Source organism: Amborella trichopoda, chromosome 8, assembly GCF_054954075.1.
Source record: "Amborella trichopoda isolate Santa Cruz 75 chromosome 8, AtrichopodaSantaCruz75HAP2 v2.0, whole genome shotgun sequence".
Lineage (NCBI taxonomy): Eukaryota > Viridiplantae > Streptophyta > Magnoliopsida > Amborellales > Amborellaceae > Amborella > Amborella trichopoda.
The window spans coordinates 10,002,589-10,074,677 of record NC_142343.1 but is presented as its reverse complement, the minus strand read 5'-3'; the positions used below and the strand labels follow the sequence as shown (position 1 = coordinate 10,074,677).

At 37.3% G+C, this 72,089-nt stretch overlaps 1 protein-coding gene and 1 long non-coding RNA gene across 5 annotated transcripts; both read right to left on the bottom strand.

The window, feature by feature from the left end:
* Positions 1-7,593: 7,593 nt before the first annotated feature.
* Positions 7,594-13,300, bottom strand: LOC110007435 (uncharacterized). Of its 2 annotated transcripts, none has more exons than XR_002281233.2 (3): positions 12,739-13,300; positions 8,957-9,019; positions 7,594-7,876 (listed from the first exon to the last, which is right to left on the bottom strand). It is a non-coding gene; the product is annotated as an uncharacterized LOC110007435 (long non-coding RNA). The 2 variants fall into 2 exon arrangements; XR_016061373.1 differs by lacking the exon at positions 12,739-13,300 and adding an exon at positions 9,161-11,538.
* Positions 13,301-34,398: 21,098 nt separating this feature from the next.
* On the bottom strand, positions 34,399-69,573 carry LOC148780776 (sialyltransferase-like protein 5). 3 transcript variants are annotated; one of them, XM_088874583.1, is made up of 5 exons: positions 69,526-69,573; positions 49,057-49,115; positions 38,933-39,227; positions 35,637-35,718; positions 34,399-35,496 (listed from the first exon to the last, which is right to left on the bottom strand). In XM_088874583.1, exons 3-5 carry the CDS (start codon positions 39,013-39,015, stop codon positions 35,098-35,100), a joined length of 564 nt encoding a protein of 187 aa, XP_088730709.1. In that variant the 5' UTR covers positions 39,016-39,227; positions 49,057-49,115; positions 69,526-69,573; the 3' UTR covers positions 34,399-35,097. The 3 variants fall into 3 exon arrangements, with proteins under 3 accessions (XP_088730709.1, XP_088730708.1, XP_088730707.1); XM_088874582.1 differs by having other exon boundaries at positions 38,933-39,082; positions 69,526-69,569; XM_088874581.1 differs by lacking the exon at positions 69,526-69,573 and adding an exon at positions 69,003-69,118 and having other exon boundaries at positions 38,933-39,082.
* Positions 69,574-72,089: the final 2,516 nt, after the last annotated feature.

Sequence of the window (72,089 nt, the reverse complement as noted above, 5' to 3'; positions counted from 1 at the left end):
TGCTGAGGGGGTTACATTGTCCGAGTTGATTCAGGCGAGTTCAACAAGGGCTGTAATTTTAGCATCCTATCTCTGGTTGTTTTCATTGAAAGATCGGCCAACTTCTTGAGTTCGTTTGCCTTTTTTTATTTTTTAGTGAGTCAGTGGTGAGAGGGTTCATACCCTTGGTAGGAATTGAACTTAGGATGTAGCGTTGCAAATCGTCAAGCACTAACATTCCAGGCTGTTTTTCTAAGTTTGTTTGTCCTTGGTTAGAACTTAGAGCATAAGCAATGGCCATGATGATTGAGTCGAAATATCTTTTTTTTTCTTTCTTTTTTTTTTTTTTTGGTTTTTTTGTTTTTGTTTTTGTTTTTTTTGGGGAAAGAGTGAGTCGACATATATTTTGTTTGGAAGATGTCGATCTTGTCGATTAATTATGTCGAGTTTGCTATGAATTCTTATTATAGCCTTTTGCTTAGAAATTTATGATAACTTCCAAAATTTATTAGATTATGATGGATTTTAATAGCTTCAAATATATGACGGATAATTCTAGCAATGGGTTTTTAAAGTTTAGGATGAAAAGAAAGGGTGCGGTTTGTATAGAGCCGAGGCTCTAAACAATCAAATTAGAGCCCAGCTTCAAATAGTATCGAAAAATGTGGTTTGAATATTAGAAATCTTTGTGATAGCCTTAAAATATATTTTCATCTTTAATTATAAACTTTAAAGCTTAAAAAATAGTATAGATCGAGCAGATCTATGAACACTTGAAAATCTTGAGAATTGACGGTCCAAAAATGCATTATAAGCTGCACTATTTCTAAAACTTGAAATCCAGTTTTTTCTCATGCCCATGTATCTTTATGTCAAGATGATCAATTTGAGGATATTTGAGCATCAAAACAATATCTTCTAGTAAACGTTTTGAGGTGGGCTCTAATTTGATTGTTTAGAGCCTCGGCTCTATATAAGCTTTTCCCTAAATAGAAATTTTAAATGCCGTTTCGATTTTTGTGACAATGAAAATTTAGAATAATTGTACAACTTGGCCAACCATCAAAAAGAAGAGAAATAATAAAATAAAGAGTTTGTATACTATGAGAGCATTTATCTTTGTTACAAAGAAGTCACAATTGCCACTAGCCATTAAATATCAATTTGGACAGCTTAAAGTGTGCCACAAAGTTTGATTTTATTTTTATTCTTATTTTCATATTTATTAACTTTTACTCTAGCAATTAATACATTCACAACCACTTGATTCAAAATCTGATGAACAAGAGTGATTGTGACTTCCATGTATTAAACCTAAATAGTTTCTTTATATACTTTTTCTAGTACAATATTATTAAGACAAAAGTTTATATAGAGCCGAGACTCTAAACAATCAAATTCGAGCCTACCTCAAAAATTTCATTAGAAGAGATTGTTTTGATGCCCAAATATCCTCAAATTCATCATCTCGACATCAAGATGCATAGACATGAGGAAAAAAAATGGATTTCAAGTTTTGGAAATATATATTTTGTAATGCACTTTTGAACCGTCAATTTTCAAGATTTTCAAATTTTCATAGATCTCTTAATCTACACTATTTTTGAAGCTTTAAACTTTATAAATAAAGAAAAAAATATATTTTAAGGTTATAAAAAAGATTTCCAGTTTTGAAACCATATTTTTCGACACTATTTGAAGGTAGGCTCTAATTTGATTGTTTAGAGCCTAGGCTCTATACAAACCGCACCCTATTATTAAAATATGAAACATTAATGTACAACTATTATTTATGATTGAGTTGAACCTCAAATAAAAGAAAAAGGATACAAATGGATCATTTCCTTTTAATATAAGGAGATTGCAATTATTTTTGTTCATCATATTTCAAATCAGGTGAGTATGAGTGTGATATTGACTAGACTCAAAGTTCGAAAACAATTTTTCAAACTTTATAATACACATCAAGCCATCCAATTTGACATCAATAGCAATTACGATATCTTTCAACAAAGGTATATGGTCTCAGTATACGATCCGCAAATAAAATACCAGGAACACTTGACAATTAAATCCTACGCATTGTGCAAAAATCCAACTCCGGTGATCAATTTACTGTACTAGAAATTACTAAGAAACCGTCAAATCAAACGTTAACTTGGCTAAAAAGTGGCCTAGTTTTTCAAATTTTTTGTGTATATAATTCTAAAGGAGATGTCTATAATGGAAATTGAATCCCGTTTTTCACCCGTCATGCCACGACGCTACTACCCTGGAAGAGAAATGCTCCCTGGGAGCAAAATGTGCAACAACTCCCTCGGGCAAAAGAGTAACTTGGGAGGATTTACTTGATCCGAAGTTTTGGGATCTATGTAATTATCCAGTTGATCTAGGAAAATTTGGTTTTCAGTTCTAGAAAGCTTAGATCTTACCCTCTAAAAATTTCATGGTTGCTCAATCACGGGAGGTTAATTTTTTTCAAGGCACATAGATGTTCCTATTGATTTATTTTTTTCTTTAAGGTTTGTTATTAGGTTTTAAAGGCCACATCTCCAAAAATTTGAATCCAAAAAATATTCCCAACATAATTTCTAACCCTGAGTAAATGCATAGTATGCTCTGGTGGGACCCACAAATCTTTTCACTTGTCCAAAAAACATTCATACCGTAAGTTTTACCCTTGGAGTAAATGCACATCATGATCATGTGGGAACAACAAATATTTGCACTTGTCTAAATTAACCAATGTTATGAAACTGCTAGCCGAATTACTTGGTGATTTCGAGTGGACTCGTATATTCTTAAAAAAGAAATAAATTAGAAATAAATAAAAAATTCAATAAAAACAAACTTAAATATAAAGAGCACTAAAACTCTAAAAAATAAATAAATTAGCAAGAGGTGATATCCTGTTCAAAAAGTCCTTTTATGGCATCATTTTACGGTGTCTTGATCAGCCAGAACTCGACCAAGTACTGACAGAGTTACACAATGAAGGAGGTCATTCTGGCGCAGTCGCCTTAGCTCAAAAAATCAGGCACTAACGCTATTACTGGACCACTATGGCTGAAGATTGTTGGAAGTTCGTAAAGAGGTGTCCTAAATGTCATCTTTATAGAAACCTCATCCATGCACCGTGCTTACCACTCAACTTAACATTGCATGTATGGCTCTTTTCCATATGGGATCTTGATATCATCGGAATGATCTCACTGAAAGCCTCAAACGGCCACCGTTTTATATTAACGGCTACAGAGTACTTCACCAAATGGGTAGAGGCTGTATCATTTGTCAAAATTGAGGGACAACATGCTGCCCATTTCGTAAAGAACAACATTGAATTCAGATTCGGTGTTCATGAGTCAATCATTACTGACAATGGATCCAATCTCAAAAATGAAAAGGTCTCTAAAGTGTGCAAAAGTTTGGGATAACGTAGAAATTCTTCACACCTTACTATCCTCAAAGAAATGGACAAGCAGATGCTACAAACAAATGACTTCTCAGAATTATAGACAAAAAAATAGAAGGTGACAAATATTGACACGAAAAGCTAAATAACGCACTATAGGCCTACCGGACAATTGAGAAGACTTCTACTGGAATGGCCCTGTACTCATTGGTGTATGGTATGGAAGCAGTGTTACCTATTGAAGTCGAGATACCGTCTCTCCGAGTGCTTATTCATAAAGATTCAGATGAGGAACAAAAGATCGAATCACGAATCACTGCCCTCGTTAATTTGGATGAAACACGACTACGAGCAACACAAAATATTGTTGCTTACCAGTGTAGAATCAAGAGGGCATACCAAAGTAAAGTTGTTCCTCGACAGTTCAGAGAAGGGGACATGGTACTTAAGAAAATCTTCCAGACTCCTGCAAACCCACACCCTTTAGGCAAGTTCAAACCTAATTCGGAGGGGCCATTTGTGGTCACTCGAGTGCACGCAGGCAATTCTCACAAGATTAAGAATCAAGAGGGATGCGAGCTCAACGACCCCATCAATGAGATGTATTTCAGAAAATACAACCTGTAACGGGCTCAAAAGAGTGGTGAAAACCTGAAAAGGCATCACAAAAAAAAAAAAAAAAATGGACATGGTGAAAACCTGAAAGGACATCACGGGTAAAAAAAAAAAAACTCTCCAAGAAGGAGCTTCTGATTAAAAAACATTCAAATACTTGCAAGTTCCAACAATATGGCACAAGCAGACATGAGGACTAAGACTCCTCCAAAACCCTGCAGGTTCCCAACATAACCAAAACTCACAAACATGCTGGAGCGTGATATGAATGGAAAATCGAAATGACTTCGATGAATCCTTGAAGAACATCGGGACCTCTCTAAAATGGAATCTCAGCAAGAATCTAGATAACTCTTCATGGACCTGCGAAGCACAGGATGAAAGCTCCAAAGGTAAAAAGATAACTTCGAGACTTTTGAGTTCTCGCGATCCCACAAGGAAATCCTTTCATCATCTTTGGGTAAAATATAATAAAGAAAATGACCATCAAAGGGGTCACAGGTGGCAAAATTGTAAGGCTCGTCCCTTTTAAAAGCGTTTTTTAAATCTGATTGTTAAAACCATCAATTTCCAAAATCGTTTTAGAAAGGACTTCCTCCATCACTATAAAAGGTTAAAGTGTTAATCGATCTGGCCTCGTTATCGAAGCTAACTTCCTACGCTTGTTATGAAGGCTTGAAACTAGCCAGGCACTCCATAGTTGTATGAGTATAACTACCAACTACCACATATCGAAGATGGGTGAACCTTGCCAATGATGATATTGGCTAGTCTGGGAGCGTTTTATCTCTCGACTGGATCCCCTGAGGCGAAATGAGGCAAGCTCATCCCCGTGTGTGCGTATGATGTCCCAAATTCCAATTCGAAAAATGTCAAACTTGTGTGACGTAAAAGAGCCGAGACAGAATAAACGTCAAACTCGTTCGACATAAAAGAGCGAGACATGATTAACATCAAACTCGTGCGACATTAAAGGGTCGAGACAGGATAAACGACAAACTCGTGCGATGTAAAAGAGCCGAGACAGGATAAGCGTCAAACTCATGCGACGTAAAAGAGTCGAGACATGATAAACGTCAAACTCGTGCGATATAAAAGAGCCGAGACAGAAGAAAAAAAAAAAAAAAAAAACGTCAAACTCGTGCAATGTTAAAAAGCTAAGACAAGAAAAACGTCAAACTCTTGCAACGTTAAAGAGCCGAGACTGGAAAAACGTCAAACTGGTGCGATGTAAAAAAGCCGAGACAGGGACCGTCCAGCCCCATATGACATGAAAGGTCGGGTGTATCCAGGGCACAACCACCCTGTTCAATGAAAAAATGTCAAACTCATGTGACGTAAAAGAGCCGTGACAGGTATTATCTCGCCCTGTATGACGTGAAAGGTCGGGTGTATTCAAGGTACAACCACCCTGTTTCAATGGAAAAACATCAAACTCGTGTAACGTAAAAGAGCCAAGGCAGGTACCGTCTATCCCCGTATGATGTGAAAGGTCGGGTGTATCCAGGGCACAACCACCCTATTTGATGGAAAAACGTCAAACTCGTACAACGTAAAAGAGCTGAGGCAGGTACCGTCTAGTTTCGTATGACGTAAAAAGGTCGGGTGTATCCAGGGCACAACCATCCTGTTTGATGGATTCCATTTATCCTCGTATTGACATAAAAAGGTTGGGTGTATGGTCCATCACTGCATGACGCTAAACTGCTTAGATGACTCTATGGTTGTAGGAGTTAAAACTACTAAGCAACCTTGTTTTTAAAAATATCTTTCCCTTTTCAAAATGTTCACTATATGTCTTGTGTTTTCAAAAACTTTAATTTCATTGTTAAAATCGTAACCTGTCCTTGCTCCGGGTTTTATTTCAAATCTCCCCCTACTTTCAAAAATTATATTTAAAAAAAAAAAGTCCTAAAAAACGAAGGAGCTTGGACACCCGTATATGATGATTACAACGTTGCCGTGATTGCCGCTTTGCTGCCTCGTCTCTTACTTCGAATTTAGCCAGACTAGTCTGTTCTTATAGAAAGCCTTTTCCTATAGACAGCCTTAGGAAACCCTAAGGAGATAAAAAAAAAATGCCAGGGTTAAAAATTCAAACTATAAAAACCCTTGAAGTTAAGTGGCATGGCTAGAAAATCCAATTCGATTTTCAAACTTATGTAACTCACCGACATCTCACGCCGAAAACCCTAGGAGGAAAAATGCCCTAGGTGGGTGAGCTCGGTAAGTGCAATGACTTGAAGGGATAGTTGGTATGCCCCGTGACCATGTGACCTCAGGAAAGAAATTTAAAATATCTGCTTTATCTTTGACGTTCATCTGCCCCTTGAAGGATAGGGAATGTCAAAGTGTCTACTTCTTTGCCCCTCACCTGTCTCTCGAAGGATAGGGAGTTCCAAAGAGGGGCAATTGTAGACACCCTATTTTAAATCTAGCAAATTCTAGGGTTTTCTAAACCCTTAAGACTACATTATCCTAATAGACCCAATTTAGTTGCTCCAAAACTACCTAAATCCTATCCCAATTGAAGTAGAGCCCAAAAGCTTTCCAATGGTTAAATAATAGTATGAATCGGGCCTACGGATAAAAAGATGTCATAAATGACAATTTAGTCTATGTGAGACCCAACTGTTGGGCCACGGACTAGGCAGTATCGGGTCCGACAGGCCCAGACTTGGGTTGATGATGCAGTCCATGAATCTGATGATGTAGTAAATGTGTTTTCTTTAATTAGATAGGGCTAAAACTTCAAGATAAATCCAAAACATTCTGAAAAAAACTTCAAAAAATTTAGGAAAAATCACAAATTGAATATTATAAATACCCCATCTCCTTAACCCAAAAGAGAGAGAAAAAGAGACAAAAAAAGCCTTAAAAATTCTTGAAATTAAGAAAATTACCCAAAAATAAGAAAAACGTTAGAAAATTCCTAAAAATTTAGGAAAATTCCCCAAAAATCCAAAAAATTTAGAGAAAATCTCAGAATTCATATTCAACTTATGGATATCACAAAACCCTTAAAAAACTAAGAAAATTCTCCTCTAGATCTCGAAAAAGACTGACAGTTTTAGAAAAATCTCTAGATTGAAAACCTTAGAGAAGATAGAAACCCTAGCCTCACCCTAGATTAAAACTAGAATTAAGGCAGAACAACCCTAAATCTAACCCTTTACACAAGAGATCTGCTGATTAACATCCGAAATAGAGAGGCAAAGATGACCAGTTCTGATACGGACGAGCCCTCGAAGGCTCGAGAATCCCGGGTCATTTGGCCCTGTTTGGTATTATTTTTCCTCTCTCTTTCTTCTTTTTTTTACTGTTTTCTTTTTTTATTTATTTTTGATCTATTAACTTGTCTTAAAATTCATATTTTGGTGCTCTGGATCATGCTGGCTCTGCCACAGATCTAAAAGTAGATATGCTCGTTTCCGAGCAAATTTGGCCTCAGATCTGAATTCGATCTGTCCCACTTTCTCTACCACTTTATTTACATCTTTTTAATTAGTTTAAGGTGTTAAAATTCGAGAGATCTTAATCGAAAGATCTGTCAGATTTTCATTGTAAACAAACATTCAAAATATCACTGGATTTATGTTGCACTATTACAAAATGCAACAACACAATTGTACAAAGAAAAATACAAGTGCCACTAGATCAATGTTGCACTCTGTTAAAAAATGCAACACACAACTGTACAAGTAAAATAGAAGTTCCAATGGATCTGTATTGTACCTAATGCAACACACAAAACCACACTGTATTTCAACTCATATAACACACATGATTAGCCCAAAACATTGTCAGCTCCAATATTCGCCATCAGCCAGTTGCTTTCCACCAATTTCAGATCACTTTGTTGCACTCAACCTAATTCACAAAACCACATTGTATTTCAATAATCATATTCATGTTATCTATAAATTTTGCAAGCAATTAGAAGCAATCACTAACAATTTAACAAACAAGCAATCACTATATTACATTCTCCACCTGCCCAAACATTCATGAGAAAATTATACAGTAACACAAAATACTTTGCCAAATTCAATAAAAGATAGTCAAAATCAAACAAAATCTTCTTTACTTGTTTTATGGAGAGAGAGAGAGAGAGAGAGAGAGAGAGAGAGAGTAACTGATTTGTACCTTAAGTTCAGAAGAGAAACTTACTGAAACATTTATGGAAAAATAAAGACAACTAAGGTTTTTACATGCATTATGATCCAAATGGTAATTACAATAAAATGAAGACAACAATATCCAACAACACAGGGTAACATCCAACATAGCATAGGTTATACAATTTGAAAGACAAAGGAAGCATCCAATAACACAGGGTGCTATATTAAGGTATTGATTTCAAATTGCAAATCAATTCATTTATACACAATCACAAAACACAAACCCATTCAACTACTGAAAAACGAAAACTCTCAAAAGCCAACCTTTTCAAGCAAAAAAATAGTTTCTCTCTCTCAAGCAATTTCACATAAAATGCCTCACACCCACAGAAACCCCTGAACCAGCTCCTTTCCCTTCTTTGCAAAACCCTTGCACAACATACCCTTCTTCCCAAACCAAATCCTCCTCCACTTTCTCTCTCCTCCATAATTCCCCAACCACAAGAAACAAATAACCCTCCTCAACCTCTACATACTATAGAGAGAGAGGTCCCAACCCATAATTAATTGATAGGTCCTGAACCTCTCCATTGGACTGACTCATGGCACTCATTTTCAAAAAACTAAATCCCCACAAAACTAATCTCTACAATGGACAAAGTATAATAGTACGACCATCTTATTCAGCAATATCCACAACATCAAAACCAATCCCTACAATCAATCACTATACAACAAGCAAGCAATCACTATACAGCCAATCACTATAAAACAAGCAAACAATTTACAGGTACTTCAAGCAATCACTACAATTCATAGTGCTCCTTACGATCAATAGTTTTCTTTGACATTCCTAGCAGACCGTGTTGTACGGCACATTTTGTCAGCAGCCCTGAAGAAGGAAGACAATTTGCACTGTTAGCATTTCATATCACATTAAAAGTTCTACAATTATAAGTAAGCTATACTACAACAAGAATTAAGATGTTTGTACAATCAAAATTCACGAGATACTAATGGTATGCATTATTACTTTGCACGACTGAATGACGAACAATTTCTTTTGTCATGCCCACTGCCCTTGCAACTGCACATTTCCTGGTACTTTCCTTTGGCTTTTTGGTATTTTCCTTTGGCTTCCACCCTTCTGATTGAGCGTTCTTTCTTTTATTGGTAGGTCTTCCCTTTGTCCGTGCACGTGAAGGCTCAATGATATTTTGGTAATGGTCACTTTCACTTGGTGTATCACTACAACTAGCTGTATTCTCATCGATATTAGCATTCTCTTCAACATGACCATTCTATTCAGCATTACAATTGATTGTGGCGTCATTCTGTGGACCTCCCTTACGCCCGAATTGGCTATCAACCTGACAAATTCCATTGCGTATTATGGCCATTCTAAATTTACGGAGCTTTGCACTCTTTGAAGCATGCTTGCGAGGTAACGAGTTGCCTGATAGACCTCATTATATCTAATGGAGCGTGATAGTTGAGATGTTTCTTGAATTTGATTGCCGCTCTCATCGATAAAAACCCCATTTTTTTTATCTTTTGTCCAACGCCTCACTATATATTGTGGGCGTATTTCGAATGCATTCTTCACCATAAAAACTTTCAAGACATGCCTACAAAGAAGCCTACAAAGAAGACCCATCCTCTCATATAAGTGACAGCTACAACAAACACTCTTGTCATTGGAATTGAATTCCACAAGGTAGGGTCTGGAATCACTTCTTGACATTGCCACCTTAAAAGTGGCTAGCAATCCATTGTCCTTATTTAACTTGTTCATCAAATTAATACAATTCACCACCTCTTCCCCAAATAGCTTCACAATCTTTTGAATGTAGAACTTTGCTGCCTGGGCCTCAATAAAAGAAGTTGTTCTTAATATTGGAGTAGTATTAATGTCTCTTAAGTCATTTTCCCTTTCCTTTTGCACCTTTTTATCTTGCACCTTTGTCGTCACTTCTAATAATGCATGTAAGCTTGTTGAAGAGGCTATGTACATCTTGAAGTGCTTATTCATTCATTCACTCCTTTGAGTGGAAGTCATACCGCTGTAAATGTATCACTCAAGTATGTATCGACCCATTGCATACGACAATTATAGAGCCTAGTAAGCCAATCATTACTTTCCAACCCATAATTCTCAATCATATCTTTCCACCCCAATTCAAATTCTTCCACCGTTTTACTTGCCACACACCTCCTGAAGGTTTTTGAAAAATTTGGATGCCTATGCAAGACATGACACAATTTATCTATAATCTTTGATAGTATATGCTACTTACAATAATGAGGCTTACTTTGGTCTAAAACTCATCTCACTACATTTGAAATTGCTGGATCTTGATAAGTGAGAATAACTCCAGGCTGACGTCCCCCCATAGCGTCTAACCAATTTTCAAGTATCTATACAAATGATTCAACCTTCTCATAAAAAATGAGTGCAAATCCAAAGAAAGTTGTACTGTGATGGTGATTTACATCAATAATAGGTGCAAATGGCATACCATAGGTGTTTGTTTTGTATATGGTATCAAAAGTTATCACATCAGAGAAGCACTGGTATGAAACTCTAGAAAAGGCATCCACCCATAAGATACTCAGGATATGATTGGCTTCATCTAATTTCATTCTATAAAAAAAAGATGGGTTCAATTCTTTCACCTTATAAAGCCATGGCATAACAAGACTTCCATCTTCTCCTCTTAGTTTTTTTCTGGAGTTAACGATCACATTTTGGATGTCTTTTTGTGTACAATAAACATTATCAATCCCTCCAGATTCCTCTATGAAAATGTCATGAATATTTCTGGCTTTCACCAATGCCGAGCTCATTGAACCTATCATCAACTTTGCAGTGCCTAACATTGTTCGATTTGAGAGAATTAAACGAGCTTTTATTGGGGACAAAAGATCGTGATTGTGTTCCTCAACAATCCTAGTCACAACCCACTCGTTATTTGATTCAGGGCGTACCTTTTCACCTACCCGATCTTTCTCTTGGTGAAACCCTTCTTTAGAACAATTGAGCTCTCTATCAATCCTTTGACTATCTTTATTGTGGGTAGTCCCCTTACGGATGCCAAAACCTTTGGCTAATGCATACTTCTTATAATACTCATGTGCCTCATTCTCAAAACCAAACTCCATCCCTATATATGGTTCTTCTATTTGTAGGGCCTTGGTTGATGAGCCATGTTCCCCATCTCACATTTCTGAAAGATAAGGAACCTGCTCCACGGTCTCAATGGTGTCATTCGTGCTGTCTACAATTGGGCACGGTGAAGATGTCACATCGACTGATATGGTGGGGTCCATAAAAATCTTTCAACTGACCGTACATAAAAAACCAAACCACATAAGTAGAGGTCTGCAAATATTGTCTGCAAAATTCAATTGAGTCGTTCTATCAAAACACTATGACAATCATCACAAAAGAATAACCATAATAAATTGTCTATGGAAGTTTTAAAAATTTTCTTAACCAAACAAACAATAAAGTAAGATGAGTTAATACTCTACAAAGTTTTTTGATATATTATTGGACTATCTAATTCACTTTCAACAACTTAAATTGCCTTTTTAGCCTAGTAATATATCAAAAAGATGAGCAATTGAGGCACCATTTTAATTTATGATGTTTGGTTGTAGTAGAATACCGGTGCATGTGTTCATATTGATGAGGGAAATGCATAGTTGGAGGAAGGACTAATTGGGATTAGGTTTTTCAAGGAATACAAGATCGAAATTTATGTGCATACATTCAGTCTTGTCTAATGTCATGTTCTGTAAGTTCATTAAAGCATCTCGTATATGCTTTTCAAGATAATAAAAAGGTGAAATCTAGTTAAAAGTAACCATGATAAAAAATGAATGTCACCTATGTATGTATTCATTATGGAAGTTCTAAATTCATAAATAAAAGAATAAGGGCAAAGGATCAATGACTAGCCTCTAAAAAAATGATGTTATAGTAAATGCAAGGACACAATTAGGATAAAGAAGATTAGAAAAAAGAATAGAGAAGAGGATTCCAGTAAAAAAAAATGAAACTTGTTTCATCATGTTGAGAACGAATCTCAAAGCAAAGTTTATTCATAGAGACAACCAAAACCCCCAAAACCCAAAACAACCAAAACCCCAAAACCCAAAACCCAAAACAAGAAATTCATATCATATGTAAAAATCAAAATAAAGCACCAACACAATATCCTAGAAAATTAAAAGAAAGCACTGAAACAGATTAAAAAATATCTTAAAAAAAAAGAAAAGAAATCGACTTTAGAAATCAAAATGAAGCATTAATGGGTAAAGAATAAAAAATAGCGTACCTAAACCTCAAATCTACTGAAGATTGTCCCAATCGCCTTTGCAGTAGCAATGGAGCATAGAAAATTTTTGAAATTTCAGAAATTTTTTGTGTTATAGGTTGTATTTCTAGAGAGAGAGAGCGGGGGGGGGGGTTTCGGGGGGGTGGGGGGTCGGTGTCGGGCATAAAGGGAGATTGAGAGAGATGGGCAACAAGAGATTACTCATTGTAACAGAAGGCCCAAAAATGGCTGCTTCTTTACCCAGAATTCTTGCCATCTGCTTCCTTACCCATAATTCTTGCCATTTAGGTTATGAGCTTCTGAGCTGTTGGGTCGAAACCTAAGACATCATTGACCTCTGCGTTAGCCATGGCTGCTATCATAGATTCAGTTAGTTTTGTGACTGTATCAGACCCCCAAAACCCAAAACAACCAAAACCCCAAAACGAGAGGGATGGGCAACGAGAGATGTATAAAGAGGGGTAGGCAAGAGAGAGATTGAAAGAGAGAGGCGAGTTTCAGAGGGCAGTGGGCCAGCGAGGATTTGAGAGAGAGGGTCATTGAGGGTTTGAGAGAGAAGGGCCAGCCAGAGAGAGACGAAGAGAGAAGAGTTACAATGCTTAAGAGAGAGAGAGAGAGGTGGGCGGGAGATGGAGAGAGAGAGTTCCCTTCACGCGAGAGGGAGAGTCGGGACACCGTTGTCAGTTGGTTTCTTTTCAATAATGGTCGCCACTGTCAGTTGGTTTCTTTTCAATATTGTAGGGCTCTTGGGATTTAAAATCAAGATGAATGGGAAAACAAAAACAACCGTTGGCATATAAAGCTCCACACACGAGCTGGCGTACCAAATCCTTTCCATATATATATATATATATATATAGAAAAAACTGGGATTAGCCCACTAGCTCATATGAACATATGAGCCGAACGGTCCAGATTGAATCTGCGCCGATCTGACGATCGAACCTCATTTCGAGTTTGAATTTTAATTTTTTTCTACAAATCCAAATCACTTGAAATTTTAGGTGTGTATTCTTCTCATCAAGGCGCACCTAATAAAAATATAAAAACAATTATTCAGGGGTATTTTGGTCAATTTATTTTATACAAAATACTGTTTTTGATATTTTTTGAAGACTCAACTATTTTTTATGAACACACTCCTAAAATTTCAAGTTACTTGGATTTGTAGACAAATAAATAAAATACAAACACTATCGGACTTCTGTGATCATCAAATCAGTCCAGTTTGAATCTGGGCCGTTGGGCTCATATGTTCATATGAGCTAGTGGGCTAATCCGAGCTTTTTCATATATATATATATATATATATATATATATATATATATATATATATATATATATATATATATAGTTGCTGTCTGTCCGACAGCACATGGGTTGACTGCTACAGTGTCAGTTAATGGTTCAGATTGAATCATGGCCGATCTGACAGTCACAATATTATTTCATATTTAAATTTTTATTTTTATTATTACCAATCTAAATCACTTAAAGAATTTATGCATACAATCTACTCATCAAGGCACACCTAATAAAAATATAAAAATAATAATTCACCAAAATAATCTGTCCAAAATACCCTCGAAAATTTTCAGGGGTATTTTGATCAATTTATATTTTTTAAATTATTATTTTTATATTTTTATTAGATTATACTATTTTTTAAGAATAAACGCTCAAAATTTCAAATGATTTGAATTTTTATAAAAAAATAAAAATTCAAATACGAAATGAAATCGTGACCATTGGACTGGGGCCCATATTCAATCAGGGTCTTTGGCTGACACTAAAGCTGTTAGCCCGTGGGCTGACATAATCTTCTTTCATATATATATATATATAAATAAATTTAATTCTAGATTGATCACAGCCACAAATAGTTGACTATTTTATGCCATGTTCCTTTTCAAGAAACCTTTCCAAGTGCCTTTTGGTACCAATAGAGGAAGACCAAAACTTTTGGCTTTTAAAATATGCAAATTGGAATATGTAACCATTTTTTTCCCCTTTTTTTCATGCTTTATGACCACCGGTCCATAATCAACAACAAGTTGCCTTTTGAATATTTTGAATATTCATCTACAAATGCGATCCCACACCACAACGAACTATGGATGCAATGGAATATTTATAAAACTTAGCACAATATTTTAATAAGGGAACGATGAAATTTTATCAGATCTGAAATTTTAAGGAATGTTAAGCAAATAGATGTCATTTATTACATAGGGTAGAGAGAACCATGGGCAGGAAAGGGATTTCTTTTGGGCACATCAAGAGATTGTTTCTATATCATGTTGTCTAGACCGTCAATTTTCAAGATTTTCAAGTGTTCATAGATCTGCTCGTTCTGTGAAAGGAAAGTATATATTATCTATCAGGTTAATATAGAAGGTGTATATTGGGGTATGTATATTTGAGAAGGGTAAATACAATACCTTGTATTTATGGTAAATCTGGGTATAGTTTATATAATTATGATTTAGTTTATATTAGTGTCATTTGTAATTTGTCTGTAAAAAGACAATTTGTATAGTCATATCAATTAATGGATACTAAGACTCTACACACGATCTACACTTTTTTTGACTCTTTAAATTTTATAATTAAAGATGAAAATAATCAATCAGCTACATACCCAGACCTTTGATGCAATCCATATTAGCAGCATATTGGAACCGTTTCTATGAAAATTAATTGTGGGCATATGTGCAGGTGCTGAGGAAGATTGCTCAGAAGTTACAGAAGCAAGGATTAAGTGCCATGCAAGATATCTGCCCGACAGCACATGGGTTCACTGCTACAGTGTCAGTCAATGGTTCAGATTGAAGCATGGCCGATCTGACAGTCACAACCTTATTTCGTATTTAAATTTTTATTTTTATTTTTACCAACCTAAATCACTTAAAGAATTTATGCATAAAATCTACTCATCAAGGCACACCTAATAAAAATATAAAAATAATAATTTACCAAAATAAATTGATCAAAATACGCTCAAAAATTTTTAAGGGTATTTTGGTCAATTTATATTTTTTGAATTATTTTTTTTATATTTTTATTAGATTATACTATTTTTTAAGAATAAACATTCAAAATTTCAAATGATTTGAATTTTATACAAAAATGAAAATTCAAATACGAAATGAAAACATGACCACTAGACTGGGCCCATATTCAATCGGGGTCTTTGGCTGACACTGAAGCTGTTAGCCCGTGGGCTGACACTGAAGCTGTTAGTCTGTGGGCTGACATAATCTTCTTATATATATATATATATATATATATATATATATATATATATATATATATATATATATATAAATTCAATTCTAGATTGATCACAGCCACAAATAGTTGACTATTTTATGCCATGATCCTTTCCAAGAAACCTTTGGAAGTGCGTTTTGGTACCAATAGAGGAACCAAAACCAAAGGACCAAAACTTTTGGCTTTTGAAATATGCAACTTGCAATATGTAACCATTTTTTTCCCCTTTTTTTCATGCTTTGTAACCACCGGTCCATAATCAACAACAAGTTGCTTTTTGAATATTTTGAATATTCATCTACAAATGCGATCCCACACCACAACGAACTAGGGATGCAATGGAATATTTATAAAACTTAGAACAATATTTTAATAAGGGAACAATGAAATGTTATCAGATCTGAAATTTTAAGGAATGTTAAGCAAATAGATGTCATTTATTATATAGGGTAGAGAGAACCATGGGCAACAAAGGGATTTCTTTTGGGCACCTCAAAAATTTAGTGTAAGAGATTGTTTCTATGTCATGTTATCTAGACCGTCAATTTTCAAGATTTTCAAGTGTTCATAGATCTGCTCGATCTGTGAAAGGAAAGTATATATTATCTATCAGGTTAATATAGAAGGTGTATATTGTGGTATGTATATTTGAGAAGGGAAAATACAATACCTTGTATTTATGGTAAATCTGGGTATAGTTTATATATTTATGATTAAGTTTCTTTTAGTGTCATCTGTAATTTGTCTATAAAAGACAATTTGTATAGTCATATCAATTAATGGACACTGAGACTACACACGATCTACACTTTTTTTTAATCTTTAAATTTTATAATTAAAGATGAAAATAAAAAGGGTGAATAATCAATCAGCTACATACCCAGACCTTTGATGCAATCCATATTAGCGGCATATCGGAACCGTTTTCTATGAAAATTAATTGTGGGCATATGTGCGGTGCTGAAGATCTGATTAATCTGAGGAAGATTGCTCAGCACTTACAAAAGCAAGGACCAGGTGCCATGCAAGATGTAACGACCCAGACTTTCCCGACAAGAGAAAGTACGCACGGTGGTGAAGAGAGAAGAAGAAGAGAAAGTGTGCACAACGGTGAGAGAGTGCGTACGACAGTGGAGAGAGAAGAAAAAAAGAAAGTACGTACGGCGGTGAGAGAGTGAGCTCGGCGGTGAAGAGAGAAGAATAAGAGAAAATGCGCACAACGGTAAGAGAGTGTGTACGGCGGGGATGAGAGAAGAAGAAGGGAAAGTGCGCTCGGCGGCGAGGAGAGAAGAAGAAGAGAAAGTGCGCCCGGCGGTGAGGAGAGAAGAAGAAGAGGAAATACGTAGCATCGTCGAGCCTGTGCATGACCCATAGTTGTCAGCCTGCTGCATGATTCCAACCTGCCACTTGTCAAGCTGCATGATACTAAGGTTTCCACTTTGCAAGCCCAGAATGCCACCTCTCAAGTGTGAGAGTACAAAAGCCCCTTCTCTCCCCTTTTGCTTAGGTTTTTGAAACCATCTTTCTCTATTGGAACACCAAACTCCAGCCCCTTTGAGCCCTGTGGGAAGACGTGGAGTGAGGGTAAAGTGACTGTGTGAAGGGTTGTGAGAACACCATTGCACACACAAGGTAAGCGGATCAAAGACCTTGCATGTTTTTAGTTGTGGGAGTATAAAAGCTAAGCATGAACTTGTATGAATTTTGGGGGAACAATGGTTGCATGTGTATCTTGTGGTGCCTTGTTTTCCAGAAATTAAGCCTTCTTTGTAAGACAAGATAAGCACTGAAATTGCTATTGTTAATCATGAAAATATGTGAATTGGTATTCATGTGAGTCTAATTCAATATCAAAAAGATTCATATTAATGTCTAACCTCAATTGGGAGTAATTGATTGTTACTTGAGAGATGCCATGCGTACACTATGAATTCTAGGGACGTTTTATGTTTTTATGGCACAATGTTGACCTACCAAATGGCATCCAAATGATACCAAATCACCTCCATTGGATAGATGCATGTGTCTACTATGAATTTCATGTTTAAATATTTCTCAAATTCTTTATGCATAAAATGTTATTCTTCAAAATGTTTAACTAGGCCACTGTTGACAGATTTAGTAATAGTGCAGAACTGATGTTTCTGTTGTCATGAATTTTAAATGACCAAATGGTGTCCATTTTCTTCTAAACCACTGCGATTTGAAAGATCTATGAGTATTCTTGAAATCATATGTTGAACACATTTCGCAATTTCACCTAGATTTAGAGTTCTATAATTATTTGCGGAGATATTTCCTTGTGGGCAGATTTTGTAAAATCCCATACTATTATCTTGGTTGTTACGAAATTTTGAATGACCAAATAGAGTCCAAATTTCAAACTACCCTTGTTTGAAAGATACATGTGTTTATTCGAACTTTGGTTTTGGAAACACTTCATAATACCTTATGGATTTAGAGTTATTACTGTGCTAAGTAGGACGTGTCACTGTCCCAACGGCACTATAGATTTCAAATGAATTGCTTCCTTTCTAATGAGCTTTTGAAGGGCCAAACGAGGTTCAAATGCCTTCAAACCATCCCTATTTGATAGATACACCATTTTAGTGCAAAATTGGTTTTGGAACTGTTTCTAAATTCTGAATGGATCGAGCATTATGACCCTGTTTATGGATGGATGCCACTGTCTGAAATTATACAAAAATATGAGAATATGATACTGCCAATATGATACTGCGATACTGAAAATTGTGATACTGTGATATAGTGGCATTGATTAATCTGTGATTATGTTACATTAAGACTGTTATATGTGCCATGACCGCTACGTAATGGGTCCTCCATTGGTAGTGGCTACTCTTATTCTGTTATATTATGACTGTTATATGTGCCATGGCAACTATGCAATCGGTCCTCCATTAGTAGTGGTTACTTTAATTCTAGTATATTAAGACTATTATATGTGCCATAACTGCTACGCAATGGGTCCTCCATTGGTAGCCGCTACTTTGATTCTGTTATATTACGACTGTTATATGTGCCATAACCGCTACGCAATAGGTCCTCCATTGGTAGTTGGATTTGTGATTCTGCTATAGTGAAAACTGATATCTGTGATATGACCACTGCGCAATGGGTCCCCCATTGGTAGTTAGATTTGTGATTATGCTATACTAAAAGTTGATATCTGTGATATGAATACTGCGCAATGGGCCCCCCTATTGGTAGTTGGGTATACTGTACCTCGACTCCTATGATAAGAGTGGAGTCGAGGAGTGACTGTGAATAATAGGGAGGGTTGTGCCCCCCAAATTGTCATGAGCACTATGCATTGGACCCTTTAGTGGTAGTGTAATGCCCTCCCGCCTGAAGGCGTAAGGAGAGGGTTGTGTCTTGCAAGGCTAGAGCCTATCAAAAACCCCAAAAGTGCACTGGGGATTGTGTGTATGAGTGAGGACATTACAAAATAGGGTATCCATTTTCTATTTTCCTCCCTCCTGAATGAGGGTAGACGTTTCAAGTTCAAGATTGGCTTGCCCTGATCGATGTAACTTCTACTTACAGAGTAGACAACTCTAGACTTTGCTTGTGTGATTTATGGGTTCTTTCTGGGTACTAACCTATTACTGTGATTAGAGGTGAAATAAATGTTCGAGCATACATATGTACTGCCTTGATATCTAAACCATACTCCGTTTTACACTGCTAGTGAATTGTGATACATGACTTCACTTTATGATTTGCATGAACTGTGACGATCTACGGACCACATTATCTTATAAGTGTGCATGTAGGTGAGAATGCAAGGTCACTGATCTACTTACTGAGCTTCTAGCTCATTCCTCTTATTTTCTTCCTTGTGTAGAGTGATAACCACCGATTCTTGAGAGTGGGGCAGCTAGACATTTGTGGAAGGTGATTGAACCTCGAGACTGATCAAGGAACTTTTGATAGTAGGTGTCTGATGGTGATGCCACAATGTGATTTTTTGTATAATACTGTCTTGTTTATGTCAGGCCAGTAGTGCCTTGGAAAGAATTGTAAAGAACCTTTGAAGATTGTATATGTACATAATGGTTTTAATTTGTGCAGTTTTATGATTCTTGATGATTGAGTTTTTATTTTTTTTCGTGGTTTGCTTTGATTTTGTATTTCTAAACATGTTGAGCCACTCTCACTTGAGTGACGTTCCCGACCTCTGGTCACGATCTCGCACTCTATCAGCCTCCGGCTGAAAAAATAGGGGTCAGGGGGTGGGGTCGTGACAGTTATGGTATTAGAGCAGCCAGGATATGATTCTTGGCCTAGAGAGTCTTAGGAGTGTCTATAGAATGGTCTTGAATATGTTAGTAACTGAGTGCTCATGTTTTAGGTCATGATGCCTAGGACTCGTGCTAATAATGCTAGCTCCAACAATGAGAATATCGAGGCCCTCAGTGAACTCTTCAGGACCTTGGGGACCATGACTCAAATGATAAAAAACAATATGCCGGCTCTGGCTAGCCCTGCCCCAGAACTGTATGATAGTTGGTTAATAGAAAGATTTAGGAGGCTAGGACCTCCGACGTTCTTGGGGCACGGGGGAGCGGAGAAAGCAAAACAGTAGAGAAGGCAAGTGGAGAAGATTTTCAATGTGTTGCATTGTAATGACGAGCAGAAGGTTAGGCTTGGAACCTTCATATTAGAAGGAGATGTTGAGCACTGGTGGGGCTCAGTGAAGCAATAATGGGAAGGATCGGGGACAAAAGTGACTAGGGAGAACTTTTTGGAAGCATTCAATAAGAAGTACTTCCCTGACTCTGTACGGGAAAGAAAGGAAGTGGTGTTCCTTAAGCTGCAACAAGGAAACTTGTCAGTGGAGCAATATGCAGCCAAGTTTGCTGAGCTGTCACGATATGTGCCACACATCATTAATACGGAGGCGCGAAAGGCGAATAAATTTGAGAGAGGCCTCAGGCCCGATATAAGGGGGAGGGTGATAGCAGTAGACCTCAAGACCTTCATCCCTTTGGTAGATTTGACTATGAAAATTGAGAGGGACGGAGGAATGGGGCCAGCCCAGTTTGGTAACCATGGGAGGAAGACTTGACCACCTCCAAGGAGAAGTTTCAAGGGAAGAGATAACCAAAGGAACAATAAGATTCAAAAGACCTTTTCGGGTGACATAAGGGAGAACCAGCGCCCGACATGCCCATACTGTGGTAAGGACAATCACTCAGGCTGAGTGCTGAAGAATGGCAGTAGCATGTTTCAGATGTGGCAAGCCTGACCACCTGATCAAAGACTGTCCAGTAAAGGAGTCAGAAAACTGACCGAAGACTCAAGGTCAAGTATTTGCTCTCACAGAACGACAAGCCAAGGCGTCTGCCTTTGTAAGTACGCTCTTTGTTTGTGGCATGGAAGCTAAAATTCTGATTGACCTTGGATCTTTGCATTCTTTTGTTACACCTCACTTTGCTGCCACATGAATGTTAGACCTGCACTTCTTGACTGGACTTTGGTAGTATGCACACCTATGGGGGAATCTTTAGAAACTGATATTGTTTATAAACACTGTGGAGTCTTGCTTGAAGAATGTGTCCTACCTATAAACTTGATATTATTAGACATTCAAGATTTTGATGTTATTTTGGGCATGGACTGGTTGTTCACACATTATGCTATAGTAAATTGCTATGACAAAACTGTAACCTTTAGGCACCCAAATCAGCCTGAGTTGAACTTTGTGGGCTTTAAGGATGGCTCCCTCGGCCCTTTGGCATAATGTGTGAGGGAATAGAGTTTTTAGACTCTTCCTGGATAATTTTGTGGTGGTCTTTATAGATAATATTTTGGTGTATTCAAAGAACCTGGAAGAGCAAGGGCAGCACCTAAGAATGGTCCTCCAGACTTTAAAGTCGTAAAAGTTGTATGCTAAGTTGGTGAAGAGCGAGTTTTGGGTTCCGAGCATGGCCTTCCTTGGGCACGTTGTATCTAAGGACGGGGTCACAGTTGACCCTTGTAAAATGGAAGCTGTACTTCAGTCGGGAAGACCAGCACATGTAATTAAGGTCCGCAGTTTTATGGGTCTGGCATGATATAATAGGTGCTTTGTAGAAGGGTTCTCAAGGATACACTCCCTTTGACTTGCCTAGCCTAGAAAGAAGTAAAGTTTGTGTGGTCAGATGATTGTAAGATAAGTTTTCAAGAGTTGAAGAAGATGCTGACCACCGCCCCGATACTAGCCTTACTTAAAGGGAACGAGGATTTTGTGATTTATACTGATTCCTCTCATAAAGGGCTTGGATTTGTGATGATGCAGTGAGGGAAGGTCATAGCCTATGCCTCCAGACAGTTAAAGCCGTACGAGCAAAATTACCCAACTCATGACTTGGAACTCGTGGCTATAATGTTTGCCTTGAAAATCTGGACACATTACCTTTATAGGGCCCAGTTTAAGATATTTACAGATCATAAGAGCCTCAAGGATTTATTTTCTCAGGAGGAGTTAAACATGAGGCAAAGAAGATGGATGGACCTACTGAGTGATTATGACTGTACCATCAATTACCAACCGAGCAAGACTAATGTAGTAGCAGATGCTTTGAGCCGAAAGCCCATGGTATCAATGACACATCTGATGGTTCGAGAGATGAAACTATTAGAAGATGTAGTGGAGTGGCACCCAATCATGTCCCTTAGTGAAGGGGTAGGAATGACTGCAATGTGGATAGAGCCCCGGCTCTTTAAGCAGATTCGAACAGCACAAAAGGAAGATCCCCAACTCATGAAAATCCTAGAAGAAATAAAGCTGGGAAGAAAGGATGATTTCTCTATGACTAGTGATGATCTGTTAAGATTTAAAGATCGGGTATGTGTTTCGAATGATGAAAGTGTGAAGCGGGCTATTTTGAAGGAAGTACACAACTTCCGTTATACTGTACACCTAGGGAGTACTAAATTGTATCAGGACCTGAAGAAGACTTTCTGGTGGAATGATATGAAAAAGGGAGTGGTACAGTTTGTCTCTAAGTGCTTGACGTGTCAGCAAGTAAAAGCTGAACATCAGAAACCCACAAGACTGTTGCAACTTTTGCCCATGCCAGAGTGGAAATGGGAACACATCACTATGGATTTTGTCTCTGGCTTGCTTAGAACAAGTGTTGGGCATGATAGTATTTGGGTCATTGTGGACTGAATGACTAAAGTTGCTCACTTTTTACCGGTCCGCACAACTTATACTTTGAATAAATTAGCCCACTTATACATTAAAGAAATTATAAGGTTGCATGAAATACCTATTAGCATCGTGTCCGACAGGGATACTAGATTTACTTCAAGATTTTGAAATAGTCTGCAATTAGCTTTGGGGACACAACTCATTTGTAACACTGCTTTCTACCCCGAGACTGATGGGCAGTCAAAAAGGACTATTTAGACCCTGAAGGATATGTTAAGGGCTTGTGTTACTGATTTCAAATGAAGCTGGGATGGCCATTTGTCTCTGATAAAATTTGCTTATAACAACAACTTCCAAGTTAGTATTCAAATGATGCCTTTTGAGGCCTTGTATGGGAGGAAGTGTAGATCACCTAACTGTTGGGATGAGGTCGGTGAAAGGAGGTTGTTAGGGTCAGAAACTGTTCAAGCAACCTTATAAAAGATTTCCTTGATTCAGGAGATACTCAAGACTACTCAGAGTCGGCATAAGAGTTAAGTTGATAATCGAAGGAGAGACCTCAAGTTTGAGGTGGGAGATCAAATTTTCTTGAAGGTATTACCAACTAAAGGTATTATGAGATTCGACAAGAAAGGAAAATTGAGCCCACATTGTATTGGACCTTTTGAAATTTTGGAAAGAGTTAGGAATATGGCTTATCGACTTGCCCTACCACCTGAGTTGGCGAATATTCATGACTGTTCCACGTATCACTGTTAAGAAAATATCAGCTGGACCCGTCCCATGTTCTGAGTTATAAATCAATTCCGATCAGAGAAAACTTGACTTATATTGAACGATCGATTGAAATACTGGACAGGAGAGTATAGGTGTTACGTAATAAAGAAATTCCTCAGGTCCATGTGTTATGGCAGTTTCACCCAAAGGAAGAATCGAGATGAGAACGAGAAGATGAAATCCAGAATAAATACCCCCAATTGTTTGACTAACTAAGATACGATTTTTAGGACAAAATCCTATTTAAGGGGGGGATGATGGAACGACCCAAACTTTTCCTGCAAGAGAAAGTACGCACGGCGGTGAAGAGAGAAGAAGAACAGAAAGTGCGCATGGCGGTGAGAGAGTGCCTACAGTAGTGAAAAGAGAAGAAGAAGAGAAAGTACGCACGGTGGTGAGAGAGTACGCATGACGGTGAAGAGAGAAGAAGAAGAGAATATACGTATGGTAGTGAGAGAGTGCAAACAACGGTGAAGAGAGAGGAAGAAGATAAAGTGTGCACTGTGGTGAAGAGAGAGAAGAAGAGAAAGTACGCACGGTGGTGAAGAGAAAAGAAGAAAAGAAAGTGCGCACGACGGTGAAGAGAGAAGAAGAAGAGAAAGTACGTACAGTGGTGAGTGAGTGCGCATGGCGGTGAAGAGAGAAGAAGAAAAGTAAGTGCGCACGACGGTGAAGAGAGAAAAAGAAGAGGAAGTGCGCGACACCACCGAGCCTGTGCATGACCCATGGTTGCCACCTGCCTGCTGCATGCTGCCACCCTGCCACTTGCCGGCTGCATAACACTAAGGTTGCCACTTGGTAAGCCCAGGATGCCACCTCCCATGTGAGAGAGTACAAAAGCCCATTCTCTGCCCTTTTGCTCACGTTTTTAAAACCATCATTCTCTCATGGAACACCAAACTCCAGCCCCTTTGAGCCCTGTCGGAAGACGTGGAGTGAGGGTGAAGTGACTGTGTGAAGAGTTGTGAGAACACTATTGCATACACAAGATATGTGGATCAAAGGCCTTGCATGTTTTTCGTTGTGGGAGTATGAAACCTAAGCATGAACTTGTAGGAATTTTGGGGGAACAATGGTTGCATGTGTATCTTGTGGTGCTTTGTTTTCCAAAAATTAAGCCTTCTTTGTAAGACAAGATGAGCACTGAAATTGCTATTATTAATCATGAAAATATGTGAATTGGTATTCATGTGAGTCTAATTCAAGATGAAAAAGGTTTCATATTAATGTCTAACCTCAATTGGGATTAATTGATTGTTACTTGAGAGATGCCATGCTTACACTGTGAAATTCTAAGGACATTTTATGTTTTTGTGGCACAATGTTGACCTACCAAATGACATCCAAATGACACCAAATCACCTCCATTTGGATAGATGCATGTATCTACTATGACTTTTATGTTTAAATCTTGTTCAAATTATTTATGCATGAAGAATTATGCTTCAAAATGTGTAACTATTTAACTGTTGACAGATTTAGTAACATTGCAGAACTGATGTCTTTGTTGTCACAAATTTTGAATGATCAAATAATGTCCATTTTATTCTAAACCACTGCTATTTGAAAGATCTATGAGTATGATTGAAATCATATGTTGAACACATTTCGAAATTCCTCCTAGATTGAGATTTATACAATTATTTACGGAGATATGTCGTTGTGGGTGGATTTTATAAAATCCATAACCATTACCTTGGTTGTCATGAACTTTTGAATGATCAAATAGAGTCCAAATATTCTCAAACTACCCTTGTTTAAAAGATACGTGCGTTTACTGAGACTTTGGTTTTAGAAACACTTCAAAATGCTTTCTAGATTGAGAGTTCTTACTGTGTTAAGTAGGATGTATCACTGTCCCAATGGCACATCAGGTTTCAGATGAATTACTTCCTTTCTAATGAGCTTTTGAAGGGCCAAACGGGGTCCAAACACCTTCAAACCATCCCCATTTGATAGGTACACATGTTTAGTGCAAAATTGGATTTGGAATAGTTTCCAAATTCTGAATGGATCGAGCATTATGACGCTGTTTATGGCTAAACGCCATGGTCTGAAATTGTAGAAAATTATGAGACTGTGATACTGCAAATATGATACTGCGATACTGAAAATTATGATACTGTGATATAGTGGCACTGATTACTCTTTGTGATTATGTTATATTAAGACTGTTATATGTGCCATGACCGCTACATAATGGGTCCTCCATTGGTAGCGGCTACTCTGATTCTGTTATATTAAGACTGTTATATGTGCCATGACCGCTACGCAATGGGTCCTCCATTGGTAGTGGCTATTCTGATTTGGTTATATTAAGATTGTTATATGTGCCATGACTGCTACGCAATGGGTCCTCCATTGGTAGTGGCTACTCTGATTCTGTTATATGTGCCATGACCGCTACACAATGGGTCGTCCATTGGTAGTTGGATTTGTGATTCTGCTATTCCAAAAATTGATATCTGTGATATGACCACTACGCAATGGGTCCCCCATTGGTAGTTGGGTATACTGTACCTCGACTCCTATGATAGGAGTGGAGTCAAGGAGTGACTGTGAAAAACAAAGAGGGTCGCGTCCCCCAAATTGTCATGGACACTACGCATTGGACCCTCCAGTGGTAGTGTAACGCCCACCTGCCTGAAGGTGTAAGGAAAGGGTCGTGTCTTGCAAGGCCACAGCCTATCGAAAATCCCAAAGCGCGCTAGGGATTGTGTGTAAGAGTGAAGACATTACGAAATGAAGCCTCCATTTTCTATTGTCCTTCCACCTAAATGAGGGCAGAAGTTCCAACTTCAGGATTAACTTGCCCTTTCTACTTTAAGAGTAGACAACTTTAAACTTTGCTTGTGTGATTTATGGGTTCTTTCTGGGTACTAATCTGTTACTGTGATAAGAGTTGAAATAACTGTTAGCTCATACATATGTACGCCTTGATATCTGAACCATACTCCGTTTTACACTGCTAGTGAATTGTGATACATGAGTTCACTTTATGACTTGCATGAACTGTGACGATCTGCGGACCACATTATCTTATAAGTATGCATGTAGGTAGGAATGCAAGGGCATTGATATACTTATTGGGGTTCTAGCTCATTCCACTTATTTTCTTCCATGTGTAGAGTGATAACCTCCGATTCTTGAGAATGGACAGCTGGACATTTGTGAAAGGTGGCTAAAGCTCGGGACTGATCAAGGAACTTTTGATAGTAGGTGTCTGATGGCGGTGCCACAATGTGATTTTTGGTGTAATATTGTCTTGTTTATATCAGGTAGGTAGTGCCTTGGACAGAATTGTAAAGAACCTTTGGAGATTGTATATGTACATAATGATTTTAATTTGTGCAGTTTTAGGATGCTTGATTATTGAATTTTTATTTTCTTTCGTGGTTTGCTTTGATTCCACATTTCTAAACGCGTTGAGCCACTCCTACTTGAGTGACATTCGCGATCTCTGGTCGTGAACCAACACTCCGTCGCCCTCCGGCTGGTTCGGTAGGGGTCAGGGGACGGGGTCGTGACACAAGAAGACAATGACGATGATGTTCCGGAGCTTGTGGAGGGTGCGACATTCGAAGAAGCAACAAAAGAAGATGGTTCTGCATTATGTCTCTATGTCTATGTATATGCACTGTGTTTCATGCTTTTCCTCTTCCTGGGTAGGTTATCTGAGTCCTAAAAAAAAGAAGAACACTTAATGAGCTCTATCATGTCTTTCTTCATGGCAGTACACTTTTCTTTTATCATATTTCATGGAGGTGAGTTCTTCCATTATTCTTGGCCTTAATGAATTATATTTTTCTCACATCAGTACATGATATTTTTCAGAAGTTTGAGATTGAAATACACTAGTTGTGGTTGCTTTGCAAGCTTCAAATCTTGAATCGTCGAAGAGGAGACGCATTTGACAGGGAGGTTGGGATCTTGAGTTTATGAAGATTAGAGAGCTCAATCTTTTACATGGTTGATCTAGGGTTAAGCGATGTAACTCTAGGATTCCATGGTGGAAAGAGGGCAAATTGGTTGGATGGTTTAGATTATTTTTGGTCTAATCTGATTTGGTTTGGAAGGATGAGAAATCCATCTCTGCACGACACATTATATTTCCTTCTTTACGCTCAAATACTGTATATGGCCCAAAAACCCTTGAAAGATCAATGAATTTTTCTTACAAAATATTAAGAATAAAATAAAAATAGTAAGGTAAAATAAAACAAAAAATAATCTAAAAAGTTCAAATAAGTCTAAAAAACCATATAAAAAGTAGATTTAAACAAAAATTGATTTATAGTTGGGAAGATTTAAAAAAAATCCAAATTTTGAGGATGTAGTCTCGGGAACATAGAAATCAACCTCAAAGAAAAAAATAAAAAATTAACTCACTCTTTATGTGCCTAAAAAAGGGGCATCCCAAGATTGCACTGGAGCCATCCAATTTTTGGAGAGAATGATCTAGATGTTCAAGAACTCAACCCAAATTTTGTTTTTTTTTTTTGGAAATAATGATCTAGTTATAATTAAAGGGATTGTATATTATGAGACCATTTACACAATCATTTTTGTATTAGATTGAATGCGAAATCCAATACATCAAAGTATTTCACAACATTCGAGAAATTTTGTTTTGAACTTTATGCCTAAACAATGACACGTCATCAACCACCTAAGTTAAAATCTAACGGTCAATGATGATTGTGACATCCTTATATCAAAAGTAAACGGTCTCATTGTACAATTTTCCATAATTTAAATGGATTCTCAATTTTCAAATAAAAAAATATCTCCCAAAGAATATCTCTTGAGGGAGTCATGTAGAAAATGGATCTAGGCAAAGGTTGTTAGCGTGGTAGGTCCATAGAGTTCAATTCTTACCGGTGCCAAGTTCACTTTCATAAAAGAAAAGAAAGGTTTGTGGTACAAGAGGACCATGCTTCCCACTAGCTCTTATCATTCACGAAATATGCATTAAAACAAGGGTGTGATTTGTATAAGGCCTCAACTTTAAACAATCGAAGTAAGGCACATCTCTAAATTATGCTAATAGTTGTAGTTGGGGTGCCTGAAAACTTTGTCGAGGCCTAAAATATTGATTTTGTCTTTAATCTTAAAATTCAAAATTTTAAAGATGATACAAATTGAGTAGACCTATAAACAGTTGAAAATCTTTAAAACAAAAGGTTTAGATAATACGCTACATGATGCATTATTTTCAAATTTCGAAATTAATTGTTTCTTCACATCCATACGTCTCGAGGTTTTGTGGCTTCTAAGCGAAGAGAATCAAAATGCTAGCCCTAACCTGACAAGAAATTCCATACCATTGACATCTGTGCGCTTTCTTATGAGATCGTTATGCAGTGTTTACCTCTCGTATGGTATGCTTGATTTAGCATCATCGGGATTGTTTTCATCGGCTTCCCCAAGAAAGAAAACTGCTTTCCGCGGAAGCTCTAATGCTTCCACGAATTCAGGAACCAGGTTTTGATTTAAAGATTAAATAATCCAAAGATAAGCATACATAAGAAAACGGAAATCATGAATGAGCCATGATAAAATTTAGGAAATTTTTTTATACATTTTATGATGAACTAATATTAAAGAGTTTTATTTCCCTCTTTTCAAATGTTACTATTAAAGTGTTCTTTTCATTTTTTAATAATAGAGGGAGATTTTTATTTTGTTTATGAAATTTAATTTAATTTATGATCTCTAAGATTGGAAGTGTTTACTACCCTGAATATCATAAAATTTTGAGCCATAGTTATCAATACCTGACAGAAACGACAATCTGATTAGTTGGAGCATTGATTGGGGCCTTAGTAGGTCTAGTTTAGAGTGAAAATTGAGTTTGATAGAAAAATTTGTAAAACGAGTATTTGACCTGTTTTGGACAGTTCAACCAACCACTTTGGACTGGTTCAACAAGCCAAACAAAGTGAGAATTTTTTTTCTCTAATATATTACATATTTTTAAACTCGTATTCATATGTTTCTTAATTTTCAAATTCTGACCAAACTAGTTTGACCACCAGTTTGACTGCTTTTGACTGGGCCAGACCCCTCACCATTCGGTGGCCAGTCCGATCCTAATAACAATGGTTTGAGATCGTAGTAAACACCAAGAGATCAACAATCCAATAAAATGCAGTATCCAAATGTAAGGCCACAAATAACTAGGTACCCCAAGAGCATATTGTACACTTAATCCCTTGAGTAAGAGATCCATTTGGGAGTAGTTTCTTGATCTAAAATATTGGACCTCTAGAATCAATAGATGAGTATTATAAAATACCTAATTTTGAGTTTTAGAATGCTTAGGATCTCACCGTCCAAAATACAAATGGCGTCCATACATTTTTAGGGTGCTATTATTTTCATGCACATGAAAGAAAAAGTATAGAATGAGACCATTTACTTTTGCTACAAGGTGGTTACAATTAATCTTGATCATTGGATGTGAAATTGGATGGATGCATTTATCCCATTAACAAAGTTTAAACTTCAAACGACATTTTCTCGAACTTTGTGACGTACCTAAGATGTCAAATTTCACATCATATGATTGTAAGTAATTGTGACCTCCTTATATCAAAGGTAAATGATATGCAATCCTTCTTTTTTTTATAAAAAAAAGGGAAAAAAAAAGAGAAAAAAGAAAATGAGGTTAATCACTTTGGAGAGGCTACATCCCACAATTTTGGGTTGTAAAAATTCTCAGGTAAATACCTGAGCGACCATATCATTGTGGAAGCATACAATCGTTTGATAAAATAATAAGGATAAAGTTTATATGAGGTTGCAGCTTTATACAATTGAAATAAAGTGCACTTTAAAAATATCTAGCAGAAAAGAGTACTTTGCAGTTGGAAAACCTTCTAATTGATCATCTCGACCTCGAAATTTATAGATATAAAGAAAAATAATAATAATTCTTCAAGTCTTAAAAGAGTACATCTTATAACAAGGTATCTAAACCGTCTATTTTCATGATTTTCTAGTATTCACTGCTTGATATGCACAGTTTTTCAAATTTTAAATTTCATAATTAAGATTTTATATAGATTTTCAAGCCATTATAAGGTTTTAAATACCGGAACTAGAGGTTTTTAAGCGCGCCTTAATTTTATAGTATAAAAAACACACTTTGCACAAACCTCACTCAAATAATAAATTCATATGCAAAACAGCACCGCTTCACTTGAATTAAAATATTGAAGTCTTCGGCCTCTTCGGCAAGCAAAGCGAATCCGATAACATTGATGTTTTCTAGACGATTTTCCCCATTATTTCTTTTTTCATGCGCATCCGATAAATCAAAGCATGTTAAATTAGATGATACCGGAATTATGAAATTTGTCCCATGCTGGGGGATATATCTTTTTTTGATCTGTACAATGGAAAGCTCACACTTCTAGAAAGTGGGAAGCATATTGAGATGCTTCTCATAATTTCTCAAGGTTACATACATGAACCAAGTAGCAAAACCACGTTGTATTCTAGAGGAAAGATGCATTATAAAGAGCAACTGTTAAGATTAATAATAGGATCTTTTTGTTAGAGGACAAAGACACTCAAAATTAGTTAATTTATTATTATTATTCAATGTGGTTGCTGTTATTGACATGGTTGAAGACCTTGCTTCCATGTTCTAAGCAGAGGGGATGTGGAGAAAGGACTAAAGTGGGTCAAAGAGGCAGTGTTTAGCCCATCATCACGAACTCTGTCATATACATTGGTAATGTAAAAGGGAAGCTTTATATGTTACCCCAACTACAAATGAATAATATCTGATCCCACTTTTCAACCGTCTCATCTAAATAGGCACACGGCTAAGGTCACTCACATCACGACGTCACACCAAAATAATGTTTCAATGTCTACTTCTTTCACAAAATGTTTTTCAATAAAATTTGGGGTGTCCCCTCTTTTTATTTTGGCGCACCTAGCATTTATATATATATATATATATATATATATATATGGAGTCACTGTTATACGCTCATATATATATATATATATATATATATATATATATATATATATATATATATATATATATATATATATATATATATATATATATATATATATATATATATATATATATGGAGTCACTGTTGTACGCTCATATGCCGTGAATAGCCTAGATTAAATCTGGGCCATTCTGTGGCCGATCAGACGCTCACAGATGTCCAATAGTGTTTGAATTTTAATTTTTTTTACAAATCTAAATCACTTGAAATTTTAGACATGTGTTCTTCTCATCAAAGTACACCTAATAAAAATATAAAAAAAATAATTCGTGAAAATAATTGACCAAAATACCCCCCAAAACTTTTCAGAGGTATTTTTTATCAATTTATTTCATGTAAATTTTTTTTTGATATTTTTCGTAGATTCGTCTATTTTTTAAGAACACACGCCTAAAATTTCAAGTGATTTGGATTTGTAGAAAAAATAAAATAAAATTCAAACACTATCAGATATCCGTGATTGTCAGATCGGCCCAGATTCAATCTGAGCCGTGAGCATTTACTGTAGCAGGACGCACCTGAGCGCACTTCATCTTTTCCCATATATATATATATATATATATATATATATATATATATAGAAGATACTACAAAACACCTATAGGCGAAAATGAACAGTGATTTCGTCTACCCTCATCACCGTCCAAAGGTCATTGCACGATCATGATTGTCCCATAGTGATTTATTTTTTATTTTTTTTTTACAAATTGGAAGGACCTGAAATTTGAAGCTGTGTTCATAAAAAATAAACGAATCTACGGAAAATATCAAACAAATATTTTATATGAAAAAAATTGATCAAAATACCCCAAAAACATTTTGGAGGTATTTTGGTCAATTTATTTTTTGTGAATTATTTTTTTTATATTTTTATTAGGAGCACCTCACTAAGATGTACATACACTCAAAATTTCAGGTCATTCTGATTTATAGAAAAAAAAATGAAATACTACCAGACAATCATGACCGTGTGATAAACTTTGGACGGTAATGAGAGTAGGCGAAATCATTGTTCATTTTCGCCTATAGGCGTTTGGAAAAGTTTATAAAGAGCCGAGGCTCTAAACAATCAAATTTGAGCCTACATCAAAAATTTTACCAAAAGAAGTTGTTTAGACCCTCAAATATCATCAAATTGATCATCTCGACATCAAGATGCATAGACATGAAAAAAAATAGATTTTAAAATTTGAAAATAGTGTATTTTGTAACGCATTTTTGGACCGTCAATTTTCAAAATTTTCAAGTTTTCGTAGATCTATCGATCTACACTATTTTTTAAACTTTATAAATAAAGATGAAAATATATTTGAAGGCTATCACAAAGATTTTCAATATTGAAACCACATTTCTTGACACTATTTGAAGGTAGGCTCTAATTTGATTGTTTACAGCCTAGGCTCTATTCAAACCGCACTTTCCCAATTAATTGGGGTCGACTATATAAATCCTAATCCGCCATTATGCTTTATTTAAAGCTATACCCTCAGAGAGACCATAAATCCCCATATCTTTTCAGACTACTTCCAACTACGTCTTTTTAGGCCTACCCCTTGCCTTTTTCAATCCTTCCACTTGAACTAACTCACACCTCCTAACAGATGTTGTACTGGATTGACACCACACATGACCAGCCCACTTAAGTCTACTCCCCCTCCCATGTTATCGCTTTTTGGTGCCACACTTAAACTTTTCCGAATGGTTCATTTCGGATTCTATCTTTTCTTATCTTGCCACTCATCCATCTCAACATCCTCATCTCCGCTACACTCATTTTATGAGTATATTGTTTTGTCTACCCAACATTCTGTCCCATAAAGCAAATCTAGTCTCACAACTGTCATATAAAACTTACCCTTCAACTTCATTGGAATACAACGATCACATAAATTCCAATTGCACATCTCCACTTCACCCACCCTGACCAAAATAACCCTACAAGTTTGAGGGGTTATCTAGTAAGTTTTCATCATAGGAAATATTGTATTATTTTTACCGGTGTATCCTTGTTAAATGTATGCATCCCCAAATTTCGCCATAAAATGATTTACTAGATAAAAATAAAAAATAAAACACTAATCCATATTTAACGCTCAAGAGCCAACTATACCTAGATTGGACAGCTGACGGCAAAGGTGACATATACTTATTGTTGGTTGGGTCACATGTAAAGCTTTCCGTGTGTAAAAAGGGAGAGTGATGGAGGCTCGTGGACAATTCGAAAAAGCAAGTACATGAAAAAGTCATGCTAATCAACTAGGCTTTTTACAGATGGTGAGCATAGGAATAAAACCATGCTATCTACCAGTTTTGTTTTTCTTTTCAAAAGAAAAATTTCGTCGATCTTCAATGCGGGGGGGCAAGGGGAGTTTTCTCATTTAAACTACCACAAAAATATATATATTATATAATATGTATACTTTGATATTCTAAATTCTTGTATGTCAAACATACTCAAAAGAAAGAATGGTAATGCATTTAACACAGGCAACAAACAAAAAAACACAAGATTATGCAAATGTCCATTTCTCAAAGCTCCGCAGGTCGACTCACGATAAGTTGTTTAGATGTGTAGCTCAGTATGATTTCAGTCAACCATTCGATTTTTAAGGTCCAAAACGGGACAGACACTGTAGTTTTTGTAACATTGTATGAGCAAAAGGAAGTAAGTCATGAATTCAGAAAGGTGGCAGGAAGATTTTTACCTCGCCTTTATTTTATTTATGATGATTGTGATTTTAAAATGGAACACAAGTTTTTTCACAGCTGGAATAAGACTTTCAGCCCTCTGGAACTGACAGCCAAATGCTAATCAGTAACATGTCACAGCAATAATTGTCTTTGAATTCTGCAGTCGAGAGGACAACTACACGTTAGAATAGTCAGTGAACAAAATATATGGAGCTAAATACAAGAGATTCATTTTCCTTCTGTTTTTCAAACCTCCAAGAAAAACTTTGAAGTCCGGGAGGGCCAGAGCACTAGTCCTTCAATCACTGGGCCCACTAATCCCCATCTTTGTCCCTTCATCCAAAGGATCCCGCATGCAAAAGACTGAATCTCAACGTTCACAATAAACATTGAATTTTTGAACATTTCACCCTACAACCCTACCCTCTTTCTTCTTCTTTTTTTCAATGTTAACTTGGGACATCATAGAAATGAAAATTTAAGATATCATGTTGTGGCACCCTGCCACCCTAACCGCCTATACACCCAAACAACATCAGCAAATTTTGATACACTTTATCACTGGGCATGTACAATTGCTTCACCTCTAATTCTCTTGTGACAAAGCCATGTACACAGAATCAATATACTTCGCTTGAAGACTATTGATCCCTCGATTGATAAGCGACCCTCTGTGTGCTTGTTATCATGCTCGTGTCCAACCTCTCGGGTCATGCTTCAAGCACACAAGGTCATCCAATTTGTTTCCATCCATTTTGTACAAAGAAACGTCCCCCATTTCAATGTAGTGCTCCTGGGATTCCTTCCTTAGCATCTCAAATGGAAGCACCTCCCACTTGCTGTAATTTGACTTCTTTCTAGTCTCAGTCATGTCGGGTGAACCTGAAAGTGGTCCCTTGTCTGAACCAGCAGAACCCCAAACCTTACAAGCACGAAAAGGTCCAAAGTCACTGTCCATCTGACCAGTTTGGGCTCTCTTCAGGCGATAAGCAGCAGCATGAGCATGGTTTATCATTTCCCTACTAGGTGCATCGGACCAGTCTTCTTTCCTCTTTGCCCTCATAGGAGAAAGAATCCTAATAACCTGTTCATATCACCACAATGAAAATTATTTACACATATTATGATTCCTGAAACAATTCTTCTCCATGGGAAAATGAAGTCAAATAAAAGAATGCAAAAAGCATAAATTTTAGGCTGGATGCAGTGATTTCAAGATCTTACACCAAGGCACTCCAGAAGTTGGTAGTATGCTCTCACTTGCAGTGGATTATGCCCCTTCTTAGGGGCTGAAAAGTAGCGTGTCCTATATTACGGAAAAGACACTATCATGTTGTGATACAGTACTACTTGAGTGATTAATTAGCAGGTATTATGTTAAAAAAATAATCACATAGTAAATAAACAAATTCATAAATAAAATATTTGCAATGCATTTCTTTTGGGTGATTAGCTATCAAGCAAACAAAAGCAACCTTCATAGTTCAGCATTTTTGTGAAATAGTTTGACACAAGTTTCCATCATCCAGGACTAAAGGCATGGGCCCAACAAGCATAGAGTATGAATCTACTGAAAATCGGATGCATTGGCTAATAAACTTTAAATTACTACCTCAGACACTCCTTAGAGTAGAAGAATCCCCATCACCTAGAAACCTATGTCCGAGTAAGTACTAGGGCATGGAGGAAGAAACCCACATGCTCTAGTCGACAAGCTAGAAAAATCCATTCCATCCACACACGGCCAAATCCTGATACTTGCTTCCAGACATTCCATAATATTGCTCAAGGACCAGGTAAACAACACTGGGAGGTGCCACCAGGTAGTTGGTAGCCCGCTTGCTTAGGACACTAAATGATCAATTGGGAATTAGAGATTATCAAATTATAAATGTAGGAAATAAACCATTTTTATTTGTTGTTGACAGAGGTTCAAGAAAACCGATTACATCTAGTAGTTCCAATCAGAATATAGAAAGGAAGATGTGCAAGGTAGGTTGAAGGAAGAGTGAGAGAGGTTGTCAAGGAGGCGGCCCTGGCCCAATAGAAGGCCGGCCTGCCATTAACCATATATGCAAGGGGATCGCAAATCAAGTGCTTCCCTTAGCACAAATTGAAAGCAATCGGTCCATACCAACCAATGTTATTAAGACCAATCTAGCCAGGCTAATTCGGCTGTGTGAATCGGGAGCCAGACTAAGAGCCACTATGGTCAATCACTGCACTGCCAATTGGTCAAATCCAGTCTAAACTGGCCTGTTGAGCAAGTTGGACCCATTGAACCAACCACTTCAGACCAGGTTTGACAAGTTTTTTGCATATTTTTATTTATAATTTCTAGACCAGCCCGATCAATGAACTGGCTGAACAAACCGATGCCCTCACCAATTCGATGATTAGTCTGGTCTAATAACATTGATTTGGAACATTGTTTCAAAAACCAGATTGATGGGGTGGATCGCCCAATCCAGTATGGCCAGATCGGCAATCCAGTTAGGCTGGATCGGTGATCAGACAAAATTTTTTATTTGAAGGATATGTAGTATATAATATATAATTACCTAGTCCTTATGGATGTAACTATAAGGTTGGAGGTTTGAACCCTCCCCTTTTTTTTAAACGTCAAAAGCAATATAATATATAGTATCTACATAAAAATTTAATTAAAAGAAGAACGCACTTGGGAGGCTTAGAACCTCCGACCTTAATGATGGTGTCAACAAACCCTGACCACCAGAGATATTTGAGTTTTGTAATATAATTTGCATATTGTATACCACATACACTCGAACCACCGATTCAGACCACGAACCGGCATGCTCATGGACAATTATTCAATTAGTGATCTGGACAGGAACCTCATCTATCACATTATCTAGTCTCCACTCCATGGGTGTGGTCCATTCCCTGGGATTATCTGATGATATTCAAGGAGCCACATTTAACAATGACTAGCCTGTGAACTCTTGAAGAAATAATTTTGGCTCCATGGGAAATGTTTTGCTTCAGCTGTATTGGCATCCCCAAGGCCCACATGTGTGTGAATGAATGTTCTATAATATCAGTACATTGTGCAAAAAAACATGTATTACATGTGTTTCTGTGTGTGGACATGTGTGCTTATGCACACAGATAATAAAGCACTAATTCAAATAATAGTCAACATACAAAACAATATAAAAAACTATTAAAAACTTATTATTTACAAATACTATAGTTAAGAAAACTGTAAAGATATGCAGTAGGCTTTGGAAAATGTGATCTTCAATATTTGAATAAGTAAAATGTGCTTCATAGCTATGCAGAAGGCTTAGGAAACTGCCTTACCAAGATTCAATGCTATTGTACTTAATTTAGAAAAAATAACTATTTTGGAAAATAAATTTAAGGATCAAAATAAGTTTCAATCATCTCAGACCAATTTAACCCCATAAAGATAGGCGAAAGAACACTTTCACATGGAACAAGGCTGCTTTTTCTGCCCTTAAAATCCCTGGGGTAAGTAAGTTCACATGAGAGCACTGGAAGCCTGGCATTCTAAGGCACTAAGCATGAGGCACCTACCCATTTGGCTTGTTTGACATCTACACAGGTTACCAGGGGTGTTCCCCCTCAAGCTTCCATTGAAGGGCACCATATTTCAAACATTAATCAAACAGCCACAATGTCAATGATCAGCTTTCTGAATAGTACATAGAGGATTTATTTTTGCCCATATCAAAGATAGCCCTTTTTCATTTTCCTTTGATTTCATTTTGAAATTATTGCACATTGCCCATTCAATAGACTTCTGTCTACAAAAATGATTGAGGGAGAGAGGATGAAAATGCGGGGAGAGAAACATTTTTTTGCTAGAAGCTCCCAGATGATGAATGTCTACGAAGTGGAATAGGAACAGTCAGATGAAGAAAATATGAAATTTCCTAACAGTTGCCAGAGGAATAGTTTTGGGAATGCAAATGCTACCTAAGAAAGCCATTCATAAAAAAACGAGCAGAGCAGGTACCTAGGACCGTCATCCTTGAAAATCCTAACCTACAATAATACCCACCAGCTTGGCTCCTTTCCACTGAAAGCAAAATATCTATTATTTAATTTTACCAAACATATTTTGGGGATCAGGTCATCAAAACAGTGTACCACACAAGTGAAACACAAGGGATCATGCTTCAGTACATTACAAATCATAACAAGTATACTTGGTGTTTCTGGCCAAGTCATTTGTTAGAAAGTATAATTGTGATTTTTTGGCTGTCATATGTTTTTCCTTACAGTGCATAGTCACCTTTTTTTAATGTTGTGCATGGTCTCAACATGTAGTGTACATGGTCTCAAATTGTGCAGTTAACAAACTTACTAGCCCCCATTTTCTTATGTGGGAAATTCCTTTAAGTTACCTGAGTCTATTTGTTTATTCATAACTCTTAAGAACTATATATGAGCATATATTTAGAAATACAAAGGAAATTCTAAACGATAATTTGGTAAATGATCATGAGCAAGAACATCAACTAACTGACCATTCTGTATAGCTGGAATCGACAGTGAAGCCATAAATGTCAACAATATCACAGATGGAGATAGCCAGCTCAATTGATTTCATTCCTGTTCCTTTTCGCACCTCTTTGAAGCACAATACCTTGGAAAAGATAAACTGGATTTGGAAGCCCCTGGAGTGTTGCAGTAAACATGTAGTTAGGTTGAAGCTTTTCTTTCAGCATTTGTCAAGTATGTAGCTATAACATTCTTAGGACAAAGCGCTTGAGCAATCTGTTATGGACACCAAAGGTGTCGGTAATTGGAAAGCATAAGATCCTGCAAAATTCCACCACCCCATTATCGCCCTATTGGCCCATTCCTCCCGCTCTCCTGCACCCTCCAACCCCCCCCCCCCCCCAAAAAAAAAGCCTCCCCTTTTCTCTCTCATCAAAAAGTCAACAAAGATGTCAAAACATATCAACATTTCCCTAACATCCCAACATGGACAGCAGGTGTGTGTTATATACCTTGGTCTTTGATGTAATGTCTCATTTTGTTATTATACTTAAAAACTTTCCTGTCCTTTAAATAACTGTACAAACATATTTGCATCAATTTTAATACACCAGGACTAATGATTTTGGCTGGATCCATATTCATTACTTGGGCTTTTCCCATTACAACTCTTTCACTTTGCTAAGAAAAAAACCATGGCCTAAATCACAATCAACTTAATCAAAACAGTGAGGGCGCCATCTGGTCTAAAGCAGTTGGACCAGCCGGTTCAGAAGTAAGACCAGTCTAGAAGATATAAATAAAAAATATTAACATTTAAAACAAAAAAACATATAAAACAGGTCAAAAGCCTGGTCTCAACTAGTCAAAACCATATTGAATCAGCCAGCTCAACAGGTCAACGTAGTTGAACCTACCACTTCAAGTGGTCCAACTGGATGAAACGGACGAGTTCAAACCAGTTTTTTACCAGTTTTACCAATTGGCAGTTCAGTTATCAAACATGGCCAGTTGCGGGCCTGTTCACAGTCCACCCAGTGGAATCAGCTGGTCTGGTTCAGTTTTACAAACGGTGGTTTGAACATGGTAACAGAATAGTTATTCTCTACTTGCTCAATCTTCTGATTTTTCTAGTACTTTAGATTTGTGTATCACTATGCACAACTATCTGAATATTGTTAACAGAGGAACTTCTATTGTGTATCAGGCAACTAGACCACTTTTCAGAGTGCTAGGGTTCAGATCTATGTATCATCTACAGGAGTCTTAGCACTATTCCCCAGATGATCCATTTTTTGGAGTGCTAGGCTTCACATCCGAGGCAGATTGGAGTGATGGGTTCTAGATTGGTTTAAGATCATTTAGACATCTAATAAATGTTGCCCAACCTGGTCCTGTTTTAGAGTCAAGAGCGTAAATATGTGTAGCATCCTAGATGTGTGAACCAGTGGTAATATCATAGTTCTTAATTACCAAGTTGTATGACCCTACCTTGAGACTTGCATCCATGAAATAGGAAAGATCTCCTACAACTCAATTTTGCCACTTGTGAGACACAGCTTGATGGAAGGAAAGCTGAATGAGACGCGATATTATAAAGGGGACGCGACACTGCATCTTTTATGTCTAGACAACTGCATGAAAATTTAAGGAATCTGATGTCCATCCTTGATTCATCTTCGGATAGGGTCATAGACTCAGGTACCTTAGAGAATATGACAAGTGATCAGTTGCTTCCCATGCTACATCTGCTTTGTCTGTAGATATCTCCTTACTCTCGTTAAAAGTAAATTAGATCCCTTCAATCCTTTCTCTAAAGTTTTCCATGTTCTAACCTTTCCGGCAATCTATCTCTTCCCTCAATCCTTTCTCTAAAGTTTTCCATGTTCCCATCTTCCATGCAATTTGTCTGTCTCTTGAACGTCTTTTCCTTCTAAATGTCTTTTAAGGACTTAAACACCAAAAAGATGATTGGCAAAAGATATGAGAACAACCAGTGTTTAAAAAATCGATGATCCCGATCAAAACCCACCAATACGAATTGGGAATTTGAAATCGATCGGCCACAGTTTCAACCGGTTTTGGTCATTTCTTTGACTGAACTGACATAAAATTGGTCAGAACCGGCCCCACTTTTTTTATTTTCTTTATTGTTTAATTACTAAAACCGACCGATCTGGACCGGTTCTGGCCAAGCTTTATCACAGAATCGGCCAAAACCAGTCCCACTTATCTGTTTTAAAATTTCTTTAATTTCCAATTTGGTAAACCAAATCGCTGATCTTGATCGCGATCCGCTGAACCAAATAAAAAATCCAAAGTGTTGATTCAAGTCACCGATCCGTTTTTTAAAACCTCGAGAACAACAATCTCTATATTTTGAATAACACCTTAAACACATTGGTTCTACTTGTCAAAACTTAAAAGGGGTAATTGAGATATGTTCGATTGGGTCACCCATTTTTAAGAGTCCTAAACTCTGTGTTTCCATCAATAAAATTCAATGATAGTCTTAACAATGCTGTTTGCCTTCTTTTAGCAATAGATAAAGTTATCTAATGAATCCTTTGCCCCAATACAATCAAAATGTCGGGGGGGGGGGGGGGGGGGGGGGGAGTGCCTATTATCCTTCGTCCAAAGGGTTGCAAATGCTGTAATCCTTAGGTAACAAATTATTATGTCCTAAGAAATGCAACATTCGTCAAAGACACTAAATACCTTAATTAGGGTTCCATAACTTTTAATCACCTAGAAGGGAGCTTTTTCATTTACATTTTTTCTCCAATGGCTCTTCCCCCAGATCACGGCCATTATACGATTTATGATCTATAGTGCAGCCATTAGATACCTACTCACAACTTTTAATCACCTAGAAGGGAGCTTTTTCATTTACATTTTTTCTCCAATGGCTCTTCCCCCAGATCACGGCCATTATACAATTTATGATCTATAGTGCAGCCATTAGATACCTACTCACAACTTTTAATCACCTAGAAGGGAGCTTTTTCATTTACATTTTTTCTCCAATGGCTCTTCCCCCAGATCACGGCCATTATACAATTTATGATCTATAGTGCAGCCATTAGATACCTACTCAAAATGTAGAAAGGGGGAGGTTGACCAAGCAGAGGACCAGCCTCATTTAGGCCAAGCGAAGGAGAAGCCTCCAAACAACCTTAAGAGAAAATCTAACGAAGAAATAGAACCGTCCTTATCCATTGTTCAAGTCTCTCCTATTGATCTTCCTATATTAAAACACAAAGACAACTCACCCTATTGAAAGCTTGTTTTATAATCACTTTCTTTTCTCTCATGTGTTGATTATGTTTCAGAACCTAAAAAGCCATGCTTTTTCCTGAGTGGAAGAAGGCAAAGCAAGACGATTTTAGGAAGATAAAAAGAACAAAATAAGAGTAAAATACAGGTGTGATTGTTTGCTTATAATAGTTGTTTGGTGTAAATGGGTACATAAATTCAAGTCTGGGTAGGAGGTAGTATAGAACACCAAAGGGCAACACTGATCATGAGAGTATGAACTCAAACTTAACATTAATCTTATCGTTACACTTTTGCACCAATAACGAAAATGGGAAGTGTACGGGTGCTGCTTTCAGGACCTAACTCTAAAGATTTGCCAATCTATCAACTGCAATGAACGAAAAGTCGGCCGCCCGACTGCCTAGGCAGACTTTTGCAAAAAACACCTACGCATATTATAGGTAGACAGAATTATGCAGGCATAACTAGGTGCCCGCCTAGGCGGTTTAAAAGGCCGGCACCTAGGCAGACTGCTCAACTTTGTTCGAAAAAATTTCAAGAGAGGGCAAAAATGGTAATTTTACCCCCTTAAAAAGGGGGATAAGGTTTTGGGGGACCATTCTTCCCCCCAAAACAATTTTAGTGTACTTTATAGTGAGAAACAACTTGAAAATAACTAGATTTGAAGATTTTTTGAGAGATCAATTTTTTTTTCGGAATCCACAAATGGTCACGATATTAAAGGATATTCATCCCCAATTTTTTTGAGGCTTATAGAGGTTGTAAAAGAGGAGATTTGAGATCCCAAACATTTTGGTTTGGCCCGAAATCAAGTCCACTTCAAGAAGGTTGGTATATTTCAATAGCTTTCATTTGGTTTTGTACTTTTTTTCCCTTAATGTCTAATGATGTTATTATTTGCTATTTGTATTTTGGGAAAGGTTTCTATACTTCCCCTACAGCATAGAAGATCTATGCTTCCCCTATAGCATAGAAGAGGGCAAAAAATGTAATTTTACCCCCTTAAAAAGGGGGATAAGGTTTTGGGGGGCCATTCTTGCCCCCAAAAACAATTTTAGTGAACTTTACAGTGAGAAACAACTTGAAAATAACTAGATTTGAAGATTTTTTTAGATATCAAACTTTTTTTTGGAAATCCACAAATGGTCACGATATTAAAGGATATTCATCCCCAATCTTTTTGAGGCTTATAGAGGTTGTAAAAGAGAAGATTTGGGATCTCAAACATTTTGGTTTGCCCCGAAATCAAGTCCACTTCAAGAAGGTTGGTATATTGCAATAGCTTTCATTAGGTTTTGTACTTTTTTTCCCTTAATGTCTTATGAAGTTATTATTTGCTATTTGTATTTTGGGAAAGGTTTCTATACTTCCCCTACAGCATAGAAGATCTATGCTTCCCCTACCATCCAGCCGTTCAATTTTGATCAAGAGAGCCACTCACCGTTTGATCTTAGATCCGACATCTCAAACTATTTTAGTTTCATTTTTTTTATACAAATTGTATGAATATGAAATTTGGTACGTGCCATCTTCTCATTGGGGCACGCCTATAAAAAATATTAAAATAAATTTTCGATAAAATATAATGACCAAAATACCCCTTGAAACTTTCAGGGGTATTTTGGTCATTTTATTTTATTGAAAATATTTTTTTTATATTTTTTGCTAGTGCAAGTTTAATAGAGAATTGGACATCCAAAATTTGGTGTCAAAATAGTTTATAGAAAAAGCATCAAAAGTAAAATAGAGTAAAGATGTGACATTGTGATTGGGGCAATCTTAGCCCTCCATTCAAAATGGATGGTTGGATAAGGGGAAGTATATAAGTTTTATGCTGTAGGGGAAGCATAGAAAGCTTGCCCTTGTAATTTTTTTCTTTTATATATATATGCACTCTACTTATTTTTATTGTTAAATGTATTATAGCCTCTTGGTGGGCCAAACATGGACAAAGTGCCCTCAACTTGCAAAAGATGGCACAATGGGTATTGAACTTGACTTCTATCATCCGGCTGCGAGCGCAACTTCAGCACCTTCGAGATGGTGAATATTCTATTTACCCTCAGCCTCATCTCCTATCAAGTTGTGACAATAACTTATAGAATTTTTTTTTAAGTAAAAATTTGCGATATGAAAATGGTATACTATGAAATAGGTACATACAAAGAAGAGAAATAGACTCGAGCAGAAGAGACTAAGCGACCTTGTTTCGTTTAGTACAATCAAAGGCTGAAGGAACGCTATCTAGAGTGCTTTCAACTTGAAGACCCTATACTTGTGAAAGATTTAGATCCATCAAGCAAGTGGATGGTTGAGCCCGATGCTGGGGATGAGCTTGTATTTGAGGGAGAGAGCTTGACATGGATCCAAGTGCAAGAGGCGGCTGGTTTAGGTTTGAGCCCGGTCAGAGCTACTAGATCCCAAACACAGAGGAAAGGGAAGGAAAAGGGAAAGGGGAAGAAGAAGGCGCAGATGAGGAGGAGGACGACGATCTAGGAGGAAGAGGAGGATGTAGACTCAGAGGAGACAAGGAAAGAAGATTTTTATGTGGTGGAGGATGACTCTGATGATGATGGCTCAGATCATCATCAGATTCAGGTGGACTGCATGGCGGACATCGACGTCGTATTCCTAATGATGATGAAACTCAAGCTCATAATTGAGTTCATCATATTTGTGGGGTGAAGGTAGTTTGTGGCCTTTGTTGATCAGATATGACTTTTAAAACTTTTGTGACTTGTGAGTGACTTGTGATTTGTGAGATTTAAAGGACATCTCGAGTTGATTTTATCTTTCAATATTGCTTTTGAACTATAATTATTTTATTTACAGTCTAAAGTTGTAAATGTTGTTTATGCTGGATCCGTGCTTCCGAAATCTTAACAACATGTTATGTACAAAACTTTCTTATTAAATAAAAAATTGACAACTCTATATACAATAAAATGAAAAGACGTGTGGAGGATCCAAATTTAAAAAACAGAAAAAAAAAAAAAAAAAAAAAAAAAAAAAAAAAAAAGAGCTTTCTTTGGGTCTGGGCACCCGCATAGGAGGTCGGCTCCAACTTCTTGAACATTGATCAACTGAAAGTTGTGGCTCCATGCAAGTCAATGTATTAAATTAAAAAAAAAAAAAGCATTTACTTTTATTCCAAATGCTTGAATTCCACTTGCACGGGCTGCAATATATTGCTGTAAACTTAAAACAATTCCCTAGATACATCCTAGGATCTTCATTTTCAATACCAACAGAAATAAAAACTATCCAGGAGCTTTAAACTAACTCCTACTATAATTTTTAGCACAAAATAAGTTCCTAAAAATTTACAGAAAATAGAAAATAATACTATAAATTAATTTAAAAGTATTAGGAAGACTTATTGGAAGATAATTGGAGTTACCCTACCAATACTTGGTACAATACCGCATCTGATTTCCTGATCAATGATGCACTTTTGCTCCTTAAGGTGTTACTGGAAATTTTGAGATATAAAAGCTTTATAAGCAGTACTTCTTTCTCTAGGGTTTCAGAGAGCTCAAAAATAGACTAAGGTTTGCAGAAAGTCTATTGGAACAAATAAGGGCTGAATCTGTAAGTTGATTTCTATCTAGGCTGAGCTTCTCCCTCTTTTCTTCAAAATACAGCAAACACTTGCTCTAGGATTTCTCCCCTTTTTTGTGCGTGAAGGTAAAGAGGTGAGTAAGAGATCTTGAAGGAAAGAGGAGAGAGACTTGGGGCGTGAGAGAGAGGGGGGGTCTAGTCTTGGAAGAGAGAGAAAGATTTTGTAATGAGCGAGTTCAAATTAGATCCTTTTATAGAAGGAAACCTATATCCTAAGTTGTAGGATTCCTTCTAAGTATTACCTTATCCAATTTCCAGCTAGACTTTTAGGATAAATAAGAAATATGCGGGGTGAGAGAAATTTAATTAGAGACATCCATCCCAAAAATCAGCCATCATGATTTTGGGTGGAAATATAGGAACCCAAGCCCAACTCCTATTTAAAATTGAAATACAATCAAATTTAAACATAATATAGATCTCGCATAATCAAAGTAGATCTGAATTTTAAATAAATCGTTTTAGAATACGAAATCAAATTTTATTTCAAATAAAAGATTTCCTCTCTAATCTAATTTAAATTTAAAACAACATAAAGTAAAAATAGGGGGTGTGCCCCCTTTTCCCTAGAAAAGTGGTGTGGCCTTTTTATACATAACACGTGGCGTGCCACATTAAATATTGTGGGCATGCACCCCCCCACAACCCCCCCCCCCCCCCCCCCCCCCCAACCCCTTCCTAAAAAGGTGGCATGGAGCTTTTGTTGAAACAAGGGTGTGTGGTCCCTATGGGGGCATGTGGGCCCCACACATAAAAGAAACAATGTGGGGCTAGATCCTCTGTCCCACATGTGTCAACTTAAGTTCTGCAAAATTTTAAAAATACTCCTTTTGGTGTATTTTACAGCACAAATAATATTTAAAAATTCTGAAAAATATTTAAAAATCTTAAAAATATAATAAAATTTATTAAGAGTGGACTAATACTAATGGGTTAAAATTAGTAACAATAAGGGCACTCCACTCGCCCCAGAAACCATGATCCACTACTGTTTTCTTATCCAACCCAACAAAGACCCATGACCCACAGTCTCAAAGCAAGGGCTCATGATTGGATTGTCAAAGTTGGACAATAAAACAATGGGACCATGATCCTGGAATGTGGATTTTAATTCTCCTCTGTAACAATATGTCTAGCACTTGTCACCACAGTGCAAGGGAGCTCTCTTTATGTACATACACACGTGTCCCTCTATAGGGCTGTTTACCAGTAATTCGGCTGTCATGGCGTACGACAGTTTGTTGAGGCGTTTTGCCCTTACTCTCACAGCCCTACAATGGCACACAGGAAGACCACATACTTTACCTTGCCTATAAACATGATCCTTGGGCATCTTACAGACCTCAACAAGGGATGGCCTGCTGCAAACCCTTCTCGGTAGTGCCACATGCCCAAGGCTAAGGTTTTGGACATGATCAAGGCCATAAACCACTCAACCCTTAGTCAGTCAACACACTCTCCCACTAAAGTGCATATTCTACTATAAATATCATTTTCACAAGCTCTCTAAGCCTTCAAAGGCCACAAAACCCAACATCTGTTACTTGGCCTATGAAGGCCATACAATTACCCCCTCTCAGCTTCTCTCAAGCCAATCGCATGTACATGCTTGGCAAAAACATTTGCCACTAATCTTTTTGTTAAAGCATCTGCTAACATAGCCTCTGTCCAGAGATGTGCAACCAAAATCTCTCCTGCTCGATCTCCTTATGGGGGGAAGATTCAAGAACTTAAGAGTAGCGCGAGGACAACTGCAAAAAGAGCTAGAGATTTTACAATTTTCTGGGCCAACAACTGCAATCATCTCAAGGGCTTCTCCAAATTACATTCGAACAACCAATCCACGGAACATCCTTCAATCAAAACCATCCAAGCCACCTCGATCTAAAGTTTGATCCCCCCTCCTCAAGGGGTCATAAAGGTCAACATATAGGATACTCCATGGGGAACCCAAGCCAATGTGGTGTTGGAGGCATCTTTAGAAACTTGGAGGGATCAAACCTAAACTCGTTTTCCCTCCGAATTGGTTTTGTAATTCAAACTAGGCCAATGCAATAGCCCTCATCGAAGCCCTCAAAAGATACAGCCCGACTTGGGGAAACCATCTTATCGTCGAAGCCAACTCCAAAAAGTTATTTCATGGGCATCTAGCAAGTCACAAAACCCTTGGAGACTCACCATACTTTTGGCCGCATTACTCATTTATAGAGGCCACTTCGATTCGACTTTCATCATACATGGTGGGAGGCAACTCGATAGCCGACATGTTGGCAAAAAAAAGCTGTAGTAGCAACCACTGCAATGCAACCATAATTTTTGGAGGTTTCTAATTGTTCTATTTTTCAGGTTTTTTCAGTGCTCTATCTTTGTGGGATGAGCCCTAGTTTGTGGGATGCCAACTATTTTTCCTTTTCTTTGTTTTCTTTCTATATTGAACCTTTTCCAGCTCACTGTTGTCTCTCTCCTCGCCCTTCACTCTCCCCCCTGCCCCCCCAAAAAAAAACAATTAAAAAAAAAGACTTAACTCTCACCTTACTCTACACTTTGTCTCTCTCTACGCTCTCTCTCCTCCCCCACTCTCTCTACATACCTCCTCCATCACTTCCTTTTTTGGTTTTTTCTGCACTAAGTCGTTTTTTGGCTCACTCTCCTTGTCCTTCGTTCTCTCCCTTTCCCCTTCAATTCTCAAACTCTCCTCATCTCTCAATCTCTCCCTCCACCCTCTTTCTACCCCCCCAAATCTCACCTCTCTCGCTGTCTCTCCCTCCCTCCACGCTCTCCACCCCCGCCAAGTTTTTCTTCATCGATCTTCTCTCTACCTTTCAGGTTTTTGAAACTAGTTGTTTCTTGACATATGACTTTTTGATTGTACAGGTCTGCGCACCCAATTTGGGCTGCCCAATACCAACATCTCGCGGGTTTTGTGAATCATACTTAAAATTTCCTAATGTCATCTTTTTCAAAAAAAAAAAATCTATGGTTTAACATGGACAATGCATTCTTTGGGTCCTAGCAACTTGATAGATCCCAAACAAGCATGACAAACCATCAATAAGTGTGGATCAGTAATATCCATGCAAGAGTACTCAAAATTTGTAACTCATCAAGAATATACTACACAACTAAAACCAAGATTCCATCGCTATGCTAATAGATTGATGCACCAACATATGCAATGCGTTATAATTATCATTAAAGAGGTAGGAAATTTCTATGACAAACAATAATCAGATGTTGATGTATGTCTCACCTTAATCATTGCATTGAAATCTCTATGAATCATACTTTTAATTATCAACACTTCATCAGCTGCAAAATTCAATTTCCAACAATTGTTAGGTTTTGAAAGACAATTCGGTCATCATATGTCAAAAAATAATTTCAAAGTGATCAAAGATTTTAATTTGATGTATGCTTCGCACTATGAAGTAGATATGAATGAAAACCCAAGGTTTCCTCAACAAAACCAAGACACTCAACATATGAAATGAGCTACTTAGGTAATGCAGGAAGATATGAGGAAATAGTAAAATCAGAAAGAAACAAAGCCAAACACAAGCACAATTCAAAGAAACGTAGGATTTCTTCTCCACACGCAAGCTAGGGATCCAAAGGCCTAAGCTTTTCTTCCTCTTTCTCTTTTAATTTCCAAAAATCATGTGGAATGACCCCCTCAAGGCCTTGCACACCTCTTATATATTACAAGATAATGATTGAAGACATTAAATGTTCCGTACAATAATAAAATGGCCCCAAAAAAAGCAAACTTGAACACAAAATTAGTAATGACGACTACCCCTGTGAACAACAACATGTGAACAGTATTTGTGAATAGAATCCAATCAATAATATAAATAAAAAGAAAAACCTTAGAATCCCTAAAAAAACTTAAACAGTCCTAAAATTAAAATCAAAATATACATCCTTTGAAATTGAATGAAAAATAAAAATAAGAATAATTTTCTCTTGTATCATTCTCTACTAATTGGAGGAAACTCATCCTCAAGTTTTGAAGTGAGCTAAGATGAACTTAGCATCAAAACCACCTTCTTCAACTTTTATCTTCTTTGTTGGCTCAAAATATTATCCGGGGTAAGAATAAATCCCCAAAAAACTACTCATGGTATTTATAATAAGGAATTGATACAAACTTATCAAATTTGGTTATCCCTAAACTCGTATTGAAATTTTCATAGGAAACTTCAAACTCAATTTTCTGGCCTTTTGAGACTTTCTCGACTTGTATTTCATTACTCTCTGAAACCAAGGCCATGATTTGTGGTTTATGAGTCGACCACACTTTTGTTGTGAATTTTGATTCCAATGTCTGAAATCTCTTGAATGGTCCACCTCTTTGATATTTTTGAGATCATCAAGACCGTGATTTTAATCAATCCCCTTGTTGCCTTCTCTCCACATTCTTCGCAAGAAAAATCCTCTTCCAAAACATCTTCATCATCTTCATCTTGATCCTTATCATAATTCAGATCTCTTAAGAGAATATGTCATTCATCTAAGGATATATCTAGGAATGGGGGCAAATCCCAATTTACAACCATCTGATTTTGGATACAATCTGCGTCAAAATCAAGAATGTCCTCCTTCAAATCTAAAACCCTAGAGTGATGTTCCCCATGTCTAGGTCGTCTATACTTTTCTCTTCACTCGACTCTTCACACAGCACGGAAGTGAAAAGGTGGTACCCGACATCTTCTTGCGCAAAATGATCATTGTCTTGCCCATGAATGATGCTCGCAAATTTCTGTACCAGCTGCTGAACTTGCCTTTTAAGCTCCTCAATATCTTCATCTCTGGGATCACAAAGTATATCTGCGGAAACCCCCTTGCATAGCCCCTTTTTGCTGCCATGGATTTGCCAAAATCGCAAATCTTAGGCAGATAATCAACAAAAACACACTGAAAATAGCAAAAAACTAGGCTGATTTGGCAAAACTTGGCCCAAAATTAACAAACCCTAGACTTGTCAGTAGTTTCCTACTTTTGTTGTTGAAGGAACCCTAAGCTCTAATACCAAATTGATGTAGGAAATTTGAGAAAACAGTAAAATCAGAAAGAAACAAAGCCAAACACAAGCACAATTTAAAGAAACCTAGGGTTTCTTCTCCACACCCAAGCTAGGATTTCAAATGCCTAAGCTTTTCTTTCTCTTTCAATTTCTAACAGTCATGCAAAACGACCCCCTCAAGGCCCCACACACCTCTTATATACTATAATTTTTGAAACATCAAATGTCCATACAATAATTAAATAACCCCCAAAAAACCCTAACTTCAACGCAAAAGTTGTAATGACAATTTAACCACAGTGAACAGTAACCAGTGAACACTACCCTTGAATAGTAAATAAAACATAAAAAGAAAAACCTCAAAATCCCTAAAAAAACTTAAAAACCCTTAAACCAAAATCAAAATATACATCATTTGAAATTAAATAAAAATTAAGAAAAAGAATAATTTTGTCCTACATCATGGTCAATATATTAGATGAAGAAACGAGCTGTCAAAAGGGTCTTTTTAACCATTTCCATGATGGAAAGGAAGGCCAAAGTTCTATCCACAAAAGAACACATACTCGACGAAAATAACAACTTATCTTGAAACTAGAACAGATGTTGTTGTCCAAAACAGGTGTGAGTTGTCTATATAAGATTCTCGATATAACATAAAAATCGGATCTTAATGGCATTGTTGTGTGTTTGTGCATGTGTTTCGGTGGTGTGGGATTTTTTTGTTTTTTTGGAGGGGGGGGGGCGTTCGTGGGGGTCTCTTATCGGCATAGACAATATGTTGTCTCCCATCTCGGCAATATTTGAAACACTGGTGGAGGGTAGATGGGACCACAACATTATAATGGAGCCACAGCCGCCCAAGGAGTATATTATAGGAGGTATCCTCAATGACATGAATTTGCACATAGGTATTAAAGTCGCCAATTTTGAGCTTCAAATTGATATTGTCAGCTGGCCTTTCTCCTGATTGATTAAAATTGTGAACAGTGAGATTTGATGGTTTCAAATGTTCGACCCAAGCCCAATTCGTGCCAACACCCTCATGTTCAGCAAGTTAACAGCCGGCGTCCATCAAGCATAATCCTTAAAATAAATTGGGCATGTAAACTCTCCAGATACGACCAAAGGGGGGTTATGAAATTTCAATCATCATCAATAAAGGTGACTGCCACGGCATTAGCGAGCAATACAGGATCGACCTCTATATGTACTTGGGCTTGGTAATCCTCTGGGCAGGTTAGCGCTCAGATTAGTGCCATTCGGAAGTCTTTGGACAGCATTAAGGTGTCATACATGCTTGGTTAGGTACCTCGATCTCGCCCTCCGGATCTGAATGACCTGGTGGCACGTGTCTCGGGTTTCGAAGGGAACCTGGGACTTGAGATCGCTCTCTCGGGAACCTTGTTCGGAAACAAGGGCAGGTATACCAACCGATGAGAGAGGAATTTAAGGTGGGTTCGAGACTTACTCGGGCTGGCTCTCGTGGGCGCCCTCTTAGATCACGAAGAAAGTCCCCCCAGTCCTTCAACTGGTTCGAAATCGCCTCCCTTGGCCTGTACTCTCCTGTTTCTATAATTACACACACATGGTTAATTTCACAAGACAAGTGGGCCAAGGGACCCCACCTTGTCCTTGGGCGAATGCACATAGGCATGCACATTCAAATGAAGAAAAACAGTAAGAGGATAGAATAGAAGAAGAAAGAGATAGAATAGAGGAATGGGAAAGATAAGAATTTGACCAAGTGGCTAAACTAACACAGTAGCTAAACCAGCAAGTGATTGACCCGGCGTGGTAGCAAGGTGGGCACAGTAACTAGACCGGCACAACGGCAATACCACTAGATGACAGAACGATCACTGACCAGCCTGGCACGATGGCTAACCTATCGTAGCAGTAAGACGGGCACGGTAACTAAGACCGGCACAACAACAATACTGCTAGACGATGAGACTTACCATGGCAGTGCTTGACTTAGCCTCCCTTGGTCAAACAGGAGGAAAAGAGAGAAGGAGAAAGAAAAGAGAAAGAGAGGCATGCACAGTACTACCAATGTTGTGCATGTAAGAAGAAGAAAGGGAAGAGAGAGAGAGGAAAAGAAGAAGCGAGGAGCAATGAGAAAGAACAGAAAAGGGGGAAAAGAAAGAAAGAAGGGAGAGAAAGAAGAGGAAGAGAGAGAGAGAAAAAAGAAGGGGAACATGGATGGCGATGAGGTCCTGCCGTCCATGACATAGGAGAGAGAAAGGGAGAGAAGCATGGATGGTGATGAGCTTCCACCGTCCATAACAGAGGAGAGAGAAAACATGGACAACGATTAGCTTCTGTCGTCCATGACAGAGGAGAGAAAATATGGATGGCGATGAGCTTCTACCATCCATGACAGAGGATAGAGAAAATATAGAGGAGATGAGCTTCCGTCGTCCATGACAGAGGAGAGAGAAAATATGAACGGCGATGAACTTCCGCTGTCCAAGACAGAAGAAAGAGAAAACATGGACCGCGATGAACTTCTGTCGTTCATGACAGAGGAGAGAGAAAACATGGACGACGATGAGCTTCCACCGTCCATGACAGAGGAATAATAAGAGAGAAAAAACATGGACGACGAAAAGCTTCCGCTGTCCATGACAGAGGAGTGAGAAGAAAGAGAAAACATGGACGGCGATGAGATTCCGCCCTCCATGACAGAGGAATAAGACGAGGGAGAAAACATGGACGGCGATGAACCTCTGCCGTCCATGACAGAGAAATAAGAAGAGAGAGAAAACATGGACGACGATGAGCTTCTGTCGTTCATGACATAGGAAAGGGAGAATTGAGAAAACATGGACGGCGATGGAGTTTCGCCGTCCATGACAGAGGGAGAAGAGAGAGAAAATATGGACGGCGATGAGCTTTCGCCGTCCATGATAGAGAAGTGACAGAAGAGAACTTTGACAAAGGCCCAGCCTGTCACTCGGGTTAAGGCTCAGCTCACTGTTTACGTTCCAGGGAGAGAAGAACATCATGCCCGGCGATAAGCTCTGCCATGCATGAATGGAAAAGAGAGAGAAGAGAACAGGGAGAAAGGAAGAAGAGAGAGATTAGGAAAGTGGGGAAAGAAAGGAAAGATAGAAGAGAGAGAAGGAACGTGATAGACAGGGGAGGAGAGAGAAAGAGATAAATGAGGGGAGGAGAGAGAAAGAGATAGACAAGAGGAGAGAAAAAGAGATGGACGAGAGGAGGAGAGAGAAAGAGATTGACGAGAGGAGAGAGGAAAAGAGATGAGAGGAGAGAGAAAGTTACCTTTAACAAAGAGTACCAAATTTTTTCTTCTCTCTCCTCTCTCTCTCCAAAACACACCCACAATCTCAATGTAAAATTCTCAAATCTTATTCATGAAATTGAAGAATGAGGGAAGCTAGGGAAGAACCCTTTACAATTAGGTTTTGCATGTACTTATAGAATTGGGACCTAAACATGGGTATACGCCCAAAAACTATCTAAATTGATAATAATTACAATTTAATTGAATTAAGAAAAATTCTAAAAATGGGTGCAAAAGGACTGTTTTGCCCCTGCCCAACAATATATGAAATTTCAAGACAGCCCATGCTGCTGCTGTAGAACTTGTGTGATCTTCCATGGATGATTCGGGGTTGCTCTGGCATCTGTTTGGCCGAAAGATAATTGCTTTCTTGTCGGACTCGGCATGACGATCGAATTGATACCAACTTCGAGCCATGAATCGCGTTTTTAGGCCACGATCATGCGACTCGAAATTTGCATAGATCTTGGAAATTTTGGATCGATAGTGTGCTCGTTTCTTGATGTTTTTCTTTGGATTCTTTGCAGAATTACACTAAGCATGCCGTCACAATCACGTTGCAACAAAAGCAGCTCGATTTCGTGTCCGATCAAAGATTTTGTCGTCTTGGGTTTTTGGCCAGAATCTGAAAATCTGGCGGCTGGAATCTGTAGCAACTTTGACGCCTTCGTGTGCCGAATCCAACCGTTCATCGTACGTGAGGTTCGGACCAAACATAACCTCGGACCTTACATACATAATGCAATTGGTTTCGCGTCGATCGGGTACGCAAGGGCCGTGATATGGCCGCTCGCACGAGGCGTGCTGCTGCTAAATTTTTTGCAACTATCTTCATGAATCGCCAACTTCTCTCTAGTTTTTCTCCTTGCTCGGGTATCGTTACGAGACGTGCCACATATCAAAACGCTCGTCTTGAAAAGACAAATACACTCCCCAAATTTGAGGGTGATCCGACTCAAGACGAGTGAGATATGCGTCTTCGAAGTTGCGGCTCGTGACTGTAAAAACAGTCACCATCAATGGTGATTTGGTACAGGGAGGGCGCACGGGAATAGTGTGCAACCTACCCCTTTTCGATCTTTTACCCATAACTTTGTTCTAGAGCATTTGATTAAGCCGAAACTTGACTCATAGGGGTTTTTTACCGTGCCGGATCGAATGGTGGCAGTCCCATAGCTGTTTGACGCACCGAAAATAGAGTTTTAGTTACGGAGTACGTTTCAAGGTGCTAGAGACTGATTTTTTCGAAATTGTTTCTTTGTTTGCATTGCCTTAGACATGTCGGATTACGACAAAACTTAGAAGGTAGCCTTTTAGAATGCTTAGAAAAATTCTGACCCGTTCTGGGGCAATTCTGAGACTGTCAAAAATTCCACTGTATGTCGAAGCTTTATTGACACGCCCCAAGAATTTACAATACTGATATTCCTGAGATGTGACAGTCAAAACATATATACATCTCTTGATAGGACAAATTTACAGTGGTGAATTCTTACAAAGTAACAAAAGAAAGTTTAAGCACAACTACAATATCTTCCAGAGTTGATACGAGCGCTCAAAATAAAACCGCAGTTATCCTGAAAAAATGTTTATCATAATTTGATGAGTTTGGCTACTCAGTAAGTGATCATCATAATCCTAAAAATAATCATGGTTGAAAGATATCAATATTTTCAAAAAGGAGATTTATTAACAGAAATGCATTAACAGTTTCACTTTAAAAAATGCATAATTAAGTATAATCCGAATAATTGAAATGCATATAACATTTTAACGGCAGTGCATAATTCAAAGGATTTCACAAATTACCCTACTGGCATCCTAAGTAGGTCACCTATATACCCCATCAACGTTCTGATGGATCCACTTAATCCCTTTAGGTGTCCCAGATAGGTCCACTTAATCCCTGCATGTCCACTTATACCTCACCGGCTTACCGGATGAGTCCACTTAATCCCTACCGGTGTCCCAGATAGGTCCACTTATACCTCACCGGTGAACCGGATGAGTCCACTTGCATACTTAAAGTATTTATAAATCTCTTTAAACATTAGAAAGTAGCAATATCATGTACTCAACATATCACTGAAATTATTAATAACAATCACACAATAACATCTCAAAAATAACCAGTCAAATATTTTTGGTTCAAATTTAGAAAGGTAGCAGTTCGTAAAGACATTTTAGCGTAATTGCCAATCTACTAGGCATAGAAAAATTCTTATAGAAATTCAAGAATACGGAATTATCACAATTTATGGGATGTTAATTCGTAAATAAACATTTCACATTGCAAAAATATCAGTTTTCAAATAATAAGGCAGTCATTTGCACATGAAATTTACAATGTCTAAATATTCAAAAACAGTAGAGAGAAATCTCACAATTTTACTAAAAGCAGAAATATCACATTTATTTTTAATAATTTTACAGTATCTAAAATTTCCTAACAATAGACAAGAAAAATAAATAAATTTATTTTTCTAAGAATTTAGAGCATTTAAGATTTCTAACATAGATAAAATATCACAATTTTATTAAAAAGATTATTTTTCAAAATAATGAGGTTGCTTGCGCATAAAATTTATCGCACTTAAAATTCATGATAATAAGCAAAAGTAATTATTTCATTTCATTTTTAAAAAGAACGGATTATTTTTCAAGATAATGAAGTCACTTACCTAAAATATTTGAGAGGGAGCTTCCGATAAAAATTCGGCTCAAGAGAGAAAGAGCTCACTGTGTTTCGACTAGAGAGAGAAAGATCTCAAAAATTTTCTAAGGTGGGAGTCCTCGCCTGTCCTATTTAAATTCTTAAGATACCTTATTATTATTTTTTATTAAGTTACACCTCATACATGAGGTGTAACAATTATATTGCACTCGAACATTTAAAGCCCACGTCCACTAAAGGACGTGGCAAGGCAGCAAAAACTTAAACCAAAAGCTTTTGAAAGTAGTGATGGTTCTTAAGGACCATCATGCTCATATGGACCATCACTTATTAAAAGTTTTTTTTTTTTTTTGAAATTTTAGGATTATTACATTCTTCCCCCCTTGAAGAAATTTAGTCCTCTAAATTTGTGTACTTGATTATTGAAAAAGATAAGGATTTTTTCTCTGATATCGTCTTCTCATTCCCAAGTCGACTCCTCTCTTGAATGGTACTACCATAATATACGGACCAAAGGAATCTCCTTGCGCAACATTTGTACCCTTCTATCTAGTATTAAAATTGGCTGCTCAATGAAAGATAGGTCCTTCCTGATCGATAAAGGTTCATATTTCAAGATATGGGATGGGTCGGGCTGATATTTTCGTAGTGATGATACATGGAAGACATTATAGACGTTTGCCAATTCGGGTGGTAAGGCAAGTCTATAAGCGACACCTCCGATTCTTTCCAGGATTTCAAATGGTTCGATGTAACGTGGGCTCAGCTTTCCTTTCTTATCGAATCTCATAATGCCTTTTATTGGTGAGATTTTTAAGAAAACTCGATCACCTTCCTCAAATTCAAGATCTCTCCTTCCGTTATCGGCATAACTCTTTTGCCAACTCTGAGCTGTCCTGAGCCTTTCTCGAATTAATGCTATCTTATCTGTGGTTACCTGAACAATTTCTGGCTCCAAAAGCTTTCTTTCACCAACCTCGTCCTAACAGATGGGTGACCTGCATTTTCTTTCATACAGGGCTTCATATGGAGCCATCTGAATACTGGCTTGGAAGCTATTATTATAAGCAAACTCAATCAGGGATAAATGGTCATCCTAGCTTCCTGTAAAGTCAATGACACAGGCCCTCAGCATATCTTCCAAGGTTTGGATGGTCCTCTCCGATTGTCCATCAGTTTAGGGGTGAAAGGCCATGCTAAAGGTGAGTCACGTCCCCCATGGCTAACTGTAGCCTAACCCAAAATTTAGAAGTAAATCGAGTATCCCTGTCCGATACAATACTGATTGAAACTCCTGCAATCGCACTATTTCCTTAATGTACAACTGGGCCAGTCGATCCAAAGTGTGCGTCGTGCGAATCGACAGAAAGTGGGCAACTTTGGTTAGCCGGTCCACAATGACCCAAATGCTATCATGTCCTGAATTTGTTCTAGGCAAGCCAGAGAAAAAATCCATAGAGATGTGCTCCCACTTCCACTCTGGCACGGGTAAAGGCTGCAACAACCCAGTGGGCCTTTGATGCTCAGCTTTTACTTGCTGGCATGTTAAGCACTTAGACACAAATATTGCTACTTCTTTTTTCATATTATTCCACCAAAAGGTTTTCTTCAGGTCCTGATACATTTTAATACTTCCGGGATGTATCGTATAACAAGAGTGATGTGCTTCTTCCAAGATAGCTTTCTTCACACTCTTATCATTCGGGACACAAATCCGACTTTTGAATCTTAGCAAATCCTCACTACATTTAGAGAATTCACCTCTCTTTCCCAGCTTCACCTCTTCTACAATTGTTATAAGCTGAGGGTCTTTCTTTTGTGCAGATCGAATCTGTTGGATTAATTGGGGTTCTGCCTTAATGTTGGCAATCATACTTGCCACACCATTAATGGACGGAGTCGGATGCCAATCCACTATTTTCTCTAACAATCTCATTTCTTGGATCATTAGATGAGCTAAGACTCCCGTAGATTTTCTACTTAGAGCGTCGGCCACAACGTTAGCTCTTCCTGAAAGATAATGGATAGTACAATCATAATCGTTTAAGAAATCCATCCATCTTATCAGCTGGATATTTAAATCCTTCTAAGAGAAGAGGTCCTTCAAGCTCTTATGATCCGTGTATATTTCAAATTGCTCACCATATAGATAATGCCTCCACATTTTCAAAGCGAATACTATTGCAGCCAGCTCCAAGTCATGAATTGGATATTTTTTCTCATATTCTTTCAATTGTCTGGATGCATATGCCACTACTTTCCCATATTGTATTAATACACAGCCCAAGCCTTTATGTGAAGCATCACTATAAATCACAAATCCCCCACTCCCCTCAGGAATAGTTAAAATAGGTGTTGAAGTTAATTGAACTTTTAGTTCTTGAAAACTCTCATCACATTCACTTGTCCACTCAAATTTGACATTTTTCTGTATCAATGGGGTTGCGATTCGGAAAAATCCTTCTACAAATTTTCTATAATATCCTGCCAATCCTAAAAAGCTTCGAACTTCAGTCACATTACTTGGTTGTTTCCAATTAACAACGGCTTCAACCTTTGAAGGATCAACTGATAGACCTTCCTTTGATATGACATGTCCTAAAAATATCACTTGTTCAACCCAAAATTCACATTTACTAAGTTTGGCATACAATTTTTTTTCTCTTAATATTTGCAATACCATTCTTACATGCTACTCATGTTCGTTCTGATTCTTGGAATAAATTAAAATATCATCGATGAATACCACAATAAATTTATCCAAAAAGGGCTTAAAGACCCGATTCATCAAATCCATAAATGCAGCCGGTGCATTGGTTAGTCCAAAAGGCATGACTAAAAATTCATAATGGCCATACCTTGTTCTGAAAACTGTCTTGGGAACATCTTCACTTTTAATCTTAAGCTGATGGTATCCAGATCTAAGATCAATTTTTGAAAACACTTGTGATCCTTGTAATTGATCAAATAAATCATCAATTCTAGGTAATGGATAATTATTTTTCACTGTCACTTGGTTCAACTGTCTATAATCGATACACAATCTCATGGTCCCATCTTTCTTTTTAACAAATAATACCGGAGCACCTCAAGGTGACACACTGGGCCTGATAAAACCTTTATCTAATAATTCTTCCAATTGTTGTTTAAGTTCCTTAAGTTCTGCAGGTGCCATTCTGTAAGGTGCCTTAGAAATTGGGGCTACCCCTAGCAATAATTCAATAGAGAATTCAATTTCCCTGTCAGGGATAATCGGAGTGGTATCCAAATTTATCTCTTCCTTCCTATCTTCTTTGATATAGGCAAGAAAGCCTTGACACCCTTTTCGAAGGAGGCGATTAACTCGAATACAGAAGATTAAATATGATGTGGAGTCTTCTTTGATACCATGGAAGTAAAATACTGGTTGATTCGGAATACTAAAAGTACCCATTTTCTTGTAACAATCAATACTTGCATGGTATACAGAAAGTCAATCCATGCTTAAGATTACATCAAAATCTTGAATTTCTAGGAGTATTAAATCAACCAACAGTTCCTTTTCTTCTATCTTTATTACACAGGATTTGTACACTATATTAGTGTCATTTGAATTTCCCATCGGTGTGGCTACCTCTAAAATGTATTCTAATTGTTCTGGTTCTACCTTTAAGTGGCATAAAAAGTGTGATGACACAAATACATGAGTAGATCCAAGATCAATCAAAACAAGAGCTACTTTTTGAAAGATAATAAGAGTACCTTGGATCACTGATTTTGAGACCCGAGTATCTTGCTAGGTGATCGCAAATACTCTTCCCTTCATCTGAGGCTTTTGAGCTATTTCTCCCTGCTTTGGAAGCTGTTGCATCTGTAAGCAAGGACATTCTCTAATCCGGTGCCCCAATTTTCCACATTTACAACAGGCTCCAGTATTCCAATAACAAGGGCTCGATCCATGGTTTTTCCCATATTTTTTACATGGTTCTATTGGGCTTTGAGGTGGCAAAGGCTTGGCTTCTTGTTTGCCCTTTCAAGCTGTTGTCGATTAGATGGTGTGGGTCTAACCTGACGTTTCTGATTTTTCATCTTTTGGTAATCTTCAAAATCTTTTTCGACAATTTGGGCTCGATCTACTATTTCAAATAAGCTCTCAATTTTAAGACTGATATTCTACTTCTAATAGCTGGTCTGAGACCCCTTTCAAATTTTTTCACCTTTCTTGCCTCATTGTTAATCATATATGGTACAAATCTGGCCAATTCAATAAACTTGGCCTCGTACTGTGCTACTGTTCGGTTTCCTTGGATTAATTCCAAAAATTCCATTTCTTTTTGGTCTGGAATAAAATCTGGAAAATACTTTTCATAAAATGCTTCTAGAAATACCTCCCAAGTCAAGGGTTTGTTTTCTTTGACCAATACTCCTTTTGCCATTCGCCACCAATGTTGTGCTTCTCTTTCTAACATAAAAACTGCCAAGGCCACCTTCCTATCATCAGGATATTCCATTACCTCACATATTTTCTCTAATTGCATAATCCATCCCTCGGCTTCCAGTGGGTTTATAGCACCCTTAAAAGAAGGTGGGTTCAATTTCTTAAATTGTTCGATATTACTCCCACCATTTCCCGTAACTGACTGCCTAGGTGAATTGTTGTTTTCCATCTGATAGAGCAACCATATTTTTCAAGGCTTTGTGAATTCCTTCCATATTAGCTTCTGCTATTCTGGATCTTGACCTCGTCCCGGTCTGTACACGCAATAAATGTGATTTTAGGTACATTCTTTTTAAATTTCCTAAGAATCTTAAACCTATTGCTCTGATACCATAATTTGACACGCCCCAAGAATTTACAATACTGATATTCCTGAGATGTGACAGTCAAAACATATATACATCTCTTGATAGGACAAATTTACAGTGGCGAATTCTTACAAAGTAACAAAAAAAAGTGTAAGCACAACTACAATATCTTCTAGAGTTGATCCTGACAAGCACTCAAAATAAAACCGCAGTTATCCTGAAAAAATGTTTATCATAATTTGACGTTTTTGGCTATTCAGTAAGTGATCATCATAATCCTAAAAATAATCATGGTTGAAAGATATCAATATTTTCAAAAAGGAGATCTATTAACAGAAATGCATTAGCAGTTTCACTTTCAAAAATGCATAATTAAATATAATCCGAATAATTGAAATGCATATAACATTTTAACGACAGTGCATAATTCAAAAGATTTCACAAATTACCCTACTGGCATCCCAAGTAGGTCACCTATATACCCTATCAGCATCCTAATGGGTACACTTAATCCCTTTTGATGTCCCAGATAGGTCCACTTAATCCCTGCATGTCCACTTATACCTCACCGGCGTACCGGATGAGTCCACTTAATCCCTACCGGCGACCAGATAAGTCCACTCATACCTCACCGATGAACCGGATGAGTCCACTTGCATACTTAAAGTATTTCTAAATCTCTTTAAACATTCGAAAGCAACAATATCATGTACTCAACATATCACTGAAATTATTAATAACAATCACTTTCAATAACATCTAAAAAATAACCAGTCAAATATTTTGGGCTCAAATTTAGAAAGGTAGCAGTTCGTAAAGACATTTTAGCATAATTGCCAATCTAATATGCATAGAAAAATTCTTATAGAAATTCAAGAATACGGAATTATCACAATTTATGGGATGTTAATTCGTAAATAAACATTTCACAGACAATGCTATAATCAATTGCAAAAATATCAGTTTTCAAATAATAAGGAAGTCATTTGCACATAAAATTTACAATGTCTAAATATTCAAAAACAGTAGAGAGAAATCTCATAATTTTACTAAAAGCAGAAATATCACATTTATTTTTAATAATTTTACAGTATCTAAAATTTTCTAACAATAGACAAGAAAAATAAATAAATTTATTTTTCTAAGAATTTACAGCATTTAAGATTTTTAACATAGATAAAATATCACAATTTTATTAAAAATATTATTTTGTCAAAATAATGAGGTTGCTTGCGCATAAAATTTATCGCGCCTAAAATTCATGATAACAAGCAAAAGTAATTATTTCATTTCATTTTTAAAAAGAACGGATTAGTTTTCAAGATAATGAAGTCACTTACTTAAAATATTTGAGAGGGAGCTTCCGATAAAAATTCGGCTAAAGAGAGAAAGAGCTCACTACGTTTCGACTAGAGAGAGAAAGATCTCAAAAATTTTCTAGGGTGGAAGTCCTCACCTGTCCTATTTAAATTCTTAAGATACCATATTATTTTATTTTATTAGGTTACACTTCATACATGAGGTGTAACAATTATATTACCAAAAGCTATTATCATCATCAACTTACTCGCATGGAAATTTGAAGGTCATTGGCCAGTTATTTCTTGCGGTCCTGTTGTAAAGTTAGACCAATTTAGGTGGAACATGCCGATGGTTCATGTCGTTCGAGAGGCTATATCTCTTTTCTCAAATTTGGACTGTAGCCTGCCAACTTAATACCTTTAATCCATAAATTTCTTGGGCCATTCAGCTTTTTATATCTTCAGGAGTCTTTGTAAATTGGCCTTGGATCAGTGTTGTGAGATGGACGATTAAGCTTTGTCGGGCCATATTTTGGTTATCCTCTGTTAGGTCGGTCAGATTTTTAGACAACTCATGAAACCTTAGATTGAGGTTTAGAACCTTCTGGTCGCCAGTTAGACCCAATTTGACAAGGATTTAACCGTGCCCAATCTCCCAACGTTTTATCAATATTGTGAGATGGACAGTTGAGCTTCATCGGGCAATATCTTAGTCATCCGGCATTGGATTGGCTTGGTTTATAGAGGGTAGCCTCGAAGTGCCCTGGATTAAGGATTCAATGGTCAGATTATGATTTTGATCTATTTTGACCCAAGTTTGAGCGTGCCTCATTCTAGAGCGTCCAATTGGTGAGATATCGCTTGATTCGGCTCGGATCTTTCTCGGTTTTGGCAAGGAGTTTCCTTTCATCATATTCAAGGGGTTTTTTATATGTTGATTTATTATGAGACTGCTTTTTACATATTGTAGCCATTTCCAGTGGTTCCTTCGGTATTCTAGTAGTTATCGTGCCGAGAATATTTGGCTGGACATCGTCACTCCTTAAGTCTGGTGACATTTTATTTTAGACCAAAATACCCCCAAACAATAAGAGTTGGCTTTGGAGCATCAGAAGGAGTTGTGGCCGAGAGCCATTCATTGAAAGAAAAATGGGTACTCGCTCGTACTCGATTTTTTGAGCAAAAGCTTTATCTTTTCTTGGAGTGACTCATATCTTTTCTTGGTGTGACTCATACTTCAGCTGGACTTCAGCTGGGAGTGTAGATTCAGGTTGAGCCAGAGTTTTAAAATGCGGCCGCGTCGCCGCATAAGCGGCTGCATCAAGCTTTATGTGCTCGGCACGCATCGCAAATTCCTGCATATGCACTCTGGAGAGATGCGCCCGCATCTCTCCGCATATGCGGCCATATCCCGCACAGAGCGCATAATCCCGCATATGCAGTCCACCAATTTTATGAAAATGAACCCCGCGGGCAGGGGTATTTAGGACTTTTTGACCCCCAAAAAAGGGGGAAAAGGTTTGAGGGGTTATTAAACCCCCAAACATTATTTTTCAGCCACATCTGTGGCTTTTTTGGGATCGAATGAATCAAAAAAAATATTGGCGAAAATTTATTTTTTTGAAGTTCTTCAATTTTTGTATTGGTTGATGCTTGGTTGTTGATTTGTATCTGTTGGGTGTTGATTTGAGGAACTTTAGGCGAAGTTGTGACAATAAATTTAGGGTTTTAAGGGCCATGAAGAAATTGATACTTGCTTCAAGTAACCAGTAACTTTTTTTGTCTACTACAGTAATACTCTTTTTTGGAGCAATGTATTCTCCCAATCTTCTAGTAATAAGAATCCGGCTTGGAAATATGTCAAACTGGGAAAACCGAAAGATCGAAATTATGTGATTTGTATGCTTTGTGGAAATACTTATATGAGAGGTATTTTTTAGTAAAAAGAACACTTAACCGGTATTTCTGGGAATGTAAGAGCATGCCCACAAGCTACCAAAGAGATAAAAAGGGAGATTAGATAATACATGGATAGCTTAAAAAAAGAAAAAATGAAAAGAAAAGAATCAATTGATGATATGCAATTATTTGATGATGATGAGGAGGAGGATATATCAAAAGTTATAATGAGGCAAAGGGGTACTCCAATCTCAAAAGAGAGGGTTATAAATATTGGTGATAGTGTTGGATAAAAAAACCACCTCTAAGCGGCCAATGGATGTTTTTTCAGCCCTAACCTTGAAATTGTGGTTCAGGAGAGGAGAAAAAAAACAAAACAAACCACAATTGAAAATCAATACAATAAAGAAGAGAGGAAGTTGGTATGTAAGTACATTACAAAGTGGTTTTATATTGCCGGCATTCCTTTTAATACTATAACCCTCGATAGTTTTGCATGTATGGTCCAAGCATTTGAGCAATTTGGCCCAGGACTTATTCCTCCTTCACTACATGAGATTAGGGAGCCCTTATTAAAAGATGTTGTATTTGATGTTAGCAAAATTTTGATTTCTCAAAGAGAAGGGTGGGAGAAGTATGGGGCCACTATTATGTATGATGAATAGTCCGATGGGAAGTCAAGGTAATTCATTAATTAGTTGGTTAACTGTCCAACAAGTACTTTTTTTGTTAAGTCTGTTGATGCTTCAGACAAGGCACATGATGCTACATACTTATGTGGCTTGATGGATGAGACTGAAGAGTTTGTTTGAGAGAAACATGCGGTACAAATTGTCACTGACAAGGGTGCCAATTATGCTAAAGCTGGGCATTTTTTACTTTGAAGAGGACACATATGTTTTGGACTTCTTGCGCAGCTAATTGTATTAATCTCATGCTTAAGGAAATGGGTACAATATCTTTATTTAGTGGGGTGATTTTAAAAGCTATGTTTGTTGTTAGATTTATTTATAATCACACCATGGTCCTTAGCATGATGAGAACTTTTACAAAGAAAAGAGAATTAGTAAGACCAGGTATCACTAGATTTGCCACATCATTTCTCACTCTTTGAAGCCTATGCAAGCGAAAAAATGCCTTGAGGACCATATTTGCTTCAGAGCAATAGAGTCAAAATAAGTGGTCAAAGCATCGGGGATGGGAGAAAGGTTAAACAAATTATTCTGAATATATCTTTTTGGAATCAAATATTTCTTGCATTGGAGGTGGCTAGCTCTTTAGTTAGAGTGCTTCGACTGGTTGATGGTGATGTGAAACCCGCCATGGGCGATATACATGAGGCAATGACTAAGGCATGAGGAGAGGTAAAAAAGAGTTTAAAGGATGATGAAAATAAATGCAAGGCCATACTTTGAATTATTGATAGGAGATGGGATACCCAACTTCACAGGCTGCTCCATTCAACCGGTTACTTTCTAAATCCATCTCTTCACTACAAGCACCCATCCATTGAGTCTGATCATGTAATAAATGGTGGGTTCTTAGATGTGCTTGAGAGGTTGGATCCTGACAAATATATCCAAGATGAGATTCAGAGTCAATAATTGATTAAATTCAAGTTAACCTTGGGAAACTTTGGGAGAGAGAATACTACTCGAAACAGGGATACTAAAGATCCAGGTAAAGGCCAAAAGTAATTCTAATTTTTGTTTTGTTTACTTTACAATTTTTTACTTGTTTATGACTTTATGTATAGTTCCATTTATACAAATAATAAAATATTTATCTAAAATCTAAGTTATAAAATAGTATACAGCTGCATGGTGACCATTATATGGAAGCGAGACACCAAATCTACAACGTCTCACTATTCAAGTGTTGAGTCTCAAATGTAGCTCATCTGGTTGGGAACACAGTTGGAGTGCATTTGAGAATGTAAGTCCTTAATCTTTATTTCTTGGATTTAAATTTCAATTTTCAATTTTCTAAAATCTAATTTATCTAAGAAGTGTAAAAGTAGAAAGAAGAAAATAACATATGTTACTTTTGCTTGTTTCCTTGTTTTCTGCCACAGCTCCATACCAAAAAAAGAAATAAGTTGGAGCAAAAGAAGTTGAATGATTGGGTTTATGTGCGGTCTAATGAGCGGCTTAGGGAGAGGTATCAAAAGCGCATAGATCTCAACCCTATTCAATTGTATGAAGCTGATGGTGATTGCACGAGTGAATGGATTATAGATCCACAAATAAAGCGTGTGCTTGAGGGTGAGGATCTTACTTGATTTGAGGTCAAGCTAGCCATTGGGGCTAATGAAGAAGAACGGCCTAACACTAGAGCACAAAGGATTAGAGCTGGGACTAGTATAGTGATGATGAAGACTCTCAAGATAACTTCTCTGATTAGGATATGAAAAATTGAAATTTAGAATCTCACTCTCAAGACTTGAGAAATGATGATGATTGTATTCACTGTTCTTGAGCTTGACTTTTGAACTCTTTAACCTTCATAGACTTTTAGTTTGTAGCATTTTGTAACTTTAAGGTTTGTGGTTGTGCTTATGGTTGTTGATTGTTGAATGTTTTATGAAGCTAGTTTCAAGTTTCTAATTTCTATCAGAGGATAGAGGATACCAAATCTCCGACAGCTAATACTTTTGGAGTCAATGAATAAACTAAATACCTACTATCACATATATCACCTCCATATTTTTTTCTATGCATTAACTTATTTTTTAGATTTTTTAGAATTTTTTATATTTATTGACAGCATCACGGCGATGCACCCGCATCCGAACCGCATCGAACCACATCGATGCATCGGCCCCCCAACGCATACGGCCGCATCCTACATTTTAGAACACTGGGTTGAACATCTACACAAACCCCGGCACAGGCACTTTGTTTGTGGACTTTTATGGCACTATCCATTGAAGCCAATTTGCCTTTCGATACTATAATGTAACCCAAAACCTCCAGTGTCCAAAGGTAGTAAAGGAAGTTAGGTATTCTAATCCAAATTGGGGTAGAGTTTATCTTGTGGGCTCTGAGGCCCGGTTGAATGTTGTACTCGCTAAACTCCATCATTCAGCCACCAACAAACCAAGGTCCTCTGCTCATGACTCTTCTCATGTCCTTCACAAGATCAATCTGAACAATTCATGGCAGCTTGATTTTGAGATGATGTCATATTCTTTATAATAATTCTAATATCTTTTATTAAGAAAGACCGTTAATTCCTTGTTCCATCAGTGCCACGTGCTTGCCTATCTTGTTTCTCTGGGTAGGTTAACCATGATCTCCCAATTAGTTGTTTTGCCTTTGGACGGCTCTTTTTTGGAAAAAGCCTAGTCAGTTCGAACTCACTTCACCAATACATATATTACATGCTCTCTCATATGGCAATGTATTTAAACAGGGAAACTCTGGCACAGAAGGAATAACATTCATTTTTCTCCTGGCAAAAACTCCCCTTTGTCCTCATCATATATATTTGTATGTGTCTGTGTTGGGCTCTGATAAGGAGAAAGGTATCCATTTTTCCCTTGGCAGGTATCCATTTTTCCCTTGGCATATGCATGCATTGTGTGCAAGCACTGTGTATGGTCTCTGTTTATGTGCATCCTAGTGTACAGTATCCATTAATATATACACACACCAGACACAAAAGATACCTTGGCACACATACAAACGTGAATACCTCGAAGTTAGGCATGCCGTACTACGGATACACAGTATGTATGCTACAAAATATATGTTGCATAACGTGCCAATATATTAGGATACACATGCTACTCTAGCAGTCAAGACATGCTGCGTATACATATAATACTAAAACAGATGAGTTATTAGCACACAGTATTTTTAATGCTAAGCAATTGGCACAACAAATTTGAGTCTAAGCAAGGACAATATGTATACATTTACCAATATATAAATTCCATATCGATGGAAGGAAGTTGAATGGAGCAAAGAGAACTTAAAAGGAGAACATTCAAGCCTTAATTTCCCCAAAAAAAAAATGCAGCACAGAAAGGTAACTGACATTGGCACGCCATTCATCAATTTCATAAGCATGTTGATGTACTGATAAGATTCATACAAGAAAAATGGGCAAATAGTTTCTGAAGAAATAAACCATAAACCAAATGGAAAGTAAAAAAGAAGGGGCCCTGTGAAGGGATAGATCGTGCATTATCAGATACCTGAGGAAACCAACACTCGTGATTCCTCAAGGGATATCCAGATTAAATTTCTGCAATGTATTGGGATGTCAACATCCTCCACATGTAACCAACTCTTTTAATGCATACTTTATTTCCTATTGAAGAAGAATGAGTCAGTGGACTACACAGTAAACTCCAAACCGTCATAAATGATTCTTAAGGTGCCAGTAAAACTGGCAGACAACACAATATTAAGTATTGAGCACCATTATGACTGCATGCTTCCAAAGTAGGGTGGTAACTTCACCATCTGTTGGAAAACATGGCAGTGCCCAAATCCCACAAGAGAGTTTTGATTGAGATATACATTTGCACAAGATTGTCGTAAGATATTCAGTATCATAAAAAACTACATCATCAAATTTATGAGCATTCAAAATTTTAGATTGATATTTACATATTACGCATTAGTTACTAACTGTGAAATAGAAAAGTACAGTAACCTTAACCTTACATATTTCTAATCTGGTAGGTCATTTAATGTCTTGATCTTAATACATACCAGATCAAGGCGGAAATCTCTCTTCAGCCCGACATACTTTGCATATTTCTGTTATTGCATTAACAAAACCCGTGAATAAAGACACCCATTTCATCAAAAGCAAAAATATCATCATAAGATCTAAGCAAGAATCGACATAGACATAGCGGTTGACTCCATTAAGAGAAGTTTAATACAGTCCAAAAAAATTAATTTGCATAAAACACAAAATGTAACTAAAAAGAGGATAAAACAACTAACAGGAAATGGCATGGCTCAAATGCAGATTACCATTATTTATTTATATTTGTGAGAGAACAGATTACCATTATATTCTAAGAAAATGATTAGAAAAAAGGTGGAAAATAGTAAATATGCGAAGCCGAGAAAGAAGAAGAGCATAAGGTTGACTCCATGCACTAGGAACTCAGTCAAGAAAAGAAGAATCATCTTTTTGCCTCCTTCCGTGTCTTCATGTTAAACAATTCTTAGTTTATAATCAAACCCTTCCTTATAGATATCAATAGAAAATAGAGCCTGAAATTTGCAACAGGAACTACCACATCCAGATTTCTATTTGAACATTGAGTTATCCAAGAGCCGTACTATGCTGAAGCAGAACGTAAAGTGATTAAAAACTAACCTCATAGAGAAAATGTAAATAACTAAGTGAAGGTCCAGAATGAAATGATACAACATAAAATTGACGCACATACTCATTGAAAACAAGATGTATCTGATAACATTGTGAAAGTCAATCTATAGTTCTTGGTTTCACGTTGTATAGTTTCATGGTTTAGAAACTCAACAATCCAATCCAAGATTTCCCTGAGTCCACTCAACTGTCCAAGTTTTCAACTCTGCAAATCACACTTGAGAAGCCCATGCACGGCTTTTCACTCATACAGTCCAGTCGTTGTTCATAACTAAGTTTTTGGGACACAAGTAAGAATGATACAAGACTCAATGAATCTCAGCCTTGTTTCAACCATTCTCTGGTTTGGGATGCGAGGAATTGGGGTAACTGCTCAGGAGCTAACTTTCTGCCCCACTCTTACCAAAAAGCATTTACTAGGATCCTATCAGCATTAAAACAACAACATAATGAGTCTCAACAAAGGATATGACCCTAGTTACCAAGCAAGCCAACCTAAAGAGGTTTTCATTCTAATATATGTAAATACAGTAAATATGAAAATATATTTTATTTTTTCTCTTATGTCTGTCTTTAAGGAATCTTTTTAAAATTTCAGACAATGCATAAACAAAATACAATCTACTAAAGAAATTTCCGTAAAGTAAAAGAAATTCATTAACAAATACAAAGACATATTTGACCTGTAGAATGATCTTAAATTACAAAGTTTTGAGATACTGAAACGAATGAAGTGTCAAACACCAGCATTACTGGTCAATGAAGGGTAGAGAAAGTGTTACCTTACCTTCAGCACTCCCCAAAACCTCCAAGAAGTAATTTCACAATGCAAGAATCCTTTGGGGGTTAAAAGTTGGAAAATATGTCCAGCATTTGCAGTTTATCTCATAACATCCATTTCAACAATTTATATTGGAGAAACCAAAGAGCATTTGTCATCATCATTCCCGGAATACCCAGAAGGCAACACACAAGAGGGTTACGACCAATGAGTTCCTTTCCCCAAGTATTTTGATTTTTGAGTACTGAAGGATTTTTTCCTTACATTTTAGATGGGAAGAGATCAAGAAGCTTTTCTTCAAAACTCCACACTTCGAGATTGTAAAGTCCTATTGAGAATGGAAATGACCATACAATGCCAATGATCCGTCTCTTCTGACTTTTCTGAGTTGCTCTTATTCAACATTATTAGATTTTAGCTGAGGTATCAATTTTAAGTTCAATATCCCCATGTGAATTTTTTAAAAGAATTAAATTAACAAGAAGTTACTAATAATTTATTGTTTCTATCATAAACTGGTTAGGGCATAAACTAGTTAGCAATTGGAACAGACTGGGTTACATCTCCTATTTTGGTCTTTTAAGGACATGGAGGCAACAAAGACATAAAAAATCGCAACCGCCACTTTCATAATTTATAAGGTTTCCTTGGTTATCCCGGTAGCATAAGTTACTTTCAACACAATGGAGTTTGGAATATAGGAGAAATATTCGAGATTCAGAAATGGATGAAATAACTATCTACTAAGATGCATCCAGAAGATTTAAGTGAAATGCAGTAACAGAGGACATAAGGTGGTCTAGCAGCCAGAGGCTTCAAAATATCCCGTTGTAAATGTATACTATAAGTTTTGTCGAGGTTCATAATGTACCTTTCCACCGTGTGGTAGTGGAGGAAGTCATACCATGGGTCTCAACATTCATATTACAAGCTTGAAAGCATAAACCATTACTATAACATGGGATTATAATTCCTAACTGACACTAGTCTATTACGCACAGATGAAGAAGAGTGTTGGATTTTGTGGCCTTAAGGCCCTAGCTTTTGTAATACCGCTTTGGGCACTCATGTGATTAGTGTAAAGAAAAGTAGACATCCCAGTTTTGGGGGCATGAAGTGGTCCATGCAGGACCAAGGTTCCCTCTGGGT

Coding starts and splice junctions, on each gene's coding strand:
- LOC148780776 (XM_088874583.1), bottom strand. CDS start 39,015: ATGAAATCAATTGAGCTGGCTATCTCCATCTGTGATATTGTTGACATT. Junction 35,719..38,932: donor GATTCCAGCTATACAGAATG/GTCAGTTAGTTG, acceptor TCCGTAATATAG/GACACGCTACTTTTCAGCCC. Junction 35,497..35,636: donor AACTTCTGGAGTGCCTTGGT/GTAAGATCTTGA, acceptor TGATATGAACAG/GTTATTAGGATTCTTTCTCC.